Here is a 72,089-nt window from a genome sequence, read left to right on the forward strand (position 1 = left end):
TACTTAAGAACATCTAATCCACATGGAAGACTAATCTCCATAATGTATGGAATTAAATATCAATGTATGGTATATGATAGGTGGCATAACTACAGTTAATTCCAAGATAGCTGAAAGAAATTTATCCTACTCCAAAAAGTCTAACTGAACCACGGTCCACCTTTAAATCAATAATACAGAGACATGGCCTCAACCCTGATTCCCCCACCCCATATGGTGCATGTTCACAGCTTCTACAGAGGGCAATACAGAGCTGTAATTTGTGTAAATGAACAGCCACGCTTAGCACCTCTGTGCATTTTAATCAACTGAAACTGCCACCTAGCTTGTGCATTTGGACAGAAAAGAGTTCTTAGCCAGAAAAAGGTAGCAGATTGTGCCAGAGTTATTGTTTGTAAAATTATTTTAATTTCTGTAAGAACTGGGGATAAACAGTAACTGAATTGTCTGATCTGCACATATTCTTCAAGATTTTTGCAAAATACAATAAAAAGGAAAAACAAAAGTCTAATCTTATGAAAAAATGCTTTTATTTAATTCAATACCTTTCATTCAGGCTTTGATATTTTCTGTTTTCTGACACAACATACTGAAATTGGAAAATAGAAATATTCTCTCAAGGAAGCCCTGATAAGAAAATTTCAACCGTATTGGAGCATACATGACGACTTTTTGTTCATAATTATCCCCTGTCAAATTCAACATATTTGTGATAGGTGTTTTATTTGAAAAAGTCTAATCCACTGGCAAAGAAATGTAGAGATACCATGTAAATCAATACTCAAAGCTAAAGAAAACATAAGAAAGCAAATACTTAAAGCATCAGTAAAATCAGAACTACTTGGGTTTGTCTTACAAAAGGGTAAAATAAAATGCTTTTTGCTTTGATTTTCCCCTTGATATTCCTGCCAGAATAGTGTACTGTGGTATTAGACATCTGGGTTAAACTCTAGAGCTTACTGGATTTGATCAAGGCTTTTTCTGTCATTTTAATCTTTTAAAAACACCACCAAACAGATATGGCAAAAGATTACAGAACCTAGTTTATCTGTTATGGTCTATCCTCTTTTGTTAAGATATCCTTATGCTTCAAAAGTTGAGCAGATACATCTCAGAACGTAAAAAGATTAATCTTATGGTATTTCTAATTGTGATTTTTGATGTCCAACTGAAGAAATTATAAATCATAGAATTATACTTAGCCAATCTGATCCAATCAGAAGGCACACTTTAATTTTCAATAGAGATGTTAAACTCTTGCTCCTTTTAGAAGCAGCATGTGCCAGCTTCAGGCAGAGATTTGAACACTGGCACTGATCCAGGAACAAAGAGGAACTTGAAATGGAGCTGCTACTGAAATACATGCACAGCTTCTTCAGACGAGATGTCAGCAGCACTTGTTCTTATGTCTGATAATGAAGTTTTGTTTTTCTCAAATGATGAATTACAGGACACATACACATAAGGCATTTAACTCTTCCACGAGAGGCAGGTACTTGAAGCTGCCAGTGGAAAGAAAGCATTTAATTCAAGGCATAACAGTACTATTGGTAAACCACAACTTCTTGCACTGCCACTATAATTTAAATTAAGTAGAAACCTAGCTTATAAACTCACACTATGACCCATACTTTATGGTCCTTTTATATCTCTTGGGTCCTGATCACAATGAAACTTTCTCAGTCTAAAGCAATTTAATGCAAACATTCCTGGGGCAGGCTATAAAATGTGATTTTTGCAGTCAGTCTTTTATGGGTATTTTGGATGAATATTGTATACCCAGTTGAAAAAAAAGGATGACGAATGTAGACATTACGACATATGTGTGGGGTTTAGCTGAGTCTGTATTTGCACATGAATATTAACCCTGGTAATTGAGAAAACCTGTCTCTCCACACATCTTGTTCATTTCCACAAAAAGCATGTGCATAGATTTAAAAGAGAATTAATGTCTTGCCTTACTTAATTACAAATTTTCTGGCTATGAGACTCCCCATGCTAGCTTCTCTCTGAGGGCAATGGACTCAACAGATGCCATGTTACACCTACTAGATAGGGATAATTCTACTTGCTACTGAGCACTAACAATAACACATGGAGATGTAAGTTGTGAATCAAGTTCAGCAGACAGCATGGTTTCCAATTCTTAAGCATTTTGCAGCAAAACTAAAAAGCACCATCAAAGATGTTCACAAGTGGTATCATTGCAAATGTTTACAAAACATGAAAGGAATGGTAAAATATGTGCTTAAAAAACGTACTTGTTGAGATCTCGAGAGAAAGACATGAAAACACATGGCGTTGAGAAGTAGACTTGGTTTTCTACACAGTGCACCAAGAAATTGCGTTTTTAATCAGTAATGGTGAATTCTTCGTTAAAAACATTTTTACAGGTCAATGGCACATGAATGAATTACCATGAAAGCCGAGTTTATGATGTCCTGGCTTTTCTCTAAACAACTTGCCTTTGTGATCCTGTCTGTATGATTTTGAGAGTATAACTAAGATAAGTAGCAAAAATGAAAATATGATGTCTATAATATTTTTTGTCTTCCCTTGTCTTCCCTGCTTGGGCAGATCACAAACATCTTTGTTTCCTAGCCTCATTCAAACATTATAAAAGGAAAGTATCAATTCAAATGTGATTGATAGATAAACACCTTCTAAAGGATTTTTTAAATGTTTTAAAACAACAGTATATGAAATGGTAGCAGTAATAATAACAGAACACAAATGTTACCACCCTCTACTCTCTCTGGCAAAGTGAAGGGCAGCTGCACTCTGTCACAGCTTCAGGTGCTGCAGCAATACACTACAAAAAGTGTCTATTTCGAAATCTTAGTAAGAACCAACTCAATGAACAGTGGAAATAAATGAAGCTTATGAGGAAACATAATATTAGTCAACGGCCAGACACCAGGGTCTCTACAGCTTCTGGTCACAGACAAATTCTTATTTCGATTTTCTGTTCTGCTTCCTCAATACAGTAATAATCTTATCACTCCATTTACTCTTCACAGCTGGCCTGCAATTCTTGGTTGGTTTTCTGCTGCAATTTAACCTGCTTGTATGTGGCTGAGACACTTACTAGAAATCAGAATGTGCCATTTACAGAATGCAGTCCCATAACTTCAGGGCTAGTGTGCTGTGTCTAGTCAGGCATAATTACCTCCAAGGACTCCTTTCTTTCATTTGGGAGGCACAATGAGCGCGGCAATATTTAAGGAAAAAGGGCTCTGGTAGGGTTTTGGCTCCCAGACAATCGGTGCCTGAGCATACTTGCTTTACTCTACTCAGCAGAACCTTCTTTCATTCTAGGGATTGGAAATCCTCTGTTCCCACATAGCCACAGGCCAGTTTGAGATGATTATTTTGCCTTTCCTCTAGCAGCAGCCACAGATGCACAAATGAGGTTCAGATTTTGTGTTGATACCTGTCTGATGCATCAGATGAAGCCGAGAGTGCTTCTTGACATCTTTTTTCTGAAAAGGTTGGGGAAAGGATTTAGAATTTCTCAAATTTGATAAAGACAAGAGGCAAGAGTATTTTTTCTATTCCTTTTGTCCTCCTTTGAAAGAAAAGTACTAAAGGAGCCAGAACTGGATTTGGAAGAGGGGTTACTGGCAGCCCCAAGCAATGGATAGAGGTGAGCAGAGCAGGCACCTGCCCACTATGATGCCCACTGCCAGGTGAGTCCCAAGTATGCCATGTTTATGACCCAATTATACCACATTTTTCAGCTCTTGTTGCTTATCTGTGTCTGTAACAATGGCAGTGCAGTAGCTATACTAAGAAAGCACAGTCCATTATGGCCAGATTCAGACACTCTGACCACAGAGAGTGCAGATCTCATGGGCTGGAGCAGTCGTGTTGCATTAGGCGGTACATCCATCCTAATCCTCCTCAGTAAATCTGTTTGGCGTACCTCCTTATACTGTAGTTTGAACATAGACATCACATGCTGAATCATTCATTTTGGCATAAATGCTTAATTGTGTACATTGATTATAAAAATGCACATGGTTTAACTGGATGAAAACTGTAAGGGATAGACACAGTCAGGTTTCGGGTCATAATCCACTCATTAACTGATGAGGTTAATGAAGAAATTCCATTATAGATAGATAACTCCATATTTTTTCACTATAACTTTACCTTTATAAAATCATTAGGCAGTGGCCATCATAAAAATGTGTAACGATACAAATTGCTAGTTGGTATGATTATGGCAGTCATTGTATTCCTAACTGTTTGACTAAGTCCTACTTACATGAACAACTGTTTAAAATACATAGGATCTTAACAGTAGATTTGAAAAGCTGTTGATAAAATTCCTAATCCTCCTACAGTCAACAGCCAAAGACCAATTGACTTCAGTGGGAAAAGAGGGTAATTCCCTTCCTGTAATAGAGGGTCAGACCCTTCCCAGAGCTGCATGCCTTTTGTACAGTACATCATGGGAGTTGAGGGTGAGAGAACTCTGTAGAATAGGACCCTAAGAGTGAATATAACATGGCTGCCTCCAGCGCTACCATAAGATTATTTATTTTAATCCCCCAAACCTTTTAAAAAGTGTTGATGTCATATATTATGAATAAAAGAAAATCTCTGTATAGGCAATCTTACAACTTAATAGCTCAGTGGGATGTAAAACCCCATGCACCACAGTTTGCTTGAATGAATCAACCTGTTTCCTGAGTGAAGTTATAATAGCGCTAAATGTTTTTAATAATGTCTGAAGAGAGCTAGTTCCAAACTGTGTTTAGATTTAAATATAATATTTTGAGTCTAAGAGAAATGGGTAACTGTAAATGTGTCTCATCTGTCAAAGACACAAAATAGACAAGAAGTTATTTAGTACCATAGGATGAAAGATTCCAACAACTTGCAAAAAGTGATAAGAATTTAAATAGTCTACAAAATTTTAATAGAAACTAATTTTATGTATAAACATTACGATTTGATTTGTTAATTTTCCGGTTTACAGATCATGTAATATGCAGGGTTGAGCAAAATTGTAAAGACTCTTGAAAAACATTTGCAATTTCATTTGACAAATTCATCCCTGCAAAACTAGCTTTCAATGAAATTCATGCAGTGAGGCCTCTGCACCCAAATTAGGTGGACGTTTTTCTCCATTTGTTTGCAAATCAGTTGCAGTTCAAGGAGAGACCTAAAGTCACTTGTAGCATTTTTACTTTTATATGTTAACATGGCTTACATTCATTTCAGGTATTTCAGTGCTGTGTCCATTCAGCACTTGCTATTCAGCCAGAGGCTTAAAAGGACACCCAAGGTCTCAAGAACACCTCTGCGGTGCAGACTCCATTCTTGCAGTAGATAGTTTTAGGCTGAGACAAGGTTTTGCTATACCCAGGGGCCTGTGGTTCAAACACTCTCCTGTTTGCTCAGCTAATGAGGTCAAAACACTTTTATCAGTAATGAAATGATTCTCTCTTGTGTAACTTGCCTCTAAAACAATGCACCATGAATGATGGATTCAAAAGGAATATAACTATACAATTTATTAACAGCAAAGCCTTCAGTGTAGGATTCGTGAAATACACAGAAACCTTATTAGCACAAGTAAGATGTAGGTCACGCTACAGGGTTGTTCTAGAGAAAGATTAATGAGCAGTTCGATTCTGGTACCTAGGTACATAAAGATCACTAGAGAGCTTTTGTCTGCCTCAACCCCAGAGTCTGCCTAGTCTTTAAATGATTAGTTGGCAACCATTTTTTGTTCTGATACAAATTCAATGGACTAAACCCACAGTTGTGCCAAAGCTGAGCTGAGTACATCCAAGATGAATGTGAGGAGACGAAAGTCTCTTTAATCCACTACTGCTTTCTGGTTGTCTAGTCTGAATTAGCCCAGGGACTCCTCTAAGTTGTGGGGCCTTGCAATGACTCCCCAGTCCATTGCCTTAATGGAAATACCTTAGTGGAAAAGTTCCACGGCTTCCCCTTGCCCAGCTAGGCTACTCAGCCGGGCAGTTGTGAGAAACGGTCCTACTCGTGGGAATGTGCTGCTGTCCTAAGCAGCTCAAAGATCAGCAGAAAGGGCCTTCATGCTTATCCCATGCTAAGCACTGATGTACTCTTTGGGTCAGGGCTGTCATAGAAACCCCTGGTCCTGGGCTCCCATGTTTTGTACTGCAATAAAAACATCTGACTTCAACAGAAATCCTTTTCTTTAACCACTGACCTTTCAGCACAACAGTGGGGAACTGAGGGCTGGAGGGACAGCAGTGCTGAGGATGAAGTCTGGAGAGGCAGAGTTGAGCACTAGCAGTGACCTTGAGCAAGGACTACAAAGGCCAATAGTAGTCAGAACATATTGGTATATTCAACTTTGTTTAAAATGCTAAGAGTCTGTAGTTTAATTATGACTTTATATGATTATAATCTTAATACAAGTCATATCCACTTTCTCTGTGTGTGTGTCACTTACTTACATGTAAACTGGCAGGTATTTTCTGATGAATGCAGTTTCTATAGACCCATATAAAGAGATTAGAATGGAGATGTTACCAGATACTCCACAATAAAGGCACATGTTGTATGGAAGTTCAAACCAATGACAGCATGAACGACACTTTAATACACAACTCTGGGAGGTGAAGTGGAGACAGGTAGGCAGCAGTGGCAAGAATGCTGCATCAGCACAACTCACAAAGTGGGGACCACTTGGAAGTGAGCTTTTGCTTTCAACAACATCCCCGTCAGAAGCTGGCATTAGCGGCTGCTGAGCTTTCATTGACTTGTAAGTGCAGCTATCAAGCATACTTCTTGTCATTTTTATCCAAGCTGTAATGTGACTGTGGGGCATGTCACTTTTATTGTGCTTTGATCCTTTGCTGGGTTCCATGGCTGCAGCCTACCTTTACCTGTGAATGATTTGCCTCTTGTTCTCCAGTGAGCAAGCCAGAGTAGACTTAGAAACTTGCTCGCTTTGCTGGTCATTATGCAATTTCCACTGTACTGTAGAGAAGGCTTTTTTGAAAAGATGTGGAGCAAGCAGACAGTTCTGAACACCTTTCTTTCAGTAGTTCATATGATCAAATGATTGTTAATGAACAGTCCCAGATAATAACAGTTTATTAATCATTATAATATATTAATCATATATTTAAATTTCATGGGGCATTAAACAAAAAGCCAATCTGCATAAAACAGGCTTTGCAAAAATACTTCAGGGTATATGTAAGCCTTGGTGGAAAAAAAAGTTCTTTCTGTTCAGATTCTTCAGTTCAATGTACTATTTAATCAAATCAGCCAGAGTCAGAAAAACCTTTCTTTAGTCTCTTTGATCAGCTAACACAATACATTGCCATATTAATTCATCGGTGGACCAAAATGCAATATGTCATAGAACCAAAAATCAGTGCTAGAAAAAATCCTGTGGATCATTATGGTCTATATGATTATTTTGGGGGGGAGGAGGGGGGGGGGGTGGGTGGGCTGATAGACTGCATGGAGTCATGGAATAAACTAGGTTGGAAGGGACCTCCAGAGGTCTTGTCCAAAATTCTGCTTAAGTTAGACCAGGTTGCTCAGGGCACTGTCCAGTCTAGTTTTGAGTATCTGCCAGGATGGGGATTCCACAGCCCCTCTGGGTCCCTGTTCCGACTGCCTTTATGGTAAAACAAGTTTGTCTTTATAGGATTTGAATTTCCCATGTTCGAACGGGTGTCTGTTGCCTCTTGACCTGTTATTCATCTCCGGCAAGACTCTGTCTCTTTCTTCTGTATACCCTGCCATTAGGTAGTCAAATACAGGTACAAGATCTTCCTTTAGCTTTCTCTTCCAAAGGCTGAACCATCAAATTCTCTTTGCTGTCCTTGTACATCATGTACTCTAGTCTGCTGACCATCATGGCAGCCCTCCCTTGGACTCACTCCAGTACATCAATACCTAAACTGTGCAGGAAAGACCAAAACTGGGCTAAGTACTCTCTCAGAAATCTCACAAATGCTGAAGGGAGTTGAAGAAAAGAGCATATCAACCGCTCGCCCAGTTTGACATCATCTGCAAAATTGCTGAGAACGCAACCCATTCTATTTCCCAGGTCACTGACAAAGATATGAAAAATTGTTGGTCCCAGTACTGATCACTGAAGGATGCCAGTAGTAGCTGGTTGTCAGTTGGACTTTGTAATCATTTTCACCCAGCAGTTTGGTCAATTTTCCACTTGCTTTAAAGTTCACTTAGTATCTCACCAATTTAGCTGTAAGGATACTGTGGGAGACTGTGTTGAAGACTTTGCTAAAATCAAGGTACACAGCATCTACTGCTCTCATTCACTGAACTGGCCACCGTGGAAAGGAGTTAGGCTGTTCAGGAACAATTTGGCCTTTTTAAATCCACTCTGCCTGTTTCCACTTACATTTTTGTCCTTCATCTGCTTGCAAATAGCTTCCAGGAGGACTCTGCCCCAGGCACTTAAGTTGACTAACCTTGAAGGTGGGTATATTTTGCTTTTTTTTAGTCAGCAGGAGCCTCCCCCAGCACCGTGACCTTTCAAACATGATAAAACGCTGTGGTAATGACATAAGCTTGTACCCTCAGCCTGGCTGCTATGAAAACTACTACTAAAACACTACTTGATTATGAAGAGTTTTGAGGATTTGGAATCATACCGATGAATGGAGAAAACATGCCAGATTTTGTAGGCTGTCCACTTGTCAAAGTTAATGCCCATTCAGTAAAAATGAGAACTTTCCTGTGTTGCTCCTGAATGACTAAAGGCTATCTACCTGTCAAAATAAATGAGTAAGCTTGAGTATAAGAAGTCTCATGGCTGTATTAGCCCAGACCATTGTCCAGTCAAGGACACTTATCTTGGATAACTAACACTAACTCAGACCTATTGCTAACCCAACTCATTTGGAGATGGCTCACACATTTCTCCCTGCCACTTCATCATGCAGCGTAGCTATGGGCTAGCTGCCAGTCCAGAAACAAGAAGATTGCATTTTTGTCCTCAAGGAGCGTTTCATGTTTCGTTGATGTTTCCTAATAGAGCAGGGTGAAGAAAGCCCAGAAAACTATTTATAGATAGAAGCTAGTCCTTTTCCCCTTGTTTTTAATTTGTCCACTGGGCATTTTACAAGCTTTTTGTGCTTTGAAATTAACTTAATATTTTATGAAAAATCTTCAGCCTCTGGAAGGCTCCAGGGATTGAAACTTCTTACTTAAACAGCAGTGACACTCTGAGGACTTCAAAGACCAGTATAAGTTATACCCCATCAAATATAGGCCAGCAGAACAAATACTGTGTATTACAGCAAAAAATGCTGTAAGCCATGCAAAGCCATCTAAACCTGTATGATGTAGATGTGCAGTCCTGAAGGTATTTTGACTATGCCATGGGGCATAGTGACCAGACAGCTAAAGCTTCTTGGCGGTGGAATCAGACTTCAAATCACTCCAGTCTGGAGGTGAAAGCTGTAATCATAAAGCTGGTCATAGGGTTAGGGAGTCATTGGGTTGATAGAATTTCAAGTATATATCACCACAATTCTTTTTCACATGCTTCTGGCACAGAAATTGATCTCACCTACATTAGCTTGCTAAGTTAGGCAAAATCAAGATGGCTCTTGTAATTTGCTCAGTTTTGGCTCCCAAGCCTTTTCAACCACCTCCCATTTGAACACTTTTTCTCTTTGTATGCAACCATTTACTTGAGATCTGCCATTTAAGGAAACAGATTCCAAAAGACCTCTGTCACAATGCCAATACAATGAGTAGTGAACTGCTTTACCAGGCAGATGCCTGATTCCCTCTTTGTACTACTCTAACTATCCATCAGCCTCATAGTTTATCCACCTGGGAGCCAAATCATTGTCTCATAAAAAAGGCTTACTGCTTTGCTTTGGCTTAAATATAATTGTATTTAAAACCCATGTGGGTTTCAGTTAGCAAAATTAACTTTTATCTAATTTCATGATAAGTTTTAAAAACGTCAGTGAATTTCTGTGGATGAGTTTGATGTTCAGAACTTTCTTCAAAAGTATTCTGAAGGACAGCAAAAAAAAGTAAAATGAGATTCCTTTCCATTAACAGCTAAATTTTTACCTTCCTTCCTATCTGATTTCCCCGATGTGACAATACAATCAAAGTGAACCATTTGTCTATACAAATTAGTTTTTGCTGACTTCAAGTACATTAGCTAAGACATAGTGTCTCTAACTGGCTATGTGGAGGCAATTTTACTTGATTCCATCAAATTCTAAGGATTTATCAACATATTTGCATAAGCATCATTAAAATTTAATTAAATTTCAATTTTCAGATGAAAGCTGCCTTTCCAGTGAAGTATTTTATTCACAATTCTTGCTGAAATTAAAACAAATATATGTAAAAGAAATATATATAGGAACACGCAGCTAGGTACAGATAAACAGCATTTCTAGCCTGGCGTCTGAAATTATGCTGACTGGCCAAACTTACAGTTTTGCAAATTTACTATTCACAGATCTACAAATATTTATGCTATTAAAGATGTATATAGGTTTATTAGGATTTACAAAACCATCTAAGGCAGTCCAACCTAATCCTGTGGACTTCAATAGGAAATCCTGTTTATGGACAATGTATGTTTGTCTTTATGTTCTTATAGGCTTAAACTCAAGCTGTGTATAATTTCATTTTCCATTACAAATGATGAATGCCAAAACTTTGATACATATAAAAATTACACTTGGAAAAGAAATCTAATTTAGAACTTTGCATGCATTCCATCCACAATTTCCTCTTTGTGAAAGCATGAATGTAAAAAAAATGGCATAGAAGGCAATTTGGATAAAAACAAATGAAGTGACTATCTGATCAGCCAATTTTGGAAATATAACCGTGAACAAGACCTAATTTGTTTCCATAGTCGAATACATATATTACTGCCAATATTTCTGACCTGGACTTGTTCAAATAGGATCCACTGCTACCAACAAAGTCACTGGAAGTCTTTATATATGAAAAATCAACAAAACTAATGAGATTTTATTTACTATTGCAAAAAACTGAAGGAAATAAAGTGTATGATTACTACATATTATTAAGACCTTATCAGATCTCTGCGCTGATTTCATAGGGTAGGTCTTCCAAAAAAGCAGCCGTTCTGAGCTCTCAACTTATGTGTATTCTGAATGAGTTAATAATTAAACAAATTAAATAAAGGAGCACATATATTTCCCATTTACCAAATCATATGCAGATTGATATAAGAACATAAGAATGTCCATATGGAGTCAGACCACACCTCTGTCAAGGCTAGGATTGTCTCTTCAGCACTTGCCAGTACCAGATGCCTAATGAAAGTACATGAGAGCAGGACAAGTAGATAGGGATATTATATGCTGGGATATTCTGCAGAATACTTTCCAGCCATCTGTGGCTCAGGTAGTTCCTGAACTGCAGAAATGGTGTCTGCATTTAATTGTCCTAAGCAGATTTTCCTGTCACAAATTCATCTGAAGTCATGCAAACTTTTCCATCTGCAATATCTTATAGCAAGTAGTGTCACAGCTTAATTGCGCATTCTTTGCAGAAGCACCTTTTTTTTGTTCTGGGCCTGCCACCTGCTAATTTTATCTATTGTAACTCACTTTTTTTTTCTTTTTTTTTTTTTTTTTTGAAGGCAGAGTGAGCAATCATTTACTAATTCACCTTCTTCATGGTACTCAGGATTTCACTGATCTTTCTACAGCCTTTCAGGCTAAGGGCTTCAGGTCTATTTAATAATGGGTCTTCCCTGTACAGAAGCTGTTCCACAGCTTTGATCATCCTCACCTTCCTCTGTATTGAGTTCCACTGTATAATTCCTGAAGGTAGAGGAGGAAGACAGAAAGGAACCATACATGCTTAAGTTGTGGATGCTGTTTTATGTTTTCTTCCCTATTCCTTTCTAATAATCCCTTACATTTGATTTGATTTTTTGACTACCTTTTAAAAGAATGAATCTGATTTTTAAAAATAATTTTCTATTGTAATACATATTCTCATTCCTGAGAGTAACTGTGATTTCAGAAATAGCTACTGCATAAGCAAAATTAGGGATTTTCCCCTCTATGCATCAATTTACATTTGTCTAGTTTTATTTAATTGCTTTTAATCTCCTGACCCTTCATTATATGAGAACCTTCTGAAGTCCTTCACAGCTGAATCTCGCCTTTTCTGTCTTGAATATCTTTAGTGTCACCAGCAAAGTTGTTACCCCACTAATTACCTCTTTTACAGATCATTTATGAACACGCTGAACAGCACAAAATTCCATTTGGGACTACACCTCTCACTGCCTATGAAAACTTAAATTTTAACCAGTTATTTATCTATCTGAGAATGTGCCCTTGGTAGCTTAGTTTCCTTAATAGCCTTTGGTGAGATGCTGTGTCAAATAGCTTTGGGATATGCTTTGTCTTGTTCAGTTTCCTGTTAGCATATCTTATAAAGTACAATAATGTGAGTGTACTATAGAACTGAAGTATTCAAACTTTGCTGAGTGACTGAAGACATTACTAACTTTGATCCAACTTACAAATTATATGAATAACAAAACTGCAAAATAGTGACTTGCTCTTTTCCTCTGTGTAAAAAGAAAATCAATACATTTATGTTAGTCAAATACAAGACCTTGCATTACAAGTTATTTTTAGCTTAACACCTGACAACAGGGTGTGTTATTGCCAAACCCACAGGCTTGTATTTTGTGTATTACAATTGAAAAAGAAAAAGTATTCTTTTACTTTTTGTAGATATTTCTAATCTCAATTATATATTCTTATTAACCTCTCAATACATGAAACACAAAATAATGAACTATAGTGTTCATGAACTGTCGTTTTCCTTCATATATGTGCAGATTAAATTTACTCTGTGTAGGTGACATCCAGCTCCGGTGCTGATCTGCCCTATGAGGGTTTCCCTGAGCTAAACCCCATATATTAGAATACTAACTCTATAAATGGATTTATACTGATATAAAAATTGTACAAATCCAATTACTAACAAAGTGTATGATTACATAGATAACTTACAAAGAGATGAAAATAGATGTATATTTTAAGTATTAGATACTACTAGAGCTAAATAACTGCGCAGTTATGCATTTACATCACAGTGCATTTGAGATAGCCTTAAAGAAGCTTTATATTTACACAGTTTGAGAAAGCCAGTCCCTTAATGAAAGTGTGTCAAGCTACTTTATATTTACCTGGAGCAACAGGGTTTATATGGGCAGTTACTTTTGAAATATCTAACATTTAAAATTCTATTATGATAAGGTTAAAAACTCCAGAATAGGTTGGCCATACCAAACCAAACCAACCTTATCTTCAAGAACTGGGAAAGCTCTCACAACTCCTTTGATTTAGCCCAATAATAGTCAGTCTCACCTTGGATGAATCCAGACTCCATTTATCACGTTTTCAAATGCCTGTCTGTCAGTGCCTCTCACACTTTCAAATGTACAGTCTGCTTGTTTGTATGAAGCTTTCAGCGTGTGATTTGCACCAGATTTATGTTTAAAGCTTCACCTCTCCATTCATGTGTCAAATCCTAAATTAAGTTGCTCGGTTACTTCATGGTAACTTGTTTGTGTAGCCATATTGTACATCAGCTAAGAGAGTTTCTCCCTCATCAGATGTCTCAGCCGGTCTTTTTATTCCTTCCACAAACTGTTTCTCTGAACTCTGTGCATAAGTGCCTCAGCCACATGCCATACCCAGTTTGCCCAGTCTCCCCTCTGTACAGGGAGATGCGCAAGCTCCACCGGCATTTTATCCTTTGTTGAGGAAATGTTGGATAGGAGCCCAGATGATCTTTTTTGTTTATGAATATAAACAGAGTTTATAAGCAGTGTGATAGGAATGACAAAGCTGATTGTGATGGCAGAAAATCCACTAGAGAAAGTAAACCATGTAACTTGTGACTGATGAGGTGAGAATACTTTCACCAGTTATAAACTCGTGTTTGAAAGTTTTAGCATTGAGACTTTTATCTTAATATAAATTGAATATAATGGATTTACTCTGGATTTACACCAGGGCATGTGAGATTGGAATCTGGATTGGTATTTTTACTCACACATCAGAGACAGGTTGCTTCTAATAATTAATTTAAATGCTGTGCTTTTTCTGTTTCCATTTCCATCCCAATCTCACACTCTGGCATGTCACAAGGGAGTCACAGTTCTCTTACACTGAACTAAGTGTTCTGCTGCTGCCCAGCACAGAGCTACCACAGAGCAGGTCTGGGCAAAACGGCTGGCACCTCCCTCCTGCAGAGACCTTAAAGATGTGCTGGCACTCTCATAAGTTATTCTTTGACAGAAATTGTAAAGGGGAATTTCTTAAATTTCATTAACTGTACGGACAATGGTAGCAGTATTGGTAGAACAGCTGACAACCTTTTGAAAGCTTTGAGCCTTCTCTTCACAAGCTGTAGTACTAGCTTGCACCAGAAGACAAGCACTAGGTCATGCCATAAAACATTGCTTCTTTTCTTTCCTTTGACTATATAATTACTAAAAACCTGTGAATCTGTTTAATAATATATCAGTTATTTAAAAAAACAGCTGATACATTTATGCAAGTCAAATACAAAAAAGGGGTTATTAGGTGACCCAGTAACATCAGTGAATGTGATGCATAAGGCTATGGAAGTATGGCGCATTGGTTTTCTATGCCTGAAAGTCATATTAATTTTGTTTTCTGATCTGGTGAAGTTGTTAAAGGACAAGTGCACTGTGCTGTCTCAGTAAGACATTACTTTTGTTTTCTTGCTTTATCTAATCTGGTATAAAACTAATACTAGACTGAATGTATAAATATGGTTGATATTTTTTATTTGGAAAACTATAAGAAAAAACTTTTTATAAGAAATATAGATGTATTTTAAAAGACTTATAATAAGGAACAGGCTGATTGATGCCGCTAGTGTCACAATCATACATCATTTTTCCTGTGAGACAGTTGGCTGTTGCAGTCCAGTTAACTTAATGCAGTTTAAGCCTTGCAGTACATTTCTGAATTTAACAGCCCCACATCCTGGAGTCATGTGAGAAGCATCTTTCATCTACCAACATGAAGTACAGTCTAACCCTTGCAGTATTATGGAAAAGCCTGCAAATATAAAATTAAAGTTTCAGAAACTGGAAGAAAAAGCCCCAGTTCTGAATATAAACTCGATTATTCATTATAATATATATCTATCTCAAGATCTTAAAGAACCTGTGTTTCAGTTTGATTGGGTTTGTATCCAGTTAAATCCTTTAATGTCCAGTGATAAATCAGTGACTATTTTTGACTCAGATAAGAATTTTCAATTTATTTTAAGAAAATAAAAAATATTATAGCTTTAGAAATGAGAGGCGTGGGACACATGATACTTAAGGACATCCATTTTTACTGCTTTTGTAGCCCATATTATTTTTCCCAAATATTTGCTTTGGTTTTATTTGTTATCTCTGTTGATAAACACAGCATCCTTGTACTCCTGGTACAATGTTTGGTTTTATACGTATGGTGAAAAAATTGGCACATCTGATTGCTGGCAACTGAAAGGCATGTTATATTGTATTAATGCTACTTTTCCCTTATCCATTCTACCACATAGTCCATGGGGTATAGACGGAAAAGAATTCTGAAAAATGTTGGCAAGCTTGTACTGTCCTATAGCTAAACTGTTTGGCAGAAAGGACCTCATATACCAGCTTTCGTTCTATAATCTCCATTTATTCATTTCTTATATGTGTGCCTCCAGTTCAAATAACTGTACAGCCTTAGCAAATGGAAGTAAATGTCACATCTAAATGCATTGTTAGTACGTTAAATCCTTGTTTTAGAAGGGTCCTTAAGCACAAATCTAAGTCTGAGATCCCTTTTTCTACAGATGTGAGCTTTACCTTGAAAAGACTATGCACATCTTGAATAAACAAAATTTCCCAATGTAGTAGAAACAATTTACTCCACATACAATTAATGACTTAAAATGTATGCAGTTTGTTACCGTAAAAGCAAACAGAAGTGACAATAGCAACGAGAGAGACTGAGTTCCCTTTTGCTATTAACGCATCAGAGAGCTGAGATAAGCCTTCTCAGCAGCCGAGGTAAAACCCAATAAATATTGTGCCCTGAAGATGCAGCACTGGCCTCATCTGCTGCAGCAAAAACCCCCGAGATAGCAGCAGCAGTGCGGCTGTCCAGGAGAGGCAGGCTGGGCAAAAATGCAGATGAAAATGGGGCTATTGCCGCAGCAGCTGTGCAGTGGGGCCTGAGCAGCAGCTCCTCCCGCACCCCAACCCTGCTCCCGGCCAGCACAGCTTCCCACGGCTGATGGAGACTGTGAAGGAATAGGTCTATTTACAGCATCCAGCAGTTTTCTTTCCATCTAGGACTCTGGATGGTTTTCCTTTGGTAATCTTAGACATGCATTTTGCTTGGAATTAGAAAGTATAAAGTCCGGTTTAATGCGAAAGTTTGAGAAAATGACATTTAACTGAACACGTAGTTCTAACCCGAGAGAAATGCTAGGTAAAGGTTCTTTTTTTTCCATTTTGAAACTGTGGTTTATTTCAGACTTGTCCTATTTTATACATGAATAACTCTCCAAAAACCTTAAAATGCATTTTATATTCCAAAGAAGAAAATAATTTCAGAAATTCTGCTTGTAGAAAAAATTTTAGGACTCATTCTAAATACTGGTTTTTAGGGTGTATGTTATACTGTCTCCAAGTCTGTCATAAAGTGGAACTTCTGTGTCACACGTTGTGCTACAAAGAGTGTAACCACCTCAAACGTAAATGTTTGTTATACTGATCTCTTAGAAGACTTGAGTTCCAGTCTTGCAATAATCAATGTACATGAATCAGAGTTTGCAAGCTTTGGGTTCTGAAACAAGCTGATTAACTACTGATGTTGCTCACCCTTCACAACTTTGAAGTAATTTGAAACTGGTGACCTCAAGTGATCTACATTTTTCTGAACTGGAAACTTCAAAATAATGTCATCACATGAGAGGAATTTAACATAGTTTCTGTAATCCACAAGTCTCATTGCTGTTTGATGATCTTGTTTAATCACTTACTTAATCTTTTCATAATCTACCTCCCTTAATGAAGGTGTGTATTATGTTTTGAAATTCAAGAGAAATTAGGAGTAGGAATAGGAATTAATTGCTAGTTACCCTGTTGCAAACACCCATTGCATTCATTTTGCTGCCAAAGTAATTCTAGTTATTTACCTTAAGAGTAATAGTCATTAATATTTGTAAATCCATCTTTAACCCTGTGAGTCTGAAGTAAATGAATAAATAAGCAAGTTCTGAGGAGATATGCTGTCTATTTTGTGTGTCTATAATTAGTGGGTTCAGCTGGAAGCTGTGGAAGAACTAACATCTAAGCTAACTCCAGCCAAGTCAACGGGAATTTTTCCACTGATTCCCATGAGCTTTGGACTCAGTCTCTAAGTTCTTACAACTCTGGAGGAGAGCAAAATAGTATGAAGTGGTTTCCACAAATATTGTTTTAACAGAACTTCAAGATTTCTTTTTTAAACTCAGCTTTGGTGAGGAAAGCGAGAAGAACAAGTAGCATCTGCATGGAGTGCAATTTGGCAAGAATTCCAGTCTGCCACTTTCCAAATTGTTTTAGAAATGTTTGGCACGTCTCTGTCACAAATTACAGCTGATTATAATTTCACAGTATGTGCAAGCAGATGGAAGAGATGAATTGGGGAAAAGTTTCACCCCAGACAAATTAATTATTAGTAAGTATTTTCAGAGCAGAAGTTAAATATTAAAACTGTGGTTTGAAATAAAGAATTATGGGATGTCCAAGTAATCTATAACTTTGAATCAAACATTTTATGAAAAAATTGACACCCCGTTGGAATAATTTATTATTTTCATAGATGAAAATATAACTCATACTAAAAGAGAATATATTTCAAAAATTCTTAACAACTGGTCAGTTTTTTCAAGTTAATCAATTTCAATTAAATCAACAAGTTCATGAGCAGTTAAAAATAGAAAACATTCTTAGCAGGGGTGACTATGGAAATACTTCAAACATTTTTTTCCACTTGTGGGAAAATACCAATGTCTAGCAGAAAGCTTCAGAAACCTAGTTTCACAGTCACTCTTTTTATTTTGTGTGTATTTCGTATTTCAATGCATAAACTGTTACCTGTTATCTATCTACACTTTTAAAAGCCTGGCTGAAGACACTAGAAGGCAAAGGATGTTGGAAATGAGATGAGGAGAGAACAGAGAAACAAGCCAAATGCTTCTGTTTGACAAAAGGGGTGGCTGAAGGGGTGGGTGACATCCCGCTCTCTTTCCCATCCAGGAACTTGTGATCCTGGAGATGAAACAGGTGCTTGTTAAAAGGGTGACCTAGAGGACTGTTGTGATGCTCTTTCTGTGGCCCTAATCCTCAGTTGCACCACGTGGGTAGGAAAAGTGTAGTCTTCTGTAGACAAACATAGAATTCAGCAGTTGGTAAAATAATATCTGCATATATCTTATAAAAAGAAGATTTTCTTGGCAAGAAAGACTTGGCATGACTGAAGTACAGTATTCAACTAATATTCAACTAATATTTGAGATGAACAATAGTTACCCAGGTTCCTAAGAACCCAAGGAGTATGGTTCTCTTATACCAGGAAAATATTTGATTTGAACAGAAAATGAGAAGTGGTATGACAGTACTTCCTTGAATGAGCAAAACCGAACTTATTTTACCATTGCACTTCTTACTGGTGTTCCTTAGTTTTTTTTAAAGAGGAACTTAACAATTTTTAAGATTATTTGCAGTTACTATGTGGAGGCTGAAAGTGATTTAGCAACATCTAAATACTTGTTGGATGAACCAGAAGTGAAAAGGAAAGTATGAGAAAAATTATGTTTATTTGAATATAAAATCTTGAATGCCATGGCAAAAAAGATAGTACTGTGCTCATCATTATAGACATATATTTATCACTACTCTGGTTCAAGATTTTGCTTATGGTGAAATGCAGCTTTAAATATTTTCACTAATTGAATTTCATTTTTTTCAAGTGTTTGAGACAACCTGAACTATTTTACAAAGAAAAGTACTTCTTTGCTGTGCTTTCAATTTTCCCTGAAAAACCTTTTAATCAGCTGATGGTGCTTATGTGGTGTAATATTTGTAGGGAATCAAACACAATGCATATTCAATGACTCTTTCTGTCCTCTGAACAGAAGCTTTACTGGATCTTTGAGATTATGTCAAAGACTCACCCTGTTAAATTTTTTAAATTTTTTATAATGTACCATAAGCTGATAGGAAGATGGGTATGTATTGAAATTACCACAGTAATGCATCCCACCAAGTTTTTTCAAATTAAAATCTTTATTGCTCCAGATGTTTAAACATTGTGAAAATGCTAAGAGATATCAGCAGGCTCTAGAAAGGAATGATTTTCTAAATCAGTTTGTCCTTTGATTCTTTCTAACACACAGAAAAATATTATTTCATAGCATTTAGCAATTTTAATCTTTATCGTAGAAAGAGATCTGTGTAAAAGAGATGAGTAATCACCTAATGGTGCATTTATATGCATTATGTTACGTATGTGTCTAATTCTTTGTAATATTAAGCTTAGGCTATATTTTATATTATTGCAATGTTGAACATGATAGGATCCTATATTTGGCTCAGGGTTACTACTTTAATATATGTCTAATAATTTTTTCTGTCTTTTGAGTGACAGTTTACAGTGTTAACAACAAAGAGTTGTTATATGTGCTAAGGGAAAATGAGGCTGCACAAGGGAGTCATCTGGCTTGGTCTAATAAGGTAGCACTTGCCTTCTTTCTCAGCCAGAGTGATTTGAGTAAGCTTGTTTTACTTCACATTTCAACTGCTAGACATACACGCATGGTCAGTTACTAAGTATGATGATGAATGGTATCTTACAGATATTTGCTGTGTTACTGGTACTCATCCTGCCATACTCTAAAAGCCACTTTCATGGAAATCTGTTGTCATGGTTTAACCCCAGCCAGCAACTAAGCACCACACAGCCGCTCACTCACTTCCCCCCCACCCAGTAGGATGGGGGAGAGAATCAGGAAAAAAAAGTAAAACTCATGGGTTGAGATAAGAACAGTTTAACAGGACAGAAAGGAAGAAACTAATAATGATAGTAACAACAATAATTAAATGACAATACTACTAATAAAAGGATTGGAATATACAAAACAAGTGATGCACAATGCAATTGCTTGCCACTCGCTGACCAATGCCCAGTTAGCTCCCGAGCAGCGATACCCCCCGGCCAGCTCCCCCCAGTTTATATACTGGGCATGACGTCACATGGTATGGAATTCCCCGTTGGCCAGTTTGGGTCAGCTGCCCTGTCTGTGTCCCCTCCCAACTTCTTGTGCCCCTCCAGCCTTCTCGCTGGCTGGGAATGAGAAGCTGAAAAATCCTTGACTTACTTAGTCTAAACACGACTGAGCAACATCTGAAAACATCCGTGTGTTATCAATATTCTTCTCATACTGAACCCAAAACATAACACTATACCAGCTACTAGGAAGACAATTAACTCTATCCCAGCCGAAACCAGGACATCTGTAAATATGAAGCATAACTTCGGTAAGGAGAACGAGTATGCTTTGGAGCTGCAGCTAGGTTTCTGCAAAGTTCAGTTTCTTTTCAGTCCTGCAGGATTTAGAACATTTTGGAGGGTAAGCTTAGTCTAGACAACTACAGACAAAATGTCAGGTTAAAATCCTGCTGACACCTTTGTCAGTGGAAAGTCTCCTATGAACTGCAGCTCATCCATTTCTCCCAACATTCAATCAGCATGAGGTTTCCGAGCTTTGAAAAGTACAGTTGAGCTATCTGTACATTTTGAGTTTAGTAAATGGCAGTAATGAAGTAACAACTTGCCCATTTATTTGGGATTTTTATGCAGTTTCAAGTTATTAAATATCTCAGTGACTATGATTAACATGTTACCATGTATAAATTCTGGGGTATGGGTGAACACTATCGAAGTTGTTTACAGTGGAACATGCCATATCCTTCTTGATGTTTTATTATGCTATATACTTTTAGTCAGACCTGCAAACAGATCAGTAAGTGTGTACATAAAATAAACACCACCATGACCCACCACAGTGGATATCTGGTCATATATAAAGCAGTCTTTTACACTAACATTGACTTTCCAACACTTTCCCTATATTTAGACAGTCATTGCTGCAGAAGGTATTGATTAGCCATACATTACTCTTCCCATACATTAGCATAGCAAAATAAACATAAAATGAGATACAAGAAATCTGTAAGAACAGAAGATAAGCATTTACTTAGTCCTCCTTTCTTCTTACCATTATTCAGAAATATATTGCTGAAGTATCAGCAATGTGCACATGCAAAACATGTACTTGAGTGTTCATACATATATATCATGAGCAGGTGCCTAATTTCATCTGTTTATGTGCTTATTCACTCTTTATGATTTCTCAAGAATTGTCTAGCAAATACAAAAATATTAATGGTGCAATATGTAAGTCTAAATTAAGTTGCTCAATCAATAGGACTACCGTATACTAGGGTTTTTTTGCCTACATTATCTTATGTTGAGAACAACTTTAATTAACACCTCATAAAACAAACCAGCCTCTTACAATGAATAAATTTATTATACACAAAGGCTACATGTTTAAGAGGTCTCCACTGTATGTAAATTGGATATGAACTATGAGCTAGATCTGGTAAATACTACAGATTTCATACATAGTGGAAATAAAGATGCAAATCACATAACAATAAATTCAAATCTTTGTTACAAACACCCTGGAGAAAACTTTAACAAATCATAACTGTCAAAGGGATGGATGATGAAAGTTTTTGTCATGCAAAAGAATACAAATCACTCCGCTGTTGCAAGCATTGCTCTTTTATTTTCTTGGTTGTAGGCACATCATCAACTTTAATGATAAAAGCCTTCCACAAAAGTAATTCTTAAGCCTCAGGAACAAACACCTCTTTGGCACCCTGAGAGCATGTTCCACAAACATCATCAATCTCCTTCTGAGTATGATTTACAGCCTTTCCCTTTGGCTGGCTCAAGCTGTCCGTGTGCATGCCCCGGCAGCGTCACATTGGGATTCTCCTCCGCTTTGTCCTCCAAGCACACACCGCTCGACTGGCATGCTCATGGACAGCTTTCCGAACACCTTTGGAAAATAAGAGAAGGAAGTTTGAGTATAATCCCTTCCATGTGGACACATCAGAAGTGTATGGCTCAGATGAGAGAAAAAGGGAAGGGATGCGTATCTAGATTCAAACTAATGGGCCAAGTTCTCAGTTCCAGCCAGATTTATCATGTGCAGCCAGGAGGGATGTTTACGAAAAAGATGCAAGTCTCTCCCTGACTGTGTGGCTCCCCTAGTTTATTTAATTGCCTGTGTCTTCTAAGGGGCAGTCCATACACCAAGAGAGCCAAAACACGAGAGCATCATTTAGTGAGATTCATTTCCATCTGTGACATGACTTTTGTGCCAGGTGCTGCGTATTGTGAGAAAGGTTGATGAAGGCAGCTGTACTCCAGCTGAGATTTTCCTGAAGAAGATTTAAGTGTTCTTTATTCTCCTTTGCTTGGCTAAATGAAGGAGAGGGACATAATATGATTCCTGTCTTCTGCAGAAACAGCCTTGATCTGTCTCTTCTTTGTGCCAGCCCTGTGGGTAAGTATATGTTCATTTAAGCAAATGCAAATGCTAGGAAAATCTGAATCATTGTATGTGTTGATGAGAGGCAGCAGAACAAAGGTTGTAAGGCAGCAGGATAAAATAACAACTTAAGCCAGTGAAATTTAGCATCTGGGAGTACAGCTCCCTCTTCATGACTCAACTAACTGAAGTTCACTTGTGGACTGCAGGTGTCTGATAAATGAACTCTTTCTGGCAGCTTTCCTCGAGTTTCAGGAATAGAGTCTGTGAACCAGAGCTGAAGACATTCAGTGTTCTTTAGAAACTCTTACTCCATGCACTTACTAAGGCAAATGTACATTCATTAATAATAGTTGCCTCACTTAAGCCATGCTCATGGACAGAAAGACTATATCCTTATCAGGAAAACATGTAAACATTATGATTCGTTTTAAACACAGGCAGATCTTTAATATGTCTACATTGAGTGAAACGGTAGATACTTAGGAGCTTGGTGTTATTTATAGGGGAAAAAAAGTGAGGGAGAAGGACCTAGAAAAAAAAAAATCTACAAATGCATTAATAAAATCTTCGGGACATTTTTATAAAGGCTTGAAAATTAAGTGGATTGAATTTACTGAATAGAATTTTCCAGAATGCTTCTAGGATGAAGGGCCAGATTATACAAGAAAATATTTAAACCATCTTTCTTTAGATTCCTAGACTTCACGCTACTTTTACAGCTGGTTGATAGAAAGTTTTGGGCAGCTCTGAAGTGTCCTTGGAACCCTTAACTCCTAATTTAACCATTTAAGCTAGAGACTTAAATACAAACCGTGCTTACGCTCATCTTTAAGGGCTATTAGTTAGCACTAACCTGTAACTATATTTGGGAGGCTGCACTGTTCCAAGGAAAGCAACGGGAATTATGTCTCCAAAGAGAGCAATCTCTCACAAAGTTGTTGGGCACAAAATGAGATTGATATCATTAGGTCACCTTTTGCTGAAGCTAATCATGCACTGTATGCTGGGCAAACAGAAATGCTCAGCAGTTGGCTGCCTAAATATCATCTGGTGTTAAGCACCTTATTCTACTCCTTTGTGAATTGTAATCCTTACCTTTACCACTTTTATCCATATAATGGGGATAATGTTTCCCTAACTCCCAGCAGTTCTGTAGAGGGGGATATACTAACTTCTGTTATCTCTCGGAGCTGTACGAAGATGAAACACTCTCAAAATACTAAGTATGAAACTGCTACATAAGTGAAGACTCCAGTCCACAGCTGATGATTTATTTCAAAGCATTCAGTTATGAAGCTGGGTACTGATTGCATTTTTAATAAGGCTGGCAGAAAGTTTTCCATCAACGGTGGAAACACAGTGTTCCACTGAACTGAATAATTTTGGGGACTGTCTGCTTTACAGAGCAAGTTTTGATTTTGTACCCAAACTTAAAATATCAAAACTTAAAATATTAGAACTTGTAAGGTTCTTATGACAGATTTATTCCTTTGTCACAGGGAAAACCAAACATTTTCATCATCTTATGATTATGTTCTATATTTTTACACAAAGTAATGCCACTTAATATGGTACTATTAACTTGCATTTCTGAAAACTTCAGATGACTTTTTGAACACTGAAAAGCAGTCTCTATGCATTAAAATTGCTATTACAGCTATTAGAGGAAATTTGTTTTTATTCTGTGTTCTGCAGTTAAATTCATATTTATTTTGGAGCAGTTAGTTAGTTATGGACCAAGTTACCAATTAGTTTTTTAAAAGATAAAAATAGTTGAAACTTTGCCATCACTATTCTTCCAATGAATGGAATTTTGTGCAGAATGGAGGCAATGCATAAATTAAAAAAAAAAAAATTAAATAATTTTCATATGGAACACTTAAAATAACCATCTAACCTCATCTTGAAGGAGTAAAAGCACTATAAAATAACATTCCACTCTGCCTACAGCCCATGATGTCAGTGGTGGGGAGCAGGGAACTGAGAGCATGGCTAGTAATTTAAGTAGAAGAATTGAATCTGTTGAAAATAATGAGAGCTGTGATGGCCTTATGGCTTTTGGAAAGCTCTTGCCTCCATGCAGTATCAGTTATCAAGCCAATACCTCTCACAATTTTTAGTGAAAGGCTGAATCAAATAAATTCTTTCTGTTCAGTTTCTTAATTTCTTTATCATGTATATTTTAAAAGCATGGAATGAAATTCTGAAGGCTTTGATATGTAGAGTATGCCAAACATTTGAAACACATTTATTAATTTTATGAGTCATAATAATCTATAATGATACCGGAAATCTAAAATTTTCAATACAAGTGTGGAGCCAAAGAAATTTCTACTTGTGACAGCATCCTTTAAGAGCCAGTTTTGGTAATAATTGAGTTTCTGTGCTTTTCTTTTAATTTTGCTACCTGATGATACCTGAGAGCAGTAGACTTTATTTCAGAATCCCATTAGGTACCATTATAAGATCTGATTTCATAGGTTGTGGGATTTTTTTTTTTTTTTTTTTTTTAAATCTAATTGTCAGTCAATGCGTTACAGTAAGCCTAGCTTTCTTTTGACTCTCATGGCTATACACTGTGGGGAAAAAACAAAAGAACTATGCTTCATCATCCTGTCAAGGAGGTTTCTTAACAAATTACCTTTACCTCAAAAGAAAACACAAAGAGACTTTTTGTAGCTTTAACAATTCTCATAGTTCATATCTTCTTTTCTTGGCTATTCAAGGGAACAAAAATACAGTCTTCTAGACCTCAGAGATAATGAAATTGATATCTTTAAAGTCTTATGAAATCTAGATACCTAATAAAAGCATGATTCTTTCTTTAATCATTATTTAAACTCTTTATGTTTTTTCCTATAATACTGTGTTTTCAAGACACATTGTTTCTTTGTAGACCCTTTATTTCCAAAGAGTAAATAATAGTAAATTATGATACAAAACGGTAAACCCTTTCTTTCTTTGTAACAGTAAACCCTTTCTTTGTATGCTTGCTCATGAAAGACTTGATATTCATAGGTTTATGTCTTAGTCTGGGTGAAATTCACTCCTTTGCAGAACAGCACCATAAGGCATTGCTCAGATTTTACTTAATCTTTCTTTTTAAAATGTCATGTAATGGAAAGGCCTAGCTTTCAACAAAGGAATGATTTGGTATAATATCCACTGAAGTCCTTAGGACATTGCTGAAATCAGAGGGCTGTGTTGGTTTCTTGGAGTCCAAAGAGTGCTGGTACTGGGGAGCACCAGTCCCTTCCTCCCCAGTCCCCAGCTGTTTCAGCAGCCTCGTTCCTTGCAGGCATTGAATAACCTGTTCATCCAAAACAAACCTGGGTTCAGGGAGCCACTTTGGAATTTCCTTAACTGCAAGAGCCTGTGAGCTCCCCCCCAGCTTGTGTCCCATCTTTTTCATCCCTGCATGGAGTTTTTTGCTGTGCTTGTCTGGGATATAGGGACTTCACTTCTTGGTTTACTTCTTTTTGGAAGTTCAGTGTTTTCAGCAGATGTCTTACATTTCAGATTTATACTGGGGTCCTATAAATCAGCTGAAGAATGAATGTGTGGTCCTTCCATACTATAAATTAAATTAAGCTGCAATTTGTCTGGGATGTTTTACTCATAACAGGTGGATGTACTTAAGAGAGAATTGAAAAATTTCAAAATACGTAAGAAAAACAAACTCTGACAACTTCTGCTGTGTTTCTAGTGCATACTAAAAGCATACCATTCAATACTGTTTATTTTTTTCCATGTAACAATAATGTAATTTACTACAGGGATCCAAACACACACTCATTCAAATAAAGTTAAGAGTTCTACCTTTTTTAGCATATTGCCAAACAAATTGCATGGAGTACATAGACTTAAAATACACATGCATAATTTCTTCTGAAATTATCCTCTGAGTTACTATTATAAGCAGACATGCATCATATATACAGAGAAAATTGTTTGTCAGCTGCCTGGGTCTGAGTCAGTCATAGTGTAGCAATGTACTTTTTGCCATTGCTATACTGCACTGTTTAAATGTCTCTGAGCCTGCTTTGAACAATGAAGAGTTTGCAGGGAAAAGCCTGAAGACAAGAGCTTGAGATGTCACTTTTCAAAGGCGCCCTTAGCTGCTTTGTAGACACAATCCCATCCGCAGAAAGAAGTTGTTGCTAAACTTTAAGCATGGAAAGATCAGTGGATAAACCCATTGTTAATTTTAAAAGCAATTTCAAATGCCTTTACAGTTAAGCCATTTAATTTCCATTGGTTTAAGTTTAATCATTTTCATTAATGTAAGCTAATTTCCAAGCTAATCTAATAAAGTAGCATGAAACATGAGGAGCAATGCACTGAAATGAAGGAAGTTCAGTTGCTTGCAGCTCATTAAGGTTCTTGAAGTTTAGAAGACTAATTACTGACTGAAAATGATTTTGTTTACCTCTACCTTTTGAGAGTTCCTGTTTTATCCCACAGTTTAAGACTCAAGGGCCAAATCATCAGTAGGTATAATTTGGTAGAGCTCCAATAAAGTCAACAGGCCAATTTATATCAGTTGAGAATTTATCTCTTTTTTGTTTTTGTTTTTCCCCAATTAAAAAAAAAAAGATGGAAACTGATAAAAGCTTCCCTTTGAAAGAAACATTTTAGCACAAACATCAGCAAGCCATGGTGCCTCATCTTGTGCCTACTAGAATCTGTGGAGCGCTTCCCATTTATTTCAATGGGAAAAGCTTTAGATTCTAAAATTCATACTGTAAGAACAGGAGAGTTGACTAATCATTTGTTCTGGTTTCCTATAAAGCTGAGGCTACAAGAATTCTCTTAATTGGTATCTGAAATAGAACCTGGATTTTGTAAAGTAATCTACCAGTCCTAAGTTGCAAATTGTTAAGAGAGAAACTACATCACAGTCATCAGTAAGCTAATTACTCTTGCTAATGAAGTTGCATAAAAACATCTAAAATAGTTTCACTTCAACTTTCAGTTGTTTTACCAACTAGACTGAGCAGTTCATTATTTACCAGATTTCTTTTCTCCATATGGATCCTTCAGGTTACCATAAAATTAATCTTGTTTTTCTGTCATACCCTTCTGATCAATATTAATTATAGTCTCAGTCTAGTTCTAGTGTTTACTCACTTAGAGATGGCTGTGGTTATATGGTCAGGAGATCAGACAATAAGCTCATGTTCAGCCAGTTACTGAGCATGATTCCAAAGCGTTTCCAAAATTGTCATTCTCCTGAATGCTGCATTTTCACATGTTCAAATACACATTGTTTGCTCATGCCCAGCTTAGCGAGTGATCCAGGTCATTCTGCACCAGTGACACTTTCCCCTCCTTACTTGCAATGATTTTTTGTTGTTGTTGTTTTTATGTCTCCTTAAATAGCACAGGACCAAGAACTGTTCCAAAATACTGCACATGTTATGAGATCTAGACATTAAAACATAAATGTGACAGCTGTGTGTTTGTATAAAGTATTGTAAATACTATAATCTTAAAATATAATCAAACATCCCATACGGTATTACTTGAGATATTGTAAAAATCATCCCAAGCTCAGTAGAATCAAAAGGAAACAGATGATTTACATTAATGTAACAGTAAGTGTTTCTGATTATCTTAGTTAATAACGCAGGAAATACCGAAATGTTTCAACCTTCAGCAATGCAAAAGCAAATGCCCTTTTCTCACATGTGCTCCCTTTCTCCCAAGCATCCCTCAGCAACATCCTGTATGAGTTTCACCTACTTTTTCAGTGGGTGGAAGAAATGGATGAAGCCTGTGCCTTAGGGATAGCTTTAAACCCGATCCTGACACAGTTTCAGTTTGCTGGTTTGACCTTGCTCAGCTACTGAGGGCCTTAGGGACTGCACTGAGATGGGGACTGCCTCAGTACCCCTGGCTCTGTCTATCTGTCTAGATCGCTGCACATATCTAGCAGAATGACTTTGCCCTTAAACAGCCACAAATACTGCTGCGTAGGCAAGCTAAGAGCCTCCTCCTGTGCAGGAATGCTACCGAGCCGAACGCTGGTCTTGCAGTGCGCTTAGGCAAAGAGCAATGGGCAATCTTATCCCACGTGACAGTTCAACAAGGCATATACAGAAGTTAATTAAGCATTACCATCCATGGGAGAGGGAGATCAGAAACTCTTTGTGATGCCGGTTTTCCATCATTACAGAATCTGCAGGACTGAACGCATGATAATACTAATTCCAGTTCATGAATAGGATGTGGAATTGGGAATCTAAAACTGAGAGCAAGATCAGTGAGATTTTAGGCAAAATGAGACTACTGAATTTTAAAATAATGAGCTAATCAGGACTAAAATAGGATCAGATTAGGATTATTTGAATAGTGGATAAAGTGAAGTGAATAAAATATATATCATTACGTATTTCTTGTATCATCATTAAGAAAGACAGCTGATTTTCTGCCGCTGTCACCCAGATATAAAAAAATGTTGACTTTTGTCACCTTCTTTCTTTAAGTGAAGGGTATTATGCGGCCACAGTAAAATCCCACATGTGTAGAGATTTCTGCAAAAAAGTGTTTCATGAGCGATGCAACAGCTGTGTCTGCAATTAAAGATTTGCCCTCATGCCTGTACTTGAGCTGCAAACAGGATAATGCTGTTTCTCTTTGCCAGAATATGGAAAGAAAATACAAAATTAGTTGTCGTGGAGCTAAGTCATTTGGTATTGTTCTAACTTCAAAGAAGGCCCAGAGAAGTGGCAGTTTGGAAGCGCTATTGTGTATGTAATAGGCTGCCACAGGGATGTGTGGCACTCCCTTGTTTGTGAAGGCTGCTTCCATACAAGTGCTATTATCATGAAGATAGGTTAATCCAGCATTGTGGACTAGGAGTTTAGACACACACAAGCAAAGGAAAAGTCTACTACTAAATTCAGTGGGCTGGGAAATCATTCCCATTATAGTTCCCATGTTATAAATGGAGTCTAGAAACATTCATTCAAGTTTTAAATTGCAAAGCAGGATTACAAACTGAGTTAAAATGATTTGCCAGAAAGAACTTTTATAAAAATTCAAGTCACTGAGTATGAATAATTACAGATGCAGACATCCACACTAGAAAACTACTTCCATATTGTAGGGGTATGAGAAAATTGCTATTTTTGTAAAAGAATGGCAATTATTAAATCACTAGGAACTGTTTAAATGTATTGGATTGTGGATGTGACCATTAGCAGCATGAACAGGTAATAGATATTTTCTTTCTTCTTCTAAAAATCTAATTGCTCTCTGCTATATCAACAGGAAATCCAGTATGCTGAGTAATTCTCTGAGGTCACTTACTGTGTTTTCAATAATTTTCTTAGTAGAATTATCCTATGAATACTTTGTAATTCAGCTTGGAAATGGTTTTCTATTTCATGAGTATTTGCACAGGTTGAAAAAAGTTTAAAAATACTGAAAATTCCAGAATGCTCATGAATTTCTATCTGAAAACAAAAATTTACTTTTTGAAAGTACTTTCAAGGAAAAAATCCCTCAATTCCTGGAAATGGTAAAGCAGGGTTTTTATCAAGATCTTTCAGCTAAGCTTTTCCTAATGTAGATATTGGACTTGACCACTGACATTTTTATTTCAATAAAGCACCTTAAAATAAAATTCTACTGAAATGCTTTTTTAAACATTGCAGTAAAATGATTGAAAAATTATGAATGTTTGAACTGTTAATGACTGCATGAGGAGAGCCAAAGCATTGAGGTCACAGACACTTTGGCATAAGGCTCAATTTATAGAAGACAAGAAGTGAGATTTGCCAAACTGAAGCATGCAAGCATCATGTTCTGCTTGTACAGGATGGATGTCAGGATCCAGGCCAGTAATTGTGCTCCATTTCTATCCCAATATTTACATGTGAACAAACTCTTGGAGTTAGGCACACAGACTAAATTGTTTGCATAAATAAAAAATGTTGCTGCAATAAAAAGTTCCCATAATAGCATATGCTGGATCATCTCCTTGAAAATGGAAAGTCTCCTTTTTCACAGCAGGCACAAAGACTGTTTTATCCCTCTGATAATTTGAGGGCATACGATTGTATTTTACCAGTTAGGAATGACGTAATCCTAGTATAAATAAACAAACCCAGAATCAGCTGGTTTGCTTAGATATACCTAAAAGCTATATTTGGCCCACTGTGCCTTTGCTGGAAATGGTAAAGTGCTATCCTTTCAGGATAGCTCAGAAAATCTCCACATGGGTCTGTAGTCTGTCTATAGCCCTTCTGCCAGCTGGTTAATGGCAGCAAAAGGGCTGGTTTCAGTATGTCTCGGTTCTCTCCTGAAACATAGCTTAACCAGCTAGAAGCGCTGGGAAACTAGACATACTCTCTCCCAGTACCCTTTATAGTCAGAAGTTTGACACTCTCAAGTACTCTGAGGATATGTGCAAACCAAAAAACGCCAAAAGCTTTATTAGAGGAGTGGGAATGGTCATAAACATAGGAAACAAAACAACTGGATGCAACTATTGCTTTTACATGCAAATATACTTTTACATGTTACAAGAAGAATATCTTCCCTCACCTTCCAGTATTATTTTTCAGCAGCAGGTTTTTCCATCGCTCACAAAAGGTCCTGTAGATAAAGATAAGATGGTATGGTGGCTTGGATCTCTAAGAAGCAAGATAAGTTAATAAAAGTTTCTTACCAGATCTGTTACCAGCGGCAAGGAAATAGCTTGTATGAATCCTTTAAGACAGCATTACCACCCCTACCTGTTCTTTGCTTCTACCCTGTGAGTACAGCAGAGACCAGGCCTATAATGGTAGGGCTATTTCATGAGCATGTACACCTTGAATAGCTTATCACACTTTCCCCAGCGGTACTCATGCCTCTCTTAGCTAAACAGGGTCAGAGCACTCCTCCATAGGGTTTAATGACTAGCACTTTGCCCAGCACATTTCTGGCCCCTTGCTACTAGCCGTTTCCCAGACGTGCGTAGGCTCAGTTTGGGTTGTAGGAGGGGACAGCATGTGTCATGCAAACAGGTTGCTCACCCTCCTCACCAGAGGGGAAAGCTCAGTACTGGTCATCTTTTAGAGAATTAGGCAACATTTCTCACCTATGGCTCTGATATGGTTTAGGAATTTGCATGTGTAGGTTAAAAAAACAGCATAGGAACAATCTAACAGAGCTGCATAGATGTGGCTAGTGTCTTTTGGGCTTTAGGGTGATTGCAATGTTTGAGCAGAGTCCTTGCTATGTGGAGAAGAGCCAACTGTCCAAAGACTGTCCCCTTTTCTGATCTCTCAGTGACCACATATTTTAATGGAAAGAGTGACTTCCCAAATATCGATGGAGGACATAAAGGTACGTGGTCAATGCAAACTAAATTCTCCACAACTTTCCCCTTTAGCTCCTGGCCACAGAGCTCACATGCATGTATACTCCTGGATTCAAATTGTGGTAGAACATTTAGAGGTTTCAACTCTGGATAAATAAATAATTGTTCAAGAGTAAGTCTCTGCCTGCTCCTCTGTGCTCTTTGCAAACCCAGGAATTTATGAGTGGATTAATTTAGCAGCACTGAAAGCATTACTTGATCAGCTTCACTGTCATCAGCAGATGTCACTGCAGCCATTAGTAACTAATGAATTGTTTAAGAAGATATAATGGCTAATTTGTCTGGTCAAAAAGGCATAAACACAACCTTTGAAAACTGCATTCTGTTAAGTCAAGAGAAAAAATCGAGTTCATTGTCCTTTAATTTTCAAATGGGATGAGTTCCAAGTCAGTTACAGATCCGAGACAAATTACCTGGTGAATTTGTGGCATCTTCTGAGATGCTGATGAGAAAAGAGTTGTGAAATACTTAGGGTGCCAATGAATCAGGTAAAGAAACCAGAAAAGAGATTTATATAATCTTAATATGAGTAAGTTGGCTCCCAAAGGACCATTAAATAAGATATGTTTGTCTTCCTGCTCTGTTCCCAGTGGTTTTTAATAATGAGCACTTGTATCTAAAGACTTCTGTCCTTTTCTATATGCTTTTGAGTGGCCAGAAAATGTTTCATGACTGTGATTGTTACTGCGGGTCCTCATTAAGGACAAAGTTCCTACCTTGTTCTTACAAAAAATAGACAGTAAACATAAATATAAGACCTTTTCTGTACCTAGAATGAAACTAGGATCCATTTCCTTCTGATATAATGAATTGATCCTAATATTTAACCTAACCTGAACTGAGGACCCATATTCCGATTTATCCACATTCATTGTGGCCCAAAAAATCAATCATGGAGTTCTATAATTTAATTCAAAAAAGTAATATACTTGTGGAGGCATCCAATCTAAATATCAATTGACTTGGAGTCAATTCCTTGTTCATATGTCCTGTATAAATCATGGAGTGCTGGAACAGGAGAAAAAGTGTGTGAAGCAAGAGGAAAGTTAGAGAAAACTTCAGGTCAGTCTGCCTCACCATCTGGATCACTGTTTGAGTTACAAGTGGTGCAATTAGGCCTTGTACAATTTTTTTTCCTTTTAGTTCTGCTGTGGTTCAGTTTTGAGCCCTGAATCTTACCAACACTGTGTTTCTACTGCGTTAGCAGGACAAAGTGCAACATCTTCAAATTTTAACAGTATTAGTGGTCACTGTTTGCAATCTGCAAAAAAAAAACCCAACCAAAAACCCCACCAGGATTTACATTTCTACCAGTTTTAACATCATTGACAAGTAACCATGATAGGACATTCAATTTTTCCTTTTCCAGGTAAAACAGTAATTAAGCGCCTGTGTTCTAAAGTGGGAGGAACAACTACCATTTTGGTGTGTGAGCTACTAACAGAAGGAGAGGGTGTGCTAAATGTGTTCAACAGTTTTAATAAAAATGTTCTCATATTAAAGATTCCTCGGGCATGAAACTGAAGCAATTAGTTCTTATTTTTCTATTAAGTCAGTGAGACTGTACTGTCAAAAAATAACAGTGCAAAAAAAAATTATCTGGCATGCAGCAGTAAAAAAAGGTAAGGATCTAAGGGTCAGCTCATCAGATGGCATAAATCAGCCATGTGCTACTAAAATCAATGGAGCTAGGCAAGTTTACAGCAGTGGACAATGTCGTTTCTTGGTAGCATGTGTGTGTGCACGCCAGGAAAGCACAACTCAGAGGCACAGAAACAGCTACAGAAGGGGGAATATTAATTGAGAAAAATGTGGATTGATGCATATAAAGGAAGTAAGAAAGATGCTTTCCTTTGCTAAACATTGGTCTCTACATTTAAGGCTTATCAAGGCACTGAAATATCTGTACACAATTTATCGTTTTGTTTTTTTTCACTGTTATGTTGTCAGAAAAGCCAAGAAATAGGATTGCTAAGCATACCTCATCATAAATAATTAAATACGTCGAGTGGTTTAGATGTCAAATTTACTTCAGGTAGCCATCACAGATTATTATGTGGATTTTCAAAAATTAAATGAAAAGAGAAATGAAGGTCAAGCTCAGTCTTTGGGAAGACTTGCGCGGCATCCTTGTTAGGTTGTATTAAATATTCCAGGAAAATTACTGTTCTTGTTCTACACAAAAATGTAATACATGAACATGTAATACAACATGCTGATTGAAACATAATGGTGACAGATCCTGGAGCTGTGTCACTAGCTATAGATGATATATTGGTTCTGCATTACTCATGATGGGAAAAAAAACCATACTTTAGGCAGAATCTTGCAGCATTTTTATTTCAGCAAGGAAATTACAAGAACAAAGTATGTAGCTTCTGCACATCATGTAACATGAACTGTGAACAAAAGGGCACCACCTGGAATGGAATTTCCCTGTGGCAGCATGCAAAACTCCGAAGTTAAGGAGATGGCAACAGAGACAGATGTCAAGTCTTAAAGTACAGAAATGAGGAAAAGACATTGAAAAAAAATCTTTCTAAAAAGTGAAGAAATTCTATTGCAGGAAGATTCCCTCCCCATAGGGGACTGCTAGACTGCTTTGGAAAGTTGTGATGAATTATGTGCCACTGTAGTTTGGATTGTTTCTTAAATCACGTTTTAAAAATACTTCACTATTGAGCAATATTGTTTATAAACTAAGACCATAATTTATATTAGGAGACAACTGCTTTTTAGGGTATGAAATTGAAAAAAGAAGACTTCAGAGAAAGAATTTACAATTTCAAGAAAGGTTATCTTCCTTTGACAGACAAAAGTCTCATTTAGATTTACTTACAATAAACTTACTTTGGGTTATGTACTGCTTAGCTATTGAGAGTGGATTATATGGGAGACAAGTAAAGTCTATTAGGTCTTTTTGCCCTCTTGCACTTCCATTACCTACACAGGCAGTAGAAACCCTGCAAGGATTTTATGCATTTTTTTATGTGAATAGAGAGGAAATTACTTTTCAATTTCTTAAGTCCTACTGAAAATCTGTAGTCCCTGGATATAAGAAAACACTTTTGAAACTGAGCTATGTGCTCCTTAATCTCTTAGACTTTTTGTTTATATACTCTCGTATCATGCCTTTAAAATATTTTTCAGTGTTGCGTTTCAAACAGATTATCAGGAAACTAATTAATTTAACAAGTGCCCTAGAATCACACCCCCCCAAAAAAAAGACTGGAAGGGATTTCAATAAGTCTCCTTTCACTATCCCAGGAAATATCAACTATAAATGTGTCAATATTGATGGGTTGATTAATCTTTCTAGTCTTTCCTTAAAAATTTACAATACTGGAAACTGTACGGCATCTCCAACTCCTCCAATCAATGTGTCTTACTATTGTAAGAAAAAAGGACAATATATATTTGTATTACTAAGAGCAGATGAATCCTTACACTGTACTACAATGGAATGTGGCAGCTATATAATGTTTGCTAAGATTTTCATATTGATCTCTATAGGTCTATTTAATACAACTAACATGCTAATGCTAATCTGATAAGAAAATATTAGGATAATTATGATCATGTCAGCTGCATTAACCTCTAACAAGTGGACATTACTCACTTCAGTCCACTGTGGGTTTAGTCAGATGCAAAATCGCAGCGATAGAAGGTGGGTATTGGCACTAATCTGGTGGTCTGGTAACAAATTTCCTCATATGCCACCAGTCAGTCTGTAGGATGAGCTGTGAAACAGAGGAACTGTTGCAGAGGCAAAGCAATGGCATATATTGGCAAACTAAGTTGGCACGTCAGGCAGCGTCGTGCAAATCTTCTGGTGTAACCACTTTTATTTGCTGAATACATTAATTTCCATTTGTATTGGGTTTGTGTGGCAAGATTTTGGTAGTGGGGAGGTTACAGGGGTGGCTTTTGTGAGAAGCTGCTGGAAGCTTCCCCTGTGCTCGAGAGAGCCAATACCAGCCGGCTCTAAGACGGACCTGCCGCTGGCCAAGGCCGAGCCAATCAGCAATAGTGGTAGCACCTCTGGGATAACAGATTTAAGAAGGAAAAAAAGTTGCAGGGCACACAGAAACGGCAGCCGGAGAGAGGAGTGAGAACATGTAAGAGAAACAGCCCTGTGGACCCCCAGGTCAGTGAAGAAGGAGGGGGAGGAGATGCTCCAGGTGCCGGAGCAGAGATTCCCCTGCAGCCCGTGGGGAAGACCATGGTGAGGCAGGCTGTCCCCCTGCAGTCCATGGAGGTCCACGGTGGAGCAGATATCCACCTGCAGCCCGGGGAGGAGCCCAGACCAGAGCAGGTGGATGCCTGAAGGAGGCTGTGACCCCTTGGGAAGCCCGCACTGGAGCAGGCTCCTGGCAGGACCTGTGACTCCATGGGCGACCCACGCTGGAGCAGTCTGTGCCTGAAGGACTGCACCCTGTGGAAGTGACCCACGCTGGAGCAGCTCATGAAGAACTGCAGCCCATGGGAAGGGCCTACGCTGGAGAAGTTCATGGAGGACTGTCTCCTGTGGGAGGGACCCCATGCTGGAGCAGGGGAAGAGTGTGAGGAGCCCTGCACCTGAGGAGGATGAAACAGCAGAAATAACATGTGATGAACTGACCGTAAACCCCATTCCCCATCCCCCTGTGCTGCTTGGGGCGGGGAGGGTAGGTAGAGAATCCAGGAGCGAAGTTGTGGCTGGGAAGAAGGGAGGGGTGGAGGAAAGGTGTTTTGAGATTTGGTTTTATTTCTCATTACCCTACTCTGGTTGATTGGTAATAAATCGAGCTAATTTTCCCCAAGCTGAGTCTGTTTTGCCCGTGACAGTAATTGGTGAGTGATCTCTCCTATCCTTATCTCGACCCATGAGACTTATATTTTCTCTCCCCTGTCCAGCTGAGGTGGGGGGAGTGATAGAATGGCTTTGGTGGGCACCTGGCGTCCAGCCAGGGTCAACCCACCACACCATTGTAATGAATATTGTTGGGCTGTCCTTTTTTCTCCATCATATAGGAGCAAATATTCAGAGAGCCAGAGAGACACAATGCTCATTTTCAGGAATTACTGTTCACACTTACTAATCAATGTATTCAATCTGCATGGTTTTAAAAGGATCAGGATAATATTACTCTGTCTTCTTTTTTTTTTTCCTCTGGACAGCACCAACAATATGACTGCATCATTAAGAGATCTCTGTACTGTTTGTAATATTTGTCGTGCAAAACAAGTTTTAGTGCTCAGCATTATTCTCACAGGACTCACTCTCTTTGGCAATAGAAATAGTTATTTAAAAATTCTTTTGTTTGAGTAAAAGTGCTTCTTTAGAACTTCACCAAGTATATTTTAGAGAAAAAAAAAGAAAAAAAAAATTACTTGTTTCGCATATTTGGCTTACCAATGGTCACAGCTGTGCTAATATAGCAGAATATTAATCTGTATTTTTACACTCAGAAAGGATTTTGGAAGAGAAAGTTGCTTCTGAAAAGGGCATATACAACAAATATTAGCTGTAAATAAATAAAAAGATGAGGAGCCTTCTAGGAAATATTTGTGTATGTAAATACAGCCACTCATGTAGAATAGGAAACCAGGCATGTTGTATTTATCCAGAGCACTCTCTTATGCCATGCTAACCAAGTTCTTATTGAAAGATTTCATGTGTTTTTTTCTCTGTGCTCTAATACCAGAGCATATAGGGCACAGAAAATGTATTTGAATTTGTCAACTCCAGCAGATTTTTATTAAATTTGGAAGTTTCAGAAAGCTGTTGGCGGGTTGGTTGCTTGTTGTATTCACAGCTTAGTATAACAGAGGGCCCTTTATTAGGTTCATTTGGGAGATTGCTCTCTTAAATGCACAAACTGAAATCCAATATATAAACCCTTGACATTTTATTTTTTAACTGATATTTGCAAGTCCTGTGCTCACCTGCCACCCCAGAGAAGTCGCTTTTGTTAAGTCACCAGCACAAGGAGAAGTGACAGTATTTCTAAAAAGTTAAGTACATAATGTCTGTAAAATAATTCCAGACATTTTCAGAATTAGATTGTAGAGGCTTGTAACAAAACTTACGCTGTTTTAGATATTGGTTAATCAAATTTTTAGATAAACTAACTACTTTATCTCATACATTTTTTTTTAGTTACAAATTACCTTTTTCAGAAAAGTAAATTTCCTGACTTTTGGGGAATAACATTTACACAGAAGACTTGAACTTGTTTTCTAAAAATTATTTTAAATTATTTAATTTTAAAGTTATTCACATTGTGCTGGATTTTTTTTCCAGAGGAAAATCAATGCAATTCTTCCTATGTTTGAAAGGATTATTTAATTAACTATTTATTCAGTTTCAGCACCATGTAATACTATGTATCTAAGAAAAAAAGATCAGATTCTGATTTGGATCACAGTTTCCAGTGAAACCCAATCTATTAACAACACATTGTGATGACATTTATGCTGTAAGATTATTATATAATGACTTGAGTCCAATGAAATTAATTTGCAAATGTAAGTACAGAGTTTGGCAGCCTAGAATATGGCTGTTTCAGACAGTATGGCATTTTGATTTGACATATTCCTTGTGGATAATCTGATGGGAAGAACAAGGCCGTTAGAGAAACTTGATAGAAGTTAGATTGAATTCATTTCATTATACCTAAAAATGAATTGATATAACTCAAACTGTAATTTGCCTTTTTTAAACTCATCACATGAAACCTTCTTTACCAGGGTTATTTCTAATTGTAGGACCTGTGCTTGTAGAAGAAAATAAATGCTTTGGAGCACAACTGGGATTTTATTAATATCTGGAGTGTGATGAAATGGGTGGAAAACAGGGGGAATAATGGCTCTATCACCACCTCTTCCAATGAAGCTTGTACGACAGGCTCATTATGTGAGACAGGGAAAATTATACTGGTCTAAACACAGGTTCTTTGCTAAAGCTTTTAACAGACAAGGCAACAAACCCTCTCTGAACTGCCAAGGAAGTGCCAAGATATGACCCTTCTAATTCTTTAATTGATGGGAAGACGGATCAATGTAAAAGAGGGAGTAGCATGGGTAAGTGGTCATAAGAGATTGTTTAACACTAGCAGAAATATCAGATTAAGTGAGATCAGTATTAAAGGTTCTTACTTACAAACATTTTTCTAGTTCTTAATAAGTTTAGTTTCTCCTTCCTGTTGTTTTCTTGTATATGATCATATTTGATTAGACATTGCTTTATTTTATTTGGTAGTTGTGTGGACATCCTTTTGAGATTTCATTTTATTTACTGAAGTATACAAGCCCAGTATAACATGTTGAAAATGATGCTTCATCAACTGTATATCATACTTTATCTGTAGCACTCCTGTGACAAAGCTGAATTGGTCTATCTATCTATTATAAGTCCTGATTTGGGAGGTTTAAATATTTCAGCTTTTTCTCTCTAGGCATAGTCAGCACATATTTTATTTTACCATGTCTCCAACTACCTAATTCTCCAGCCAAGGTACTATAGCTCAATAGCAACAAGCTATCAACCCACCCTTGTCATTTCAATTTTTCATACATTTTCTTAGTCTGTATGTTCTATATCTCAGTGAATTCTTATCTCCCTGGTCCACTGCCATAGGTTTGTGGTATATAACAAAGCTTCATCTCTGAAATGTCAAAAATAATGAAAAAAGGAAAATCACAAAAGAGAAATTGGCCACAGCCACTTCTGTGGATCCAAGGCTCTTAGACTTCTGTTCATCAGCAAACCTTCAGTTAGGTGGCTTTTCTGTCACCTGACTGCAGCTCTGCTGTCACTTGCCAGTGGGGTACTGCCCAGCAATGAACACTTCTGGAAGACTCTTTCTGTGCTAGTACTCACTATCAGCTAGAGGAAAGACTGCACATCATCAAGGCATCACTCTTTCAGCTATCACACAGACTTTTCAAGAGCACAGACAAAGTTATAGGAGAAAGTGACATAAGAACATGTAGTAGTTATAAAAAAGGAGCTGTGGGTGGGACTAGGAGATTTATATGGACTTCCAAAATTTCTCAGGAAGGTCATTGTAGGTGTAATCCTCACTTTCGTTAATACATTTCATCAAAATTTCAATCATCAGTTCCTTTTAAAAGGTGATATTTTCCTTCCACTTGGATACGTGATTTGATACGTTCATCCCCTGGGATGAACTGATGACTAGCCATTTCACCAGTAATAAACAGAAAATCTTCAGTATCTCTTGACATTAAAACAAATCAGTGTTAATGGAAAAAAATGTGAGAAGGGAGAACAATGGATGATGTTGTTCTCATTTAACATATGGATTGAAACTGAAAAGCTGCAGAAAGAAAGGAAGGACTAAAACATATTGCCCACCCTAAAGGCTGAAAACAGTGAAGAAATAGGCCCATTCCAGCAAAAGGAGGGAGTGTAATCATTCTCTTAAAAATCAGCATTTATCTGCACAGTGATGTGAGACGTTTGACCATTATCTGATCAGAACTGCAAAGCAGTTATCAGTGTGGCAAAAGATCTAATAGTGAGAATTCTTCTGAAAATAAAAAAATACTACTAAAAGGTATCACTACTCCCCCATGCATATGCATCTATGCAGTTCTTTCCCTGCAGTTATAAACATTAAATATACCTAGGGAAAAAAATCCACATAACATTTTCATTAAAGTTATGGATGATGCAATGAAAACACATTAAATTCACTGTAACATCCTTACAGTTTTGTGGATATGACGCTGGCTGTTCTGTGCTTTTCCCACTCCTATGCCACATGTCATCAGGATCAATTAATGATTTTTAAATGGACCACACACACATGCACACATGCATTATGGGCAACCTGAATTTCCAGCTACTGTGCCGTGTGGATTGTGGCTTACTCCCAAATCTCTGACCCACGATTTTGCTATTTCAGTGAACACTGCCAGAATTATTGGAAGGACAGTATGAAGTGTATGTCCTCAGTCCACAACAATGTATGCCAAAATTGAGCAATTAAATGGAATTTCTTTCATCCTTTGAAGTGTAACAGAAGCCAATAAAAATTGAAAAATTTAGTCAGTAAAAGCAGCACCAGAAGTAGCAATTTTACTGAATCAGAGGGAAAAAAAAAAAGGATTGGCAGAGGTATGGAATAAAAAATCTGGACAGTCAACATCTTCATACTTTGAGTAAGTCAATGCATAAATAATAATCAGAAGGATCAACTGACTATTTGTGGAACAATAAAATGAATGACACTGAATTAAAGTGCCAACGACTACATGTAAATGACTCTACCTCAGCACTGCACAACAAAAAGGACTAAAATTGTACCATACACAGTGGGTTGGTAGCCAGCCTTTGAAGCCGAAAGCTCAAAACCATTTAAGCACAGATTACCATTGGTGTTCTGTGGTTGGAGTACCAGAGAGATTTACTTTCTTTACCAGCCTTATCTAGGATCATCTCCTTCCTGAAGTGGAAACCAATGAACTGCCAGGTAAACACATAGGGGGTGTTTTATGGTGGGTATTTTTTTCAGTTAAACATTTACCTTGCTTTTTTTGTGAGCGTGTCAATAGATTCAGTATGATATTGAAAAGCACGAGTCTGGGTCTTGTGTGCATATATAGGGAAGTTTGAAACCTGAGTCATACTCTGCTTGAAAATGCTCTTTGGATGCTTCGTATATATTCCTTTCATCTTCTCTTCCTGTCTGCTTTAGTCCTCTCTCTCTTGGGTCTCAGCATCTGATTACAAATCCATTCCCCTCCAAAACACCAAATCCTATTTAGAACATATTCAGGACACAGCTCCTGAGTTTGAAGCAATTTGTCATTTTTATGAGGACTTTTGACTGATTTTTATGGGAAGCCTAAGGGACAAATGGCATGCAGCATGCCAGAATGGAGTGATTAGCCTGCCAAACTTGGAATCTCTAGCAAACACCCATTGCTGTTCTAATTAACTTACTACATTCACCATTTGCATAAATAAATTGCTTAATTGAAGCTTCCTGAATGGTATGACTTTGCACAAATTTTGTGAGACCAAAAATATCCAAGAAGGCATAGCGAATTTTATAGTTTTTATGAACAACTTCTTCCTTTTATAGAATCCTCATTCATAAACTATTTACCAGTGTTAGCTTTATATACGATCTTTTTTTTTTGGTGAATTACTAGTTTTCTAAATAAGATATAAATGACACATCTTTTCAAATTAGATTTAATAATGAACAAGTCAGTGCTTCTTTAAGTACTCAGCCAAGGTATGGCAATCATACCTCATTAGTGAGTATCTTTCTAGGACTTCACAAGAATCTCTTAAAGAATTTAATGGACACTATAAAGAGATGCAGCTGAATTTCTGCATTTTTCATGAGAAACAGAAAGACAAGGGAATTGTCAAGCCTACAAAAACAACATTAGAAGTTAAATTTTAGTGGAACAACCATAAATAGAGTACAACATAATTGGGAAAGGAAAATCTCATTTGTGAAAATCACATTACAACCACCCTGCTAAGACTAATACCGTAAAAGAAACTGCAGCATGAAAAAAAGATAAAAATAGCAAGAGTAGAGTTTTGGAAACATCCTGGGCACACCCTGTCTTTCTCAGTGTTTCTCTTGTTCTGGGAATAGCTTACAAAAGTAACACATCCTGAAGTAATTGCTCACTTACAATTAAGAACAAAGCAGCTGGGGGAAGAATTCTTTGGTCACAGGAGAAATCAAGATGAGTAAATGCAATAAAATAAAATATCCTCATGTCTGAAAATAGGTTTCATAAAAGCTAAAGAAATGTGGAGATTAAGCTCAACTTCCATGCTAGCCATCTGCAAGCAATTTCATACATGTGGGTGACTTCACCATTCAGTACCTAACCTGGCAAGATCAAACCAGAATGACTTCTCTTCCAAAACCCAGATAAACAGATCATAACATTTCAGAGTGATTAATCAAGGCAAAAGCATGACTTAAATTACATTGACTTGAAGTAAATGGTACTAGATATCTCCAAACCCAGTTTATGAAAAATGTAAATCACACCATTTATTTATTCCTCCAGGATAACACTGATGGGTGGAAAGAAGGTCAGGAATAAAGTGTTTTGTGTAAACCATTTCCCACTGAACAGAAGTCTGCTGTGTCACTCATCTATTTGATGACAAAGCTGTGCCATGACATTCCCAGCTCTTGAGCAAACAGAAAACTTTGAATTATGAGCATTTCTGGAACGTGGTGAAGCAATCTCAGCAACCCAGGAAAGCTTTGTCAGCTACCCTCCATATCAGTAACTCCTGTCTCCACCCTTTGTTGTCCTCTAGAAGCCTTTCTAGTAAGATTTGAATCAAATCCTGACAGAGCTGATGGTAATCTCAAGGCATTCTTCAAGTATGGCAAAGATAACATAAATCTGCTGTGCCAAATTTCACACAAAGCAGCGCTCAGTTTGTGATCAGTATGTAATTGGATACCAGCCCTATGCAAATCCAAAAGTAGGAATAATCAGTATGGGAACTTCATGAGAGTCTATTGCCAGATTCAGGGATGCAGAAATGAGATTACTGTATGTCTGAAGGTAGAATTGGAGTGCTGCAAATTGCCGGTCTTCCTTACAAAGAAAAACTTACTTTGTTGCTTGAAAGACCTGAACAATCCGATGTATATTAAAATAATATACAGAAAAAAACAGGAGAAAATGCAGCACAAATATAAACATATCTTATTGTAAGACACAAGGTGTGACCAGGAACATTTTTCACAGCACCAAAAAATGTATTTCCTTGAAACTTTTATTGGAAAGATTTTTCAGTTGCAAGATGCTATCTATTGAAATGGAGAGAAAAACCTTAAGAGTAGGGGTACTCCCGTGGCTTTTAGAGGAATGTCAGATTCAAGTTCCTGGCCTGACACAAACATATATTTGGAGTGCTTTCATTAAATTTAGTATGTGAGGTTATTCTGACCAGTGATTCCTCCAGTTGCTCATGAAAATTCTCTGAAGGGAAACAGATTTTTTTTTTTTTTTAATATAAAAATGAATGGTATGGGAAAGCAGTTTCCCATGCAGAGCTGTGCCATAGCGATGGATTTTCCACCTGCAAGCATAGAAAGATTTTAGTCTAATTAGTTAAGTGCGTAATCTTCTGTGCAGACACAGAACATAGTTCAAAAATGGCACACATGAATTAAACTGGAGAAGACTCCTTACCACTTGATTAATCAAAATAAACCATTTCTAGAGTTTAAGCACACCAGATTTTTATTTATAAAGGAAACTCTGCAATTCTGACAGACAATTTAATTGAAAGCCACTTTCAGCAGAAACATTATTAGTTACTTTAAATCATCTTTGGTAGCAATTCAAGCTGATCTAGCTGACTTGGCCCAGAAGTTGTGTGGAAGCTCCTATAGAAGCTATTTATGGTGGAGGAAACTCCAGTTGATGGAGTAATTTCTTAAACTTAGCCATCAAGGAGGTGAGCTGTCTACACTATTCATGTGTCTTCAAGACTTGACAATCAACAAGGCTTAGCAAGAAACTCATCAGTTCTCTCAAATACTCTAAGTTGTGTACTGCACAGAAATGTCCTTTGGTTATGTTTATTACTTTGTACCTCAATAATGATGTCTGAGAATTTCAGGACATTTTAAAAAAAATGCTGTTACCTTTACACAACATTTTAGCAAGGCTCCCATCATGTTACCATTCACTGTCTCTGCATTAGGTCTGTACTAGATGACAGCCTGTGCAAGAGAGACCTTCAGGTCTACAGCTTTACATGAGAGTCAATCTTTAATTTTTAAAAATTAAACTATAATATATTATAAGACTTTCTGCCATAATGAAAAGCAAAATAGAGGCACTTCAGAGGGAAGTGTCTGTGGTTTTAATACTAAATACTGATTTTATCTGCCTGTAAAATGTGTTGAAGTATAGTTAAAAAACTCTCCTAAGAAACAAAAGCTAGGGCTAATCAACACGATCATCTACTTCATGGGGACAGAAATTCCCACAGGAAATAATAACAGTTCCAAATTTATTTAGTTCTGAAGTGGAACAAAAAAATACGTCTCAACATTTTCTGCAACTTTTTCTCCTGTATATCGGGGTTGGCATGTTTCTCTTCAGAGTTTTGAAATGCCATGGGCATTCTCCTTGTCTTCTGTTATTTTGTCCCGATACCACCAAGTAGCAGCAATTGTCAGGCTCCAGCACAGGCCCTCACTATAGGCAAGTATCCCCTGCCTGCAGGGTGACAGAGTGTGGATGGCACTACCTGCTGCCCACCATAGGGCCAGGGGGACTGCGGGGCCTGAAACCCTGCCTTCCTGCTGCCCCGCTGGCTGCCAAGCCGTGGTGCAGGAGGAGGAGGCATTGCCTCAGGAAGGACTCCAAGCAGATGTTCTGCAGACAGCCACCTTCCTCCCTCCCTCCCTCCCTCCCTCCCACATCTGTGCCCAAACCCAGCCCAGCAACTCTGCCTCAATAACTGCCCCTATGGGAGGTGATCTCACCCAGGGACATGAGTTAGTCACTGAAACATGACCAGCTGACGCCACTGGATAGACTCCTGCTCCTTTGATGATCTCTGCACCGAGTGCTGACTGAATATTTTAATTACGTTTGTGAAATTCACTTACGGATGCTCTGACGACATCACTGGAGTCTGCGAAGTTCAGCTGGGCTAACAAGCGCAGCTGGGCCAGCGAGAAGGTCCCCGATTGCTCCAATCTCATGCCTCCCTCTCGCCCACCTGTAGACACTTGACGACTCTCTAGTCTCTCTTTTGGTTCTTATAATGGATTTAATAAAGGAAGTGCTGACACAATCTTCGCTGCAGCAGCGTAAGTGCTCCCCTCCAATAAGGGGGAAAGTACGAATATAAAAATGGCTTGCTTTGTTCAAAATAGAACAAACCAGATGGTTTCCCAGACTACAGTACCTAAAAGCTCTTTCACTGATTCCAGTGTGTACAGTATAATAAAAGTGTTCAGGGGCCTCTAACTTCTTATAAGGTATTTTACTGTCTTTATTCACTGATCTGGATATTTGCCATGACAATAATTGAACCATGAAAAACACATATTTCTTTAAAGCATGCTACAGTGCAGTTTTTAAGGAATTGCTAGTAGAGTGTAATGGAAATTATTTTCACTAATTAATGCTTTGGGACAATTAGTACGGTTGAATAAATAAAAATATTTTATATACAAAACTTGTATGGTATTCAGCACTATCATTTCTCAGAACAACATTAAACCTAACCAACATTTTCTAAACTAGAAAAAATTCATATATAACGAATAGATTTCTATGTAGTTGAACATTTTTATTAATGCTTGTACACTACACACTTCATTATTAACAGCAGAAAAAAATATGCTTTCTATTAATTATACTCATGAAGGTAGACTACTACATCAGGATGAGGCTGATAAATGGAAAGAATTATCTGTTAAAAAAAAAAATAAAGGAAACCCTATTCAAGAGAAAGCTAAAAGGCACTTCTGTAATCTTTTACCCAGAGGAACCACACCACTGAAGCTGTTTAACTAGGGAGTACTATGAATTATCACCATCTTGGCCCCAGCTACACATTTTCTTCCCCAAAACAGTAATAAGGAGGAAAAGATAGTAATTCATAAACACCTAGTGGAGCAAGGGGAAGTTTTTAGCAATCCCAGGTGTGCAGAGTTTATAAGTAGTAACAAAAAAAGGGAAAATGTGGGTAACTATTTCTTTACCCTTTTAAAATGAAATTAGGCAATGTATCAGTGTAGTTTAGGGAAAAGGAACAATTTTGAGGAATGTGCAAAAGCGTGCACAAGATTTCTTCAGTCTGTAATTTCTATGAAACTGTAAAGTATATATTAGAGAAATGACCTTTCTGCATTAAATGTTTCCTCATTTACCCTGTCACCACCTCATCCCCATCAGCACTGCTTCCAAATGTTCAGGTGCTCAGGCACAGGCAGGGACAAGACCGTAGCACGTACTAAAGTGCATCACGAAGTGCCGTCATGACAATGTCATGTTTTTATTTCTCTAGGGAAAAAAAATTGAAATTCAGCCTTAACGCTTACATGACAAGATGTAAGCATTACATCAAAACCACAGAACTGTGTTTGAAGATCCAAACAGTAAAATGAACATATATTTCATACCAGACAGGACATTTCAGGCAGGTGGCATCTTTATGACATTCGTGTTAGAGCCTGAGTAAACCAACCTTTGGTAAACCAGCCTCCCCCTCCACTGCAGCTTTTCCTGCTGTCTTTAGCTGAATGTCCTCCACCACTGCATTTGCATCCAATGTGGAGACTGGTCCTTTTGGATGTGTCACCATGGCATGCATGTGATCACCAGGCTGAAAGGATGAGCCAAAAATGATCTAGAAAGCAACTGTCTTGAAAGAACCACTGAGACGTGCTGAGAGCTCCTCACCCCCTCCCTGCCCTCATAAAAACACTGTATGAGCTGGAGAGACAAAGGATTTTACGGAGAGCTACAGAAGGCTTTCTACAGGTGAGGTTTAGATAGTAAAATCAGATCAAACCACTACTTCTGATTTATCATAATCTAGTGGTCTGTTGGGTCTCTGCTGCTGGTGGAAGGGGGGTGGAAGCAAGGGAGGTTTAGGTTCATTGGGAGACAGTTAAAGCGCAGGCAAAGGACACATAGTGCCGACCTTGCACTTAACTTATTAACGATCCAGTGAAGTATAAACCGTAACTAACATATTTTAGGAATCGTTGCAATAATTTTCAAAACCTATACAACCAGCTTTGGAGAGATCTGTATTACCCCTTTCAAGCCAGTGTACAGCACATGGGCCTTTGGGGTGTTTTACTACAGTGATTTAGGTAACTGCTAGGGAAAGAGAGAATTTTGCCTATTCTTCCCATATTAAAGAAAGGAAAGTTGAGTTCTCCTTAGTTTAAGGAACAATCAAAAGCTTGTTGAAGTAAATGGACTAACCCACTGGCTTCCCATCAGGACCTGCATTTTTCAGGAAATAATTTTCTTGTTTAGGTATGCCTGCAAATTTTGTTTGTATATTCTACAAAATTGATTAATGTATTATACATTTAAGTATACTGTTAATAATGAAACATTTGTTTATCCAATGGCTAAGAAAGAATGCTGAGAGCTTACTACATCTGAACTATATTCTCAGCTTGACCATTTTTCTGTGTATGTGAAACCAAGAAAAATTTTCTTAAATTAAAGTCTTGGCCATGTTTAGTGCATCTTAACATTCTCTACAAATGCTGTCAGATTCTATGGGAAAGCCCTACAAAATGTAATAGAAAATATCTATTCCAGCCAGGTTATCAACCACCCAAGGGACTTAATTACAGAACAATGCACAACAATGCTATAGATTATTGCAGCAGGCTTAAAAAATATAAAAAAAGCATAGTTCCCCTTGAAATTCTAAAAATTAGGAGTAAATTCTATAGTACCCTAGTACTTTTTCATGGAACCTTTTGCTTTCATTCGTCACTTGTTATAAGTTTTTTTTGCTGGAGTTCCAGAAAACCTCTCATCCTAGAAAAATAAGGAATCTTAGGTATTAATATGTTCTGCACTGTCCAATGTTTTCCCTTTGCTCAAACACTCCAAATTACTAGTGTTCCACTGTGTGTTAGGCTATTTCTATCTTAACCAAGATGAAAATTAAATGTTATACATATTTAGGTTCAATCAAATTATTATTTCCAGCTGAATCTTTTACAAATGATTTCCCCAGGTTGAACACCTTAGATCTCAGTAGCCAAAGCCACCCCCCTCTGCACTGATGACCGATCTAAAGCAAATCAAATTTTGTTTCATTCACAGTCATTACTGGAGACATACCAAGGCTCCAGCCTTCATAGTCACATGAGGAGCCTTGGGACATCATATGAGAAGAGGCCAAGTGTAATTAATGGGCAACGTCTGGCTTCATAAAATCTTCCTGTGCTTGCAGATGTTCAACACTTCATCTCTCTATCAGACATAAGCATTACAATCTTTAAACGATGTGCTTAATTTCAGGGTCTAACTAGATCGAGGTGAAGAGATGTGTGGCCTCGATGCTCCCAGGCAATTCCTGGTAGAGGGGAAGGTGCTACCTGTCCTGGGACCAAGGAGCCACCAGCTACTCAGGTGCCATTTGTGCCAGCACTTCATTGCCTTTCTTCTTGTTAGAAACTCCAAATCTGCCAGATGAGAGGCAGGACATCAAAGTACTTTCTGCTTTACCCTGGCTGGCTGAGCTGCAGCTCCTCATTACTAGCAGCAGCTACGATACGGACAAGGTACTCTAGGCACCTCCATGAGGCTGGGTGCTAAATTCACTGGACACCTATCTCCAGTTATACAGTTATCTGAGTAAAAGAGCTGCATTTTTTATGGCCCTGTATGGTAAGACTTTCAGAACACCACAGGTGACAAATTTATACTTTTCAGAAAATAAAGTCATAGAAATAAAAAAATTGTTATTGCAGACTGAATACAATTTTTATCTCACACAATTAAAAATAAGTAAGTTCTTGCTGATAATCTTCTTAGTTACAAAAGGTCATTCTCTGAATGAAGAGTGAAACATAGTTTTTTAGACAGTGCAAATGAGAGCACTGATAGAAGAGTTAATGTCTGACAATGAGCAGGAGGCATTAGTCAGTGTACTTGCAAAAATTTAGTTTAAATTCTGGATGTTAGATTGCCGGCACAATTAGTCCCATGAGGCTTAGTCTGCAGCATACATCTGTTGGGTTTGTTTGCAACATGTGTTTGGACTGCATTTGGACTCTTTTGTGTGAGAGAGATGGAGCCTCTTCATACGTAGTTTTATATTTTACATAATTATCCCCAAACATTTTTTTTTAATGCCATATGAGCTACTATACATAGCATCTTTAAAAAAAATAATGCAAACCTTATTGATGTGAGGCTGTATGCATAGGAACAGATTTTCACCTAAAACACTAGAATGAAATAACCACAGGAGGGAAAGCCTGAAGCAATATCTACACTGGCTTTGCTTACCAATGCTTTCATACTGCCTCAAAGGGCAAGGCTTGAATTTGAACCGGCTCCCTCTTGTACTTCACTTTCTTTCCTAGACAGCTAGCTGGCTGACCCAAGTCCAGACGACGAAGCAAATATGGGCAAAACAACAGCTCTGGGAATTGATCCTCATGTGGTGTGTACTCACCCAGCATTCCCTGCTGAGGGGCTGGACCCCAGCTGCAGCCCAAGACACTTAACACCTGGCTGGACAGGACACTAGGGGCCAGAATTCAGCTGTATTTGGAAAGAAAAGTACATATTTTATAAACCTCACTTGACACAAAACTACTATTGATAGCACCTGCATTTATAATGTCACCTACTTGGATGTTTAGTGAATGTTACCAAACATCGACTCCTATAAACATTTTGAATCTGTTTCCAGTTTTATTTCCTTATTTTCTCTATATATCAGCTGGTATTAAAAATCAAGTCCCTTGTTATGTACATTAACATTGTGATCAATACATTTTATATCACCAGTACTTTTATTCTAAAAATTCCGTCTTTTCTGAGCAAGCACGTAGGACCAGTCTGTCCCTGGAATAAGACAGAAAAAACTGCTCTAATAACTGTTGAAAAGAAGAATTAATTTAACGTTGGGTTTTGTTGTTTTTTTTTTTACAAAACTCTTAATTTTAGTACTCTGTGTCAGAATAACAGCTACTTCAGCAATTGCATATCTTTACTTAAACCCAAGTTTTCTGGCTATAAGCATTCACCTAGAAGGCCTGAAACCCCATGGAATTATATCAAGCAGGTTACTAGTCATCTTACTGTCAATTTTAGCTGACATATTAATCCATCTCTCCCTTGGCTGCACTATGGTACAGCAACTGCACTGTATTAATCAGGTGGATAGAATTGGATAATTTTATTTATTTATTTATTTATTTAAGAAGAGAGTGTGGGAAAATGCACTTTTCCAAATTTGGAAGCAAAGATCTAATTCAGTCTGAATGGCTGTCAAATTGTGCTTTCTGGAAGATATTAATGTATTTAAAATACCAATCTGATAATTTGTTTCACAATAAACAGAAAATTAAAAGAAAGTAATGTCAATGCTTTTATGGTTAATATATTAAGACCTACTTCTTATGGTGGTTTATTAGGAAGATGACAGCTTAGTAACTCTTCAAACTGACTTCACTTATTTACAGATTTCCTTCTCTTATATATAATATGAGTACCATTAGCTGAGACATGTAGGTTTGATGTTTATAATCTGAATGATAATAGCCAATGGAGCCAAAAAGTGAAGCATGAAATCAGGCAGATAGCGTAACAGGGTAAGGACAAGTATCTAAAACTAGACACATGCAGAACTTATCTTTTGTCTTACGTCCCTTTCTCCTGAAGTCATCTTCCTTGTTATTCCTAAAGAACTTACAAAATTTAGTTGTCTGCAGTAATGGTGAGACATTTTTATTTATATTATTTAATATGATGGGCACACTGTGTGGGACTGATGGACACAACAGTATATAGTGTACATTTTAACTTGTTGAGAGCTGCGCAGAGAAAATACCTCAGAGCCTAAAGCACTGTAATATTTGTGATGGTTTTTCAAATGCTACAACAAGAACACAATTTATTGAGCAATAAAATTATTTGCCTTTAATTTTTGTCCTTCATGTTGTTCCGATAATTCCCACCATTCCTGAAAAACTGTTACTTTCTGAAATCATTTGAAACTTGCTTTTTCCTAATAGCTCAGACCACAGCCATTCTCTGCCCAGATATACTGAGCAGCAACTTGATATTTGATTCTTCTTTCTCATGATTTGAAAGCCAAAGTTAAAACATCCAAAGCTTGTCATGAGAAATGGAAAGGAAATCTTCATCCAAAAGTCAATTCACTACAAAAATTATTTGGAAACTAAGACTCAGAGACTGACATTAGGCAGTCACTTCAGATTGTTCATTTTGGTTTTCCAATCTGTCCTACTGAAAATTAGATTTTTGAAAAGGAAGTTATGCCTTCATACTAAACTTCCTCAAGTCTAAAAGAGAAAAAAGAAAAATTAAAAAGAAAAGAGAAAAGAAAAAGAAAGAGAAGGAAAGAGAGGGAAGGCAAGTCAAAACAAGGAAGAAGAAGGGAAAGAGGAGTAAAGAGGAGGAAGAGAGGAAGAGAGAAGGAAGGAAAGAAAGAAGGAAGGAAGGAAGGAAAGGAAAGAAGGGAAAAGAAGAGAAATGCAGGGAAGAAAACCCCATGCGTACATAGAAGGTAATTTCTCTCTACAGCGAAAGCCTTACTATGCTACAATTCAGTTTAACTCCAATAGATTCAATGTGCAATGCAAAGTCTTTGAAATAAACAAAAAACCCCGCACATTTTTTCATGTTTGCAAATGACTAACATTATGTTTACCAAATACAATTTATTTCTGCTGATATAAACAGACATTAGAATATTCCATTTCCCCAGAGACCTGCAAGGCCCTTTTTGTAACAAATAATTTGTTTATCTCTGCATTTTCAATTTCCAAATTTTGTACATTGTTAATAATATCACGATAAGATTTTAGGAAACACTTAAATGAAAGTTCTAATAAAGTCATTTAAAATCCATATATTCAGTGAAACATAGTTTCTTTAAAATTTTCAGCCTACCAGAGTAAATCTTACCCTATTCCCTTGTTCATCCAGTCTACAGCTCCAGAATAAATATCACAATAAAAGATTTTTAGCACCCAAAGGGCTTTAGGCTTTGGGCTTTGGGCAACTTGGGCTAATAAGATACAGTGTCAGTAGCAATCTTAGCAGACAGTAAAGAGAAATACACTAAGAGAAAAAAAAAAGTATTTCTGTACTACTGAGGATGTTGCTTGCTCTACAGGACCCTCACTGTACCTGCAAAAGCTGGGTCATGTTATCAGGTGCTCTTCTAAGGCAGACTCGCCAGCACTGCAGGGACAATGGAGAGGCAGGCTGCTCATCTGGCTGAGGAGCTGTATTTTCTGTCCTGTATCTAATATAGTTGTAGGTGATGTCTATGCTGTTGTTTAGGGCTGACATCAAGACTCCCTTCAACAAACCTCGGTAATGTGAGTCACTTTTCTTCATTCCAATCACTTCTTCGAGGCTATACTGAAGTAATCTACAGGTGTGCTTCTTATTAATACATCACAACCTGTCAAAGAACTGGCCTAGAGGGGAGTCGTGGCACTTTCTAAGAATTTTTCTCCTTAGCTGTAGTAGAGGAGGGAAGAGTGACACCCAGGGCCAGATGTCAAGAATGAGAGCCTGCACTATTCTCGACTTTCTTGCAAGTGTCAAGACATGTTAAGAGTCCTAAGCAGAAATGCTAAATATGCATGCTCAGATAGTGCCAAATATGCTGAGGAAAGGGAAAGCAAGCATGTGTGGTACCTCCCCATGTTGGAGTTCAGCAGAGTTTTCCAGACTGAAGGGCAGAGCTAGCAGGCTTCAAGCTGCAGAGCTTACGGCCTAATCAGTATGCAGCTGTATGCATGGCCAACCCGCTGGGTGTTGACTGTGCTCGTGCAGTCCCCATTGTCCTCAATCTTTCATGTACATATTGTCACAACAATCCTGTAGAGTAAGGAGGCACAATTAAATTTGTTTTGCAAACAGGAACTAAGTCACAGACAAATGACTGAACTCTAGAAGGTTTCAGGTGCTTAGTTAGGATTTTGCCAAGTGTCCTGGAGGAAGACTAAGCTTGAGATTGGAGTTAAACTCTGTTTTCTCATGCCATCAGTCATTGGTTACACCACTAAATCTTGTCTCTCATTCAGCCATGCAGAAATAGAAAGACTGCAGAAAAGATATATTCAAATACCTCTTCAAATTTAAACATGATTGTGATTCTTACTCGTTTTTGATAAATATTCATGTCAGCACACTTTTGTTCACATAAGTTACTGACCTTCTAAAAATATCTGCATTTAAAGTGAGATAGGTTATTGGTATATGAAGGAGAGTTTAAATTTCCGATTAACATTTACTTGCTATTCTTTTTTTTTCAAAGGATTTCTGTCAACGCTGTAAGGGAAAAAGTGTTCAGCAAATTCTAACTGCATCTCTATTCTGTTAACTGCATGTTCTATTTCTGTAATAAACATTCTTAAAACACTTTGAAGTTTGATTTCAAAAACAAATTGAATTGCTGAATTATTTTTCCTATGTGTACTACAGAAACAGAAATGTTTTTGGAAAACAGTCTTCAATGCCTTGTTCATTCTTCTAAATGGAGTGCCAGGGCATGTTAGGTATACTTAACAGCATTATAATTGCAATTTTGCTAGGATGCAAAATGTCAAGACAAGCTAGATGTTCTAAAAAGCACTGCAAGTATACCTGCTATATCTTTTCTTCAGTGAGTAGTTAAACAAAATTAAGCAAATTAAATATCAGCAAGGAATATGAGGGACAAAAGTTTAAGGGCTACTATGAACTGAACTCATCTTGATGACTAAAATACATTTTCCTGGTAGGAATGATTTCACCAGTTCTCAAGTAGGATTTCTGAATTTTTGCCACAGGAAGCCCCTATCCAGTAAGGCACTAAGGTCCAAGTGTAATTTTACTATGAAGTCAATAGAGAAACCATTTGCATATTCTGCACTGTGCTGGGCAGAATCAAATCCTAAAACCCTAAATATAATTGAACGTAATTTCTCTCCACAAAGACCTAAAGACAGTGTTTCAGTGGTAGTAAGTCTCCAGAGCAAAGTAGCGAGGACCTTGGCAACAGCAGGGCTCTAAAGGAGCATCTTGCTAGAAAGAAAAACAGACCAAGCCAAACCAGGAAAACAACAATCCGTCTTTGCTGCAGTTTACTTCCCTCTTTAATTCTCTCCTAATTCTAAGTGTTTCTGATGTCTGTTGGGATTTTCTTTGCAAGTTTTTCCCATGTTGCTTCTCAGGATATGAACTGTCTAAGCTCTGTTCAACAGAAAACTTGATTTATAACTGAAATCAGTAAAGACTAAGTCACTGCTAAATAAAGGATTTTAATGATTACTTATAAGGTTAATCTAAACCAGTGATTCACAGTTTACAAAACCTTAGTTTGAACACAATTTATATTAGTGCACAAAGGACATTTTTATGGACTGTGTTTTTCAGTACCTTACAAAGGTGATTAGAATACCAAACCTCAATTTAAAAGAAAATACAAAAAAGAAAAAATATTTTAAATGCTAAATTTATATTTTTTAAATTGGTTCCATTATATTATTAAAATGAAAACAGCTCCTGTTAATTTTTTTCTTACATTTTCAGTGGGCACATAGTCAAATCTAGGCTTACTTTATTATTCCATTAATTATTGAAATATATATATTGGAGCAGTAAACTTTCTTCAAAAGGCAACTCAAGGATGATGTATTTTCTAAATTGACAAAGAGGGCATCTAAGTTTGACTACTGGAAGGAAATGTAGCACAAAGCATTTAACAGTTGTTTTAAACAGTACTTAAGCAAAAAATACTCTTTTCCTCAGTAATGCTTTGGGGACTGGGATTGAGAGTTTTCCTTCTTGGATGGCAGATTCAATTTTGCATATACTTTTTCTTAGACCTTTTCTGGTGCTATGGATTTTTAGAAGTTCAGCTGGACAAGTAACTATATCCAATGCAAAAAAAGTGCATTGTCCTAGGAGTTAGTAACATTCATACTCTAGCTTTTTAGAATGTAATATTAGTAATATTCTCAAGAAATAAAAATGGATGGAACAATTCAGCTAAAACCAAATAAAACCCATGGAGTCCAGCAGATTATATAGCCTGTAATAACTTTAGAAATAACCTAATATTTAACATCTCTCATATATCCAAAAAGGCCATGAAAACAGTCATGTAAATTAACAACCAGAACTTTCAAAACTATTATTTTGTAGAAGCACTTTTCTTTTATATTAGAGCTATCTGAAAGAGTTTTATTTCACACTTCTGTGCTCAGTCAGAAAAAATTAAAAATTGTATAGAACTGCCTTTGCCAGTATGCTGCTGAAAACACAGCAGCTCCACAATACATATTCTCTTCATGCAAAAGACAATGTTTTTCAGAAGGTGAGGAGACAGAGAACTGGGAGTGTGTCTGAATCTAGCAAGGTTCCAACTGACTGATGGAATGACTTCTTTGGTATTAACAAAATTCCCTAAAACTGCTAAAGAAGCCTGTTGTAACTCATAAATCACCAACCAAAAAAGCTTCTCGGCTTCCTTATTTGTGAACCCCACTATTTTTTTAAGCCAGAGAGGTTCAGATAAGTTTGTATAAGCATGAGATAAATATAAAATAATTAGGCGTGAAGCAAGGAACCAATCTGGGGGCTCTGAGTTTAATAGAACAATCATCCAGCACAATGATCAGGAAGAGGAAAATCATTGAAACCATCAGTCCAGAGCGTAACAGCAGTATAAAAGGCAAACAGGGCAGAGGATTGTTAGGTGATGCACAGAATATAAAGCAGCAGAGGTTTTTACAGCAGACGTTTACTTTGCTGTAATTGGAACCAGTATTAAACTGCACAGGTGGCAGATAACTGTGAACAGTCTAAAACATTTTGTCAGAGAAAGCGGAAAAGAATAACATTATTTTGGGTAAAGACACACCTTTTTCCCATTTGCACAGTACCTAATACAATAAAAACCTGGACTGCAATGCTCTACTGTCTCACAAATCATTATCATGATTAAAGTCAAAGAGCTTATTGAAAAATGATTAAAAAATTGAAGAACACAATCACAGAAAATGCTTGAAATTGGTTTTTTTTTTAAATATGTTATACATGTAATGTTTTCAAAGACCATAGCATCCCACAGCCTACATAGTAAAATCCCTGTTCTGGGCAAGTCAGTGAGCATTTTGCCAGCAATTCAGATCAAGACCTTGACCCAGTGAGGCCAGCAATATACCGATAGAAACCTCTGAACAACCAACACCAATTAAATTACATTAGAAAGGTTGTTATTCCAGGCATTTCTGACCTTCACTGGGGTTATTCCAAATTCATATCAGTAAGGTCAACTTTTCCTATCCAAGAACAAGAATGAAGCACAGATTCAGAAGTAATACTGGAGAATGTGAAGGTGTTTGATTTGATATCAATTTAACCAAGAAAAGAGATAATTAGGTTTCATGGGTCAGAGAGTATGAAACAGCAGTTTATATCTTCACTGCTAAGGTGGGGTTGTCAGAAAATCCAAGCTACGGCAGCATTTTCTTTTCCATTTGCAGGGCGCTCCTCACAAAAGGGCAGATACAAATGAGATGGGTCTGCTGAATCCAGCTTCTCTTACAACTTTCCAGCATACCCTCTAATATGTCACTTTGCTTCACGTACTTTTAAATTTTCCTTTGAGACTTTTCACATTACCTAGTCACAGTTCATCACTGAACTACTCTGGGTGTTTAAGCCTTGTCCTTGGATATCCATATAATAGCAATGTTCCATCTGATGTTTTTTAAGCTTCATGCTAGTATAACCTCTCTTTGGCAGACCAAGCCAATTATTTTTTCTCTTGACTGAGAACCAAAATCGGCTTTTGAAAACAATGAAGTAAATAATGATAGATTCGTAAACTAAAGATGTATGTTCAAATTTAATATATTTCTTTACTTTTTTCTCATGACCTTCCATGAATTGAATGAGTCTCACCCACACAGTCTCATATACCATGATGAATTTTGATATTGCTACTTTAATTAGGTTGAAAGGAAATTAAAATATAGTGTCTGTTTGGGAAAATTAGGAAATACCGAAATGGACATTTAAAAAGGAACAGAAATACTTTGTTCTTTGCAGTTGCTGTAGCTATTACAGCCCTGAAATTTTGATACATCATGTATTTTTTTCTGTAAATTGTATTTGAACAGGCCTTCCCAAAAGGAAATGTATTATTTTGCCTCTGAAATAGAACAATGTCTCTCATTTACTATTAATTAACTCCACAAATAAAAAAAAAAATCAAGTGCAAAGAATGTAACTTAAAAAAATAAACTATCCTAAATATTCAGTAGAATATTTAACCTTAAATAGTCCCTATGTTTAATCCTTAAATAGAAGACTGAACTAATACTAGTGTAATAATGAACCAATTCATAATTTACACACTTAAAAATAAAGAAAATTCCACACACTCAACCTCTGAAACTCATGTGTCAGGTACGCACAGTTCCAATTAATAAAATTGATTAAAAGAAACCAAAAGTTTCTAAGTTTTATCACTGGGAGTGTATAAGCGTTTAACAGTTCAATATGCAAGATCAATAAACTATCCAAAGAAGAAACTAAGTCAGTTAAACTATTTGCTTTTTAAGAAATAATAATAACATTAATAATAAAGATAAATGCTACTAGAAAGAGGTTCTTAGACTATATCTGCCTCATTAATTTGTGATCTTTTTTATCTTGAAAGTATACATGTACCTATAAAAACATTAATAGTGGTAGACAAAATTTTCATTTTTTTCTCAAATAATTTTGTACTTATGGTCTATGAAATCTCCATAAAAATACAGAATCGGTAAGTAAGTTTGTTTAAAGTTTGTCTTCTTTTTTGGACAATTTAGAAGAAAACTCTAAGTTTATCAAATATGACAAATTTTGTGATTCTTATTCTCAGAAATAAGACTAGGAATCCAAGGAAGACTCTTTTGGGAAATGGCTTATGCCAGATATATTCTACTCAGACCTTATACCATGTGATGGGTTAACCCTGGCTGGACGCCAGGTGCCCACCAGAGCCGTTCTATCACTCCGCCTCCTTCTCAGTTGGACAGGGGAGAGAAAATATAACAAAGAGCTTGTGGGTCGAGATAAGGATAGGAGAGATCACTCACCAATTACCGCCACGGGCAAAACAGACTCAGCTTGGGGAAAATTAGCTCGATTTATTACAAATCAACTGGAGTAGGGCAATGAGAAATAAAACCAAATCTCAGAACACCTTCCCTCCACCCCTCCCTTCTTCCCAGGCACAACTTCACTCCCGGATTCTCTACCAGCCCCCCAGTGGTGCAGGGGGACGGGGAATGGGGTTTACGGTCAGTTCATCACACGTTATTTTCTGCCGCTTCATCCTCCTCAGGGGGAGGACTCATCACACTCTTCCCCTGCTCCAGCGTGGGGTCCCTCCCACGGGAGACAGTCCTCCACGAACTTCTCCAACGTGGGTCCTTCCCACGGGCTGCAGTTCTTCACGAACTGCTCCAGCATGGGTCCTTTCCACGGTGTGCAGTCCTTCAGGCACAGACTGCTCCAGCGTGGGCCCCCCACAGGGTCACAAGTCCTGCCAGAAAACCTGCTCCGTGGGCTCCTCTCTCCACAGATCCGCAGGTCCTGCCAGGAGCCTGCTCCAGTGCGGGGTTCCCACAGGGTCACAGCCTCCTTTGGGAACCCACCTGCTCCAGTGTGGGGTCCTCCCCGGGCTGCAGGTGGATATCTGCTCCACCGTGGACCTCCATGGACTGCAGGGGGACAGCCTGCCTCACCATGGTCTTCCCCACGGGCTGCAGGGGAATCTCTGCTCCGGCACCTGGAGCATCTCCTCCCCCTCCTTCTGCACTGACCTGGGGGTCTGCAGGGTTGTTTCTCTTACATGTTCTCACTCCTCTCTCCAGCTGCCGAATACCTCCATCCCAACTTTTTTTCCTTCTTAAAAATGTTATCCCAGAGGCGTTACCACTATCGCTGATTGGCTCGGCCTTGGCCGGCAGCGGGTCCGTCTTAGAGCTGGCTGGTATGGGCTCTCTCGAACACAGGGGAAGCTTCCAGCAGCTTCTCACAGAAAACACCCCTGTAACCCCCCCCGCTACCAAAACCTTGCCACACAAAGCTAATACATAGCAGAAAGAAAAAAATATTTCCAAAAGACTTGTTTAACCTTTCAAAAGATACAAAAACAAATTGCAGTGCTCTTAAGAGAAAAAAAAAAAATTATCACAATCCTTTGCAGGAAAACATTTACTGAATATGTACCAGTGCTTAGGATTTTCTTCTGTGTAAATTTACATAGGTACAGCCCAGAATTTCATTCAAGTATTTAAAAAATGGAGATGTACATTGAAGGGTAAATAATGTTTCTGACCTAGAAATGGAAAGTCATCTGCAGTTCACTATGAATAAAGAACACTGCAAAAAATGTTATTCAAATGCACAACAGAACAAACCATCCGAATATAACCTAGGTAAAATTATTCTAATTATGTTGGGGGGGGGGTTGGTGGGGTTGTAGTTTTTTGGTGGTTTTGTTTGTTTGTTTTTGTAGCAGCCCATTATCTGGTTGAGGTTGTTCTTGTTCTTTGTAGTTACTCAGTATTGGTGAGGGACAGAGAGTAATGTAGCTCCAGCAGAAGGCAAAACATCATCTCTAACCAGTGGATTTGCTTTTTGTTCATTACAGCCCCAGGGCTCCTACCACCGTCAAGAATGCAAAGTAGTTTAAATAAGAAAATTGTCTGTAGCTATATAATCCATACCAGTGAAAGCAGTACTACAGCCATTTAATGGCAATCAATCAGTTATACATCCTTTGCTGTAGGTTATCAAAGCCAGGTGTTTCATTTTCTCTGTTCTGCTGTAAGTTTTGATTGCTATATCAGGTATCTCTTTTTCTTTTCTCTGCTTTGTTCCTTTGAGGGGCTCTGGCAAGAAGGATGGGGGCTGAGAACGGAAGGAGAAGGGATGTTTTCAGCCTCTGCTGATCTGAGCTACTTCTGGGCATTCCACTGACTGGTTGTTCAAGCAGAATGGGTAGAACTCAGTTTAATATTCAGCATCCTGGTGGAAGTTGGAAAAAGTTTTGACTCCTTCCCCCCCATACGTCTTGCAAGTTGGTTGGTTCACACTTTGATATTTTTCTTCTTGAAAAGTCTTAAGAATTCCTATTCACAGATTTAGGCATAGTAATAAGTAAGATCCTGCCAGTCAACACAGGCAGTTCCATAAAATAGCTTAGCAGGCAGACCAATGGAGTTAAATTGCATTAATAACTAAATGACATTTGATTTGACTCCTATGGACAAGAGATCAATCTTTAGACATGTATATCTGGACAGAACCCCCCCCACCAAAACAACAAACATCTTAACACTAACTACATCGTTTCCTAGATTTATACTGTGCAAATTACTGCCTGGAAAAACAGTTTTGTAGACCAATATATGAATTAATTGCTTGCAGTAATTCTGAACTATAAAAATAAAAACATGAAAAGGTATTTTAAATATCATTACCTTGAAAAATATTCATGTGATTGAATTAGTAAAATTCTTAGATGCAATATCAGACTATAAGTAAGGAAGTGATGCATTTATGGCAAAGATCAGAAGACATATTTAATCTAAGAAATCGGTGAAATTCATACCATTCAGAACAGAAAAATTCTTGGTTCTATGGAGTGTGTCTGACAGTAAGATTTAAAAAAAGATCTAAATGTTTGACCTTTTTTTAATAAGTAGACTATTTCAAATGAACACATCTGGTTTATGTTCCTAAACCTCTGGCCTTTAAAAAGTTCTGTTCCCAATTCACACAAAATACCATTCGGGATTGCTTGACATGGTGACCTTCCCCGTAGGTGGCTGGCTGAATAAACTGATTAAATAGATTCAGGAATTTAGCATATATACGGCAAGTTAACACTTGTATCCTAGATCCATTAGTAAACATACTTACTGTTCCTCTATGCTTTTTACTATAGGTATGGAACTGAACTGAGATTTTAAAAAAGCCATTTATAAATAAAGAAAGCATTTAAGAAAGCAGTTATTAATTTTCATGTCAGAAAAGTTTCTATTATATTGTCACATTTTCTTAGATATAAAGCAACATAAATCAGAAAAATTCAAGTAATTGCAACATCAAATGTCATTATGGTTTCACACAGATTGAGGCACTGAAGAGGTGGACAGGTTAGGTACATAAATTCAAATGGTCAGTAAATATTTAACAATCTCTTTTGTACTAGGTAAAGTTAAAAATTAAATAGTGTATGGGCTGGGAAGGTTTCATTTTTTTACCATAACCATTAATAGCACGTTCATTGTTATTTGTGTAGAGTGTAATTCTTTTTGACTTTGCCTTCCATTTGCCTTGAGGACAAGCCAGTTTAAAACTGTTCAGCACACTGCACCATGCATAACAGGTAATCTGTCTAATTAAGGCCTGTAAGGATGTTCAAAGTAAAATATTGAAGAGCTTCCATAACCTCACTTTCACCCTCCCTGTGTACCGCAGCTTCTGAGACTCAGAGATACCCTAGCCATTAACTCAAGTGTTTACACTCTAAGCTCAAATTCTACTTTGCCAGAATGGTTCATTTCACATTTTACAAGTCTGTTTTCTCATTTACAGGCAGAAAGCAATTTATCAAATTTTTATATTACATTTCTCAGCCTGTTCCAATATTGGATGATATAATATATGCCTGGAAATTCAAAATGCAAAAGCATACTGTGACTTTATCCAGGGACCTAATAAGATTTATATCCACATTCTTTTTTTGTGTGTTCATTCGGTGCATTTCAATGAATTATTAATTATGACCAACAATAAAATATTATTTTGCTCTGATGCACAGCAAAAGGAAAGACACCCAAGAGAAATCCATCTGACAGCTCAAAGTAGACATGGCCAAAGTATGCTCACAAGTTTCTCATCAAGTACTGCATGACATGCATCTGCCCATCAAATGAACCAGACTCACTGAGCCTTTCTGAAGATACAGATGTAATCTATGGGGAGGTAAAGTCAAGATTTATTACATATTGGGAGGCACTGATTTGATTTTTTTATAAACAGCCAAAGCTACAACAGTGAACATCAAAAGATTTCATTCTATTTTCCAAACCTATTTTTAAAGGTTGACATATGGGATGGAAATGTATGGTAGGATGCATGTTCTGAAACCAACAGAAAGATTCAAAGCTGCATGTAATAGCTCTTTACTTAGGAGATTTAAATCATACTTAAACTCAGCATTATGTTACTGCTATAAATACATTCTTGTCTGCGGAGAAATTTGTTTTCATTTTACTTTTATTACATTTTCCTAACTGACCTTAACTCTAACACAAGATTTCAGAATATTCTAGGTACTTATGCCGCACCTTCTCGTCAGTTAAGTTACACATCTTGTTTCTAACGTAATGAAAAAATACAGTTATTCATGTATTTGAGCTACATAGTTTTAGCATTCTTTATGCATTAGTTACTAATGAATGTCGTATAGCAAAAAAACTCTACAAGTTTCTTTACTTTCAAGGTCATTATAAGAAGTGTTTTTGAAACTGCAAGGAACAAATGTTAAAAAACAAATGAAGTTTCTCTCCCTTACAGCTATCTAGAGAGTCAAAGAACATCTCGTAAAATATTCGGGGAAAATGTCAAGTTAAAACACTTTGGGTCTAAGAGCAATAAAGTAGGACTGAAAATATTTCTGATTTTCTTTTAAATATTCAGATTTGTTTTGGTCTTTGTCATGCTATAAACAAGAAACTTACAAAAGATAGCACTGTGCCCCACACATTAAGATGCACTTTCAATAAGACTGTTTTTTTCTCTGTAAAGTCTTCAATATAACTTGAAGCCTATCAGAAATATATTCAATGTGCTAAATAGACCTAATTGAAGAATATAGCATGCATTTACCAATTCCTGAAAAATCACTTTTTATCATATAAGGAATGAAATGTTTCATGCTTATAAAGGATTACTAAGGATGATAAGAAATCTGCTTTGAAAAAATCATACCAAAAGCTAGCTTAATGCTTATTTGAAGGAAAAGTGAGTGCTAATGGATTTTGGCAGGCTGATCATGCCTATAATAGCATCAAGCATACCAAATTCTTTTTCACACTACACAGTCCCCAAGGGATCATCAACCTATAGATTAAAAGCCCTGACCTTTGACCTTTCTGTAGTTAACTATCTGTCAACTGATTGTTAGCCAGGCTACCAACAGGCATGAGATTCTTTCTCTGTTTATATTAATTACAAATAGTGTTTTTAGGTAAGGCCAATTCACAACATACATCCTCTAAGTTTTGAAGCTTCCCCTATAATCTCTTTTTCAGCTGCTACTGTCCATTAAAAATAAGGATCTGATCTGAAATCTATCTACTATCTACTACTTTCACCAGTCTACTCTTCCACCTGTCAGGTCTTTCCACTTTATCACCAATTAACTTCCTTTAACAAAACTGAGTTTCACCACCCTTTTCCTTCCTACACCTTTCATCAATTCACAGGAAAATAGGGGATTCTTTATGAAATGCAACAAAAATTCCATTGTGGTTTTTTTTTTTCCTTAAGGGAACCTTGCCAAGTTGGTACTCTCAGGTGGTAACTGGAGGTGAGTTAAATGTTCATCTGTATTTTCCTTGTTCCTTGAACAATTTGAATTAGGAAATTAACCCACAACAGCCCAGTCGTATCTAATGCTTACGTGTTTTATAGGCACTTGCAGATTTAAAATAAAATACTTCTTCTGGAGAGCAGGAAGCAAAATCTTGCTATGTAACCCGAGCACCTCACAGTTGGCTGCTTCTTTCACAGAGCAGAAAAGCTCAAGCCCAGTCAGGATTGCAGAGTACCGGCACCCTTTTGGTGTCAGGGAGTTGTTATGGGCTTTCCTGTGTGGCAAGAAAGGACACCTCTGCATGGGTGTCATTCACTCCCTCGTCTACTTCAGAGCCCGAACCAGCAGCGTCATGGCAGCTGGGCTCCCTTGCTCACCGCAGCTCCTGCGCTTACAAATACGTTTCGGTGCCCCTCTGCAGCATTAATGAGGGAGGGGAGCTGCTGGCTGCTTTGCTGGTGGGTGCAAAAGGTTAGTTAGGAAAGTACACTGAAAAAGGCAGACCCGTGCCTCTGCTCTGTCCTTCACGTAAGTGATAGGAAAGGAATAATTATAGCTGTAAGAAGTAGGATGTTGCAGAAGGGGTGTTTCACAGTGTCTCTCTCCCATGCCTGTATCAAGTCAGGAACAATCTGTTTGATTCTTGGTGAGATTAGATAGATTTTCCATTTCATTGAGATTTGAAAAAAAGAAGACTAACTGTTATTATACTAGACACTGTCAATATATGCAGATCCTGCCCCATGGTAAAACAGTAAGCTCAAAAAGAAATATAAAGCTTTATCCCTGTTATCTTCTCAAAAGCCATACCCAGCTTTTCCATACCCCACTTTTCAAAATCTTGACAGTTTCCTATGTTTCTTCTTCCTTTCCAGGGAGAAAAGGCTCAGAAGAAATGACCTTCTCTTATGGCAAATTGAGATCTAGTGACTAATGGCTAATTGTTATTACAATTCTTGACCTGATTTGTAGTGCTGGAAACCAAATCTGGGTCTCCAGAGTGTAACCAGATATAACAGGCAGCCCCTGAGTTTATACAAGCAGTGTCTTAACAACTGAGCAACTTCAAAATTGTTACCTTAATGAACAGTCTCAGATCTAATAAATTCCAATGCTAAAACTAGGTGAACACACAATTGTTTTCATTTGAACTGACAGAATTGAAAATAAGACATTTCTCTTCTATTAGTTTATTCAGGGTGAAGAATAGCATTAGAAAAATAGAGGAAACCTTCTCATTGGTGTAGTTTTTCAACAGCTTCAAGCTGTTAACAGTTACATTGTCCCCAGGTATGGGGTGGTGCATGTTATGGCTAAATGATTAGTTTAGAGGCTCTTGACATACAGACTTTTTCTGTTCCCCAGTATCAGCTGTGAAAATGTATTTCCAAGCAATTAAACCTCATCTCCTGCTGGCTTGGGAGCCAGGAACCTTTAAATTTCAATTCAAATTCTTCAACACCTACTACTGCTGAAAAAAAATTTATAACTCGGTTAGTTAGAGTCACAAAGAAATCTATTGATATATGTTTGAGCGTGGCTTAAAGAGGAAAATGAAAGGCCTGGGAAGAAAAGTTGCTAACATTGTAAGTAAAGCAGATGACAAAAAGTATTTGCTTTCATTTTTGCCGTTTTGGAACTTGTAGCACACATACACATCAGCATGCACAACTGAAAGAGAGGTGTGCAGTACAAAACAGTAGGAAGACAGAATTAGTATCTGACTCTTTCCTCCTTCCCCCCAGCCCTAAAGAAGACTTTCTGACTATACCATTTTTAAAGGAAGGAACCTGTATTTGCAAATGCTTGGTTGGTAGCTCAGATACAAAATGCAGTAGTAACCACATGGTTATTGTATGGCACAAGTCATCTAACAGGGACCTGTGTGGCAGCATGGTTTGTCTCCGGAGAGGACAGTGCCAGAGAGCTCCAAGGGAGGAGGAGACACAGCATCACTTTCACCAAAGATTGCCAGCTCCTCTATGCAGATGCTGGAGAGCTGGATATTCAAGTTCAAGTTAATTTACAACTATATTCAAAGCACATTAATAGCCCATTGCTAAAAGCCAGCTTGTAGGAACATGAAGGAGAATAAGGATACACTAGTAATATCTCTCTGTATTACTTACTGTGTTTCCTGCTGGATCTTTTGAATGATGCTTTGCCATAAGTGTTTTAATTCTATCATGTGTTTCTTCTGTATTTCCATGTCTTTTATATTAGAGGTACAAATAAACAGGAGAAAGAGGGGAAAAAACCTTGATTATGTTGGTTATACATACTAAGGAAAAAAATGGCAAGAGCTTTCCATCAGATGCTGTCACAGCAAGGGCAAAGTGGTTGCTTTGGGCAGATGCAGCTGTTGCCTGCAATATTCTCTTTATTGTTGCTTGTAACATGTAGTTATAGTTTTCAGCTTGCATAAAGCATAATCAATCATGCTGACCAATATTTAGCCTGAGTATGATATAATTTAGGGCAGTTTGATGTGGAGAAGTTTAATAATTTATATTGTAAGGTACAAGCTATTTGAATGAAGGATATATAATAAAAAAGGGCTAATGTAGTTCATGCATATTTTGTAAGGACTTGGCTCAAACCACAGGAGAACTGACTTCTGGGGAGGACAATCTGGTGAGCATGAAGGTCCAGGGACAGCGTCCTCTCTCCATGATTTGTCTCTTTGAGTAGAGAGGAGGCAACTTTGTGATTCTACCCCAACCTCTCTAACATTAGCAAAAATTACTGGATATTCACCATTTCCCAGCATGAAATATTTGTATTTTTGACTCTGATGGAAGTACCAAAAGCAACTAATTACATAATTACCCAATATTGCAGTGCTTCATTGACATAGTGAGGGAGCAGTGAAAGGTAACGTTGCCTTAAGAAATAGCCTGAGTGGTTGGGGCACAAAAACACCCACCCAGTCGGGCAGTCATCATGTTACTGCTGGATCTTCGGGCTTGTTGTTGTGAAGTGGTGTGCTTGCTAGCTTGTCAGCTATAGTCCTCTTACTTGCTAGATTCATCAGCAAGACTTAGTAATATGAAGTAAAAGCTTTTAATTAATTAACATTTCTGCTCTGATTCAAATCACCTAAAACTTGGACTTCCTACATGGAACTGATATCAGGCTTTAATTGCAATTAACGTATTAGTACCCCCCCATGTGTTCTTAAACTGCAACAATTTCCATACTTTTATCATACTAATAACCTGGGCAATGGCTTCCCGCAATATAATTGAATTTAATATTTCTAGTTGAAGTTTTACATTGTTTCTAAAGGGTGTAACTTGATAATATGTTAATCTCATACTAGTGGAAGAATGATATTTTACTCCTTCAGTCTCTCTATTTTAATACTTTATCTGATTTCCACAGATGTCAAAAGTAAGTAATAATTAGAATTGGATGAATACAGCAAACATATTTCTATGAATATTCTTTTGATTTTAAAGGAATTAGTTTAAATTGTGTACACACTGCTTCTGTGATTACTTTCCACAAATATTCTAGTTAATGAATTTGTGGAAAAGAACATACAGAAAATGAGGTACTTACATACGCCTATTGTACAAATAATTTTTAATTTAAAGTGTAAGTATTTGGCTCCAAAGTTTCATAGATAAAGTTATCTAACCAGGGAATAAGAATATACTTTATGACCTTCATGACAAATCTCATTGTGGTAGATACATGCTGGCTGTTCCCAATCAACTTTTTGTGATTTTTGGCTAGAAGCTAGGAGTAGAGTTTCTCCATTTTTTTTCCAGGTACAACAGGCAAGGAAGATAGACAAAACAGAAATCTTTTGGGAGAAAAAAGATTAAATAGAGTTCTGAAAGCAGATGACCCTCTTCCATAATTTTCTTTTTCTTTTTTTTTTTTTCTTCTTATCCAGTGGCTTACAGGCATTAAATTCCACAGAATCTCCTGTAGGTCTTCAGGAAAAGTATTTTCCTGGCTGTTGTTCACACACTTTCTAGAAGCTTCTCCCATTTAAACAGATTTGGTAGCTCTCAGGTGAGGTAGAGTTTCTGCCTCTAGCAAGATCTCTGGAGTACAACTGCCAGGATGAAATGGGCAGATGACCTTTCTCGCCACTGCTTAATTCTGTTTTATAATAAGATTTACAGCATACAATATTCAGGCAGCAAAGTGAAAATGAATGAATTGGATGATTCTACCATCCGTCATCATAACACATCAACAGTAGTTCAATTCTTGATAATTAAAATGAACTTCTGGCAAGCAAGCTGATTATTTTCTTCAGGTATGTTTCTTTACTCTACTTGGAAGGGAAGAACTTCTCACTGGTGGTGGCCCGTCTTTCACAGCCTTTGCCACTCTTTTTGTTTAGCCCCATATTGTTTTGACGATTCCTAAGTCAAGCTCTGCTGCCTGTCTTTATAATGTCTTTTGTTTGTCATGATGCCTGTGGCCTTGAGGAGACCAGCCCAATGTCTCTTACATTCCTCAGGAATTTTCCCTATTTATTTTTATTCCAGCAATTTCTGTTTCTTTTCCTTTTTTTGAGGTTTCCTGTCTTCTGACTTTCTCTTTCTGGGCTCTTTGTTTATGATTTTTCCTCTGGCCAAGCTAAGTATTTTTTGCAGGTGAGTGTTTACACAGATTTTGTGTTTAAGCAAGGGAGTTTTGATGCCATACAGAAAAGCTTTAGGTTAGTGGTAAACGTAGATAATTTAGCCTTGTAGACAAGGTATTTCTCATGGTTGAATATTACAGAGATCATGCCAGGCTTTCACTTTTTTGCTTTGCAGGTGACTCTTGTTTTGCTAACAATACAGCCAAAATGCATAAAATATCAAATATTTTTAATATCTATTCCAAACTCTGTAGCTGGAATGATTGATGATATACAATCAATGGGCCAGAATTTTCTAAAATTACTCTCTCATGTATCTCTGAGACAGTCATAGGGACAATATATCAACAGAAAATAGACAAGATTCAATAGGGAGATAATGCATTCAGGTTTGATTAAAGAAAGCCCAGTACTGACTAGTAACTTTATAGTTTGACTATATTATGATTTATTCTTTTGTCTGGATGAAAGAGAATCAAGAAAAGGACAGGGAATAAGAAATAGTCACAGGGAAAATCCTGAGAAATAATTATTTTAATTACATTTAATCGCAACTGTAGACATACATTTAAAAATGAAAACTTTAAAATATAGAATGAGATGAGACACATTAATCTAATCGTTGAAGAAGACTGATAGTCTGGAAATACGTGCTTACTGAGAGAGAATTAAATTGGGTCAAATCTTCTCCAGCCAGTTAGATCCATGGCTTTCATTCAAGCTGCTTTGTAGCAAAAAAAAAAAAAAAACAAAAAAACCAAAACCAAACAAACCACAGTTAATTTTTCTGACTAGTGTTTAATGCCTACATCTTGCATATGTATCATGGTGTATGCAGTGACCCATGAACTAGAAGGTAGCACAGAAGTAACTAGAAGGTAGCACAGAAGTAGATGCTCAGATTTACATTGTCAGCAAGATTCTAAATAGTTACAGTACCTTGAATTTGCCTATGCTCTCATTTATGCGTCGCTCAAAATCTAACTCAAGTACAGCCTATTGTTGCATTTCAGCTAGATGAAAATGAAGGATGCACTTTGACTGTAGCAGCTTGATTTCCTGATCTGCATTCCCTCCTCACTCTAGTGATGTGGTCTTCATAAACTAAAATGTGAATTTCCCTAACAAGTCCTCAATACCCTTTCAAAGTTATGAGGGAGGAAGACAAGTATATTAATAATTATTTCAAAGCTGTATTATAGTGAATTATAACAATGTAAGCTTGTGGTTTTGTGACCCATACTGAATGCTGCCTACTCTTTGAAAAGTCCTGTAAAGGAAAAGGTTTTCATCAGCAAATATCACTCACACTGAGCAGTGCATTTCTCTTTGATTTGCCAGAGGATACAGCACCGAGAGTGCCCTCATGTGAAGTAACTTATTCTAATTCAAAATTAGAACAAGCAACCTTAACTTCAGCTATCCTCTGTGCATGTAGTGAGTTACTGCTGATTACCAAGTATGCTATAAATTCACATTTCCTCTAACCAGCTGCATTCTGACTACTGCATACAGAGAAGCCTTGAGATGTTACCATGTGTGATGTAAGGACCAGGCAAATCTTCACAGTTTTTTTTAAGGCTTTTTTTTGCCTTTTTTATCATGTAACATTTAACAATAATGGCTTAATCATTCTTAACTCCTTGATATTTATTGCAGGAATATTAATTCTGATAGATTCATTTGGTGTTAATACGGCTGCGATAGAACTTTAGTAGAATTTCCACTGAAATTCAGAATTAATTATCTGGCCCATTACTTTGAAGCTACTAGTCTGTTATGTAAGAAAGACCTGTTCTCATAGCTCTTACCTGAACAAAACTTAATGAACTTCCACAGAGTAAATAGGGTAGGTGTTGTGTTCATATTGGCCCCACTTAGGCCGAAAGTGGCAGAAAGTGACCCAATGAGCACTGGGAATGTGAGTTCTAAGGCAATTATAAATGGCTCCAGTTTCTAGTGTCAGCTCCCCAAAGAATGTGCTACCTTTCAGATGCTGTAGTCATTTGTAACTACGCTCAAGAGGAAGGAGAGAAATACAGACAAAGTGAAGTAATTTATCTAATAGAGGAGGATTATTAATTGAGGTGGTGTGGTTCTTTTTTCACATACAGAAAACTTGATTGCACTTAAAATTCCACAACAGCCAAAACATGCATAGTTATTAAATAAAAGGTTACCAATCAGTCCTTCAAATCTCCATGGAACAAAAAAAAAAACTCTAAAGACCACAGCAAGTGTTCTACTTATTCAGAGATTGTCTGCTGACCTTCTTAACAGACTGGAAACTCACAGATATTGATCACTGCTGTAAGAAAAATGCCTTAAAAATCCTTTTGTATTTAAAACTTTTGTTGTCCTGACCTGCATTTAAAATATTATGAATGGAGAGTGTCTTGCTTTGGAATATAGCTTTTTATTGCATTATTCTAATAGAGCTTCTTAGCTTCTTAATAAAGTTATTTTAATCTGCATTTATAGTGTCAAGGTCTGTCCATTATTTCATAAAATAAGCAGGGATTATAAGTGACTTCTTAGTCATATTACCAGGATCTGTACCACATCATAGATCTTTATAAGGAGGTCTGAACTGATAAATTATTTGGGGGGCTGTGTATAATGGAGTGTGAATTCTTTTTCCTCCAGTGACCTTTTTGCATTCAGTAACTCATCCTCTGAGTCAGTACACTGAATCAAGAAAACCTCTTTTTTCTTAAACGAGGACCAATATTATGGTCCCTATTTTACTGGCTGCTGACAAGTGCATTTTAGATGTAGTTAACAGGGCTAGACTAAAGGAAAATTAAGAGGTTGGAGTTTTTAAAGTATATTCTGAAACACAAGACAAATATTCCTATGTCCTGCAAAGAATGTAGGCTAATCTTGCAGTTTCTAACAAGTCAAGTTCTATTTGCTGATGCAAATAAATTTTCAAAATAAGGGGAAGATTTCATCCTGCAGCTGCTTCAGAGAAGAAAATTTTCAGCTTTGAAAACAATCAATCAACA

The sequence above is a fragment of the Harpia harpyja genome, chromosome 11 (genome assembly GCF_026419915.1).
Source record: "Harpia harpyja isolate bHarHar1 chromosome 11, bHarHar1 primary haplotype, whole genome shotgun sequence".
Classification (NCBI taxonomy): Eukaryota; Metazoa; Chordata; class Aves; order Accipitriformes; family Accipitridae; genus Harpia; species Harpia harpyja.